Source organism: Juglans microcarpa x Juglans regia, chromosome 3S, assembly GCF_004785595.1.
Source record: "Juglans microcarpa x Juglans regia isolate MS1-56 chromosome 3S, Jm3101_v1.0, whole genome shotgun sequence".
Classification (NCBI taxonomy): domain Eukaryota; kingdom Viridiplantae; phylum Streptophyta; class Magnoliopsida; order Fagales; family Juglandaceae; genus Juglans; species Juglans microcarpa x Juglans regia.
Genome location: NC_054599.1, coordinates 18,898,293 through 18,970,381, shown reverse-complemented (window position 1 = coordinate 18,970,381; position 72,089 = coordinate 18,898,293). Strand labels below are relative to the sequence as shown.

Sequence of the window (72,089 nt, the reverse complement as noted above, 5' to 3'; positions counted from 1 at the left end):
AAGGGTAAAAAATTAAAACCTAGAGCATGGCAAGCAATGTATGCAATATTAGTCATTTATGTTGGACGACAAAGACTATAAATGCAAGACAGACAACTGCGATCAAAGGAAAACACAGAGAGAAAAACGATAGATATTAAAAAAAAATGCACAAAACAAAAAATAAAAAAATATTCAACACTGTGTACACTAACAGATCTGAGGCAAAACTTCACAGATCTAGACTAAAATGTCAATATTAAAATAAATCTGCACATCTCAAAAACAAACAATATTAACATCTCAGACAATAACATCTCAAATTTGAAATTTGAAATAATAACAAATCTAATATGTGAAGATATGTTGCGATGAATAAGAAAAAAAAAAGCAACAGAAATCAACATCCATTCGTTTATCTACAGACTCACAACAGAAGAAATAAATAGAAGTAAATCTGCAGATTAGAACATCTTCTTTTCAAACATATGAAGATTTGTTAAGATCTATATAGAAGAGGAAATCAGGTCTACACCAAATTCAAAAAAAAAAAAATTAATTCACTCCAATCTGTATGTAAAAGACACAAACAAAATAGAAATCACAGAAATAAAACCACTTACAAAAAAAAAAAAATACATCTACAGAAAAAGATAAAACAAACAAAAGAGGTTGTCTACATGCTTTCATGGAATATGAACTTCTCTATGTTTCCATATTTAAACTTAAATATGAATTTTCCTATGCTTTGGAACAACTATTGAAAACAAACAATATTTACAAAGGAAAAAAATGGAAATAAATCTTCACATCTCAAAAACAGACAATATTAACATCTCAGACAATAACATCTCAGATTTGAAAACATGCAGGTCTTTTCTTACTTTCTAACAGAGAGACCGTTTGAAAACATGCAAATTCCGTAGGTTCCAGACATTGGCAATGACGCCCCTGGAAAGAGAATAGTTTGCTTGTTTTGCAGCCATGCGACCTGATTCCAGAACTTTAGCATCATTGAATAGCTCATTGAGCACTTTCTCAAGCTCTACTTTTTTAGAAACCTGCATGGTCACAGCAAAAGACCCTCAGCTATAAGTTTAATATAGTTCCTGAAGGAAAAACTTAAAAAAAAAAGTCATGTATCATAATGGTTTAGAAGTCCTTAATATGATCTTACAAGACCTTTAAATTTAGATTATCTACTTGACTGACCTTTCTTATTATAATTTCAGCAGAAAGAAGCCCCACGAGATTCAGCTTAAATTTTGGCTGGACATAAGCACCTTCAGCCCATATGGCTCAAAGTGAGTTAATTCATGGCTTTTGTAAGAGTTGACCGAAGTAGGGAGTTCATCACTTTTCAACTGCTACTAATCTACAACATTAATCAACTGAGGAACAATCCATGAGGAATTTCTTCCTCCTGGCATAACAATAACATAAGCTTGTTAACATTAAATCATTTACCAATATTTAAGCCCATCAAGTAGGTGGAGTCCACTTGTCGGGGATATGTTCACTACAGTCGACAGAGGATTGAACAATTCATGTTAACTAATAAATTAGCTATATATGGGGTACTACAGACCTAGAAATCAATTAGTAATAGAAAAGACAATGGTTATTTGTCTATTTATAACGGATTTTCATGGGACAACTAACATGTCACGCAATAAGCATTTAGAAGATTTGAATCTAAATAATTTTAAAAGCTTATATTTTGAAAAAAAAAATTGTCTACTAAATTTGAAAGATGAGTGTTCAAATATAAATTATATAATTAAACTCACTTCTTTCTATCAATTAAATTTTTTGGACAAATGGAGATGTAACATGATATTAGAACTGGGGTTCTTAGTTCAAATTGACTCCACACCTCACCCACATTAATTAAATATTCTCTTTGAAAAATCTGACCACACGTGAGAGGGGATTATAATACAAATTAAATAATTGAATAGACTCTTCCTATCGCTTTGAAATTTTTAGATAAGTAATAATTTAACCACAAAACTTGATCAAGAAGAGGCTCTTCAAACCTGAAGAACAGACAAAAGGATTTAACCGTTGCATTTCAAGAACCATGTGTGAGAAATGCCCAACATGATGACTTGAAATAAGCCAAGGAGAAAGGCTTTCAAACTGGTAATTCAAAAATTATAAGTTAACCAAAGAAGGTATGAAAAACCAAAGGTAATGAGGGTGAGTTTAAGGAATTGGTGATGAGAGGTTATACAACTTGTCGTTATTGTAGGAAATAAATATAAAAATCATTAAAAAATATTCTTTTAATATAAGTAAAAGAAATACCTAATGTGTCGACAATATATATAGTTGTTCCTGCCACCAGCTTTTCGCGTCGAGTCCTTAATGCTATCTTTTGACCTTCTTTTTGCAATTCCTACACCACTTAAAGGCAAAAACATTTCTTTTATTTTTTTTTTTTTTTAAAGATTTAACCTCTGATGTGTTGAATCATAATGAAGGCATGCCTTAGAATTTAAACTTAATCAGATACAAGATAACTTCCTTTATTAAAATCTAAGATTTTAATTCATACGGGTCATAAAGTCATAGATTAAATACAATTCCAACAGAAACAACCATCCATTCATTAATGTACAGATTCACAATAGAAGATAAATTAATAACGCACATGCAGTGCAAAAAAAGCCAGAAAAACCACAACATGCAAGCAAATAACATACAAAAGGAAAGCAGATAAACAAATATAAACTGACTTCCATCTAACTACACAACCAAAAAAAACCTCCGACACACAACATGCAAATCTACAGAGAAAAAAAATCTCATCAAACAAAAAAAAGATATATATTATTTCAAAAACATTTGAATAACAAAAACAAAGAATAGAAAATAACTGACAACATGCAAATCTACAAAGAAAAAAAATCAACAAAGACAAACCCAACGTTGCGAATAACAAACGCGAAGAGAGAAAACCCAAACTCAAAGAACTCACAACATGCAAATCCACCAAAAAAACAAAAAAAAAAAAAAGAAAAACCATCAAACAACCAAAAAAACCAAAGACAAACCATCAATGAAAAGAAAAAAATAACTCACAACATGCACATCTACAGAAAAAAAATTAACAAAGACAAACCCAATGCTACAAATAACAAGTCCGAAGAGAGAAAACCCAAAACAGAGAACTCACAACATGCAAATACACGAAAAAAGAAAAAAAATCCATCAAACAACCAAAAAAATTACATATTTGATAACGAAATCACAAAAAAAAAAAACCATCAATGAAACAAAAATACGACAAAATAAACAACAAACAACATATAAAAAAAAACCTAATAAACCCACGAAAAAATATATTTTTTCACAAAAAACACAATCCCACAACATGCAAGCCCGTAACATGCAAATCTAAAGAAAAAAGTTAATGTTTTCGTAAAAAATAAAAAAAATACAAAAAACCCACAACATGCAAATGCGAAGAGAAAACTTTATTTCCTTGCAAACAAACAACACCCAACATGCAAACCCATGTGAAATCCCCAAACGAACGACACCAAAAAAAAAAACCAACAAACCGTTGTAAAATCCCCAAACCAACAGCACCGAAACGGAAAAAAAAAAATCGAAAAAAACAAATCAGAGAGAGAGAGCGTCACTTTAGAGAAGAGATGAGCCGCGAGAAGACGACCTAGATGCAGACAGAGAGAGAAGACAGAGCGTCGCTTTCGAAGAAGAGAGAGCTTTCGGAAAGGGAAAAGGGAGAGAGAGAGAGAGAGAGAGAGAGAGAGAGAGTTAAAATTGAACAAAAGGCACAGAGAGAGATGGTTTTAAGTTAAAACAGAGGTATATGTCTCGGGAAATGAAAAGATAAAAAGAATAAAATACACAGAAAGATCAAAATAGCGCTAGTTAAACGGACAAAAACACTAAAACAAAGGGTTAAAAAGGAGAAAACACACAAAAAATGGACAGCTACATGGAGGACGACAAAATCACTGTTCATAGTTATCCACACTTATTATATATAATATAGATGTAAAAATTTCATTAGATTTAATATTTTATTTTGTAATTTGGTATTTTTAATTATTCAATTCATTCAATATATATATATATATATATAAGAGTACAAACAAAACTCGAGTAATAACTCGACTCAACTTAGGCTTGTTAAAGAATACAAACAAAGATCGATAAATAAGTTAAGAGCTTATGTTTGATCAGCTCAAACTCGGCTCAACTCGACAAGCTCTCAAATCGAGCTCGAACTCAAACTCGAGTTATTTGAGTCTAGCTTGACTCGATAACTCAAAAGCTCGACTCAACTTGAATCAATTACAACCCTAGCTATGTGCACAGATTAATGTGTCAATGTCATAAATAATGCCAAGTTGGATCGGTCAACCATTAAAATTATAAGAGTTCCCCAGCAGTCACTGCTGGGCATGTCCCCTAAAAATTCACTTTTTTTAATTTTTTTAATTTTTCTTATTCATATTTTTCAACATTTTTAAACATTTTTTAAAAAAATATATAAAAAAAATACCAATACACTAATAATCAATTCCTTAATCCGTAAGTAAAAGAAAAAAATTAAGAAACAAAATAGAAAGACATAGTATGATTATTCAAATTATAATGAAGTAGCAGTGTCAAGTCAGGCTGTGCACGGACTTCCATGCAAAGAGTTTTTTTTTCTCTTTTTTTGTAGTAAGCAAATTACTTCCAACTTCTTGCATGAAAGCAAGATGGGTGGATGTAGGGGAGTAAATTTAAATCGAGACATCGGAAAATCGGACCGAACTGAACCGGTTCAGTTTTGAACTGGTTCGGTCCGGAACCGGTTCCTAGATTATGAAAACCGGCCGGAACCGATTCGGTTTCGGTTTTGTAGTTTTTGGAACTGGACCGGACCGAACCGGATCAGTTGGAAAAAATATATATATATATAAATTAATTATATATATATAATATAATTATATATTAAATTTTTATATATAATATATAATTATATATCATATATGAAATAATTTCATATTATAATTAATAAATTATAACATAAAATGTTAATCTAAAATATGAACATTTATAATTTGCTTGATAATATGTTATTAATATAATTATATATAAGATAGTGATATTATAATTTATAAAATAAAAGTTTAATCTTAAAGATGAAAATTTAATTGATCATATGCTTTAAACATAATATATATATATTAAATTATTAATAACATTTTATCATAAGAAGTAACACTTTATTATATATTTTTTACATTTAAAAAAAACTGAAAAACCGGACTGGATCGGACCGGAAACCTGTAAAACCGGATTTACAGGTTTAGGAAGGTAACCGGAGCATAATCAGTTTTGGAAAATGAAAAACCGGTACATACCGGTTCGGTCCTAGATTTTGTCCAAAACCGGACCGGACCGGACCTGTTACACCCCTAGGTGGATGGCTTTGCTTTGCTTCGCTTCCTTATAACATTCTCATTGGTTTGATCAAATTTATCTTTAAAATTTAGTCAATATCACATTTTTTTACATTTGCCTATTACATTTAAATTCAACTCCCACATTGAATTATCTATTTACTCTCTATATAATAATAAAATATTATTAATTTACTAATTTTTTTTATTTAATTTATTTTTATCACATTTTGTATCTCTACCAATTAAATATTAATAATAATTATATTGTAATTAAATTAATATTAAAAAAAATCATATTTTCAAAAGTCATTTAATGTTAATAACAAAAAATATTTAATTAAACTCATTTAAAATTCTATTTAAATTTCTTAATTACAAATCAAATAGTATTTTTACTTGGAGTGAGAAACTAATATTTTAATGTTTGTTTGAAGTGAAAAATTAGTATTTTAATGTTTGGTGAATCAATTGTAGTTCTTTATATTTGGCCAACCACTGCAGTAAAAGTCTAAATTATTTTAGATTTGCCTAATTTAATATAAGATATTTTTTACATCAATTATGTAAATTTTAGCTAACTTCTTCATTTGACCAAGCCAACGAGAATGCTGATGCTATCCACTCCCCGTCTTCTGCTTCTTTAACCGTGAGCAAAGTTGTTCTTTAGACGCATCACCGCCATTAATTAGCACAGTCACCAAACAATAGACTGGAGAACTACCTCCCTCACTCACGAGGGATATTGTTACGGGCCTAAATGAAATCACCTCCTCACTACAAGAAAAAATGACTTTTTCCGACGACACAAAATATTCAAAAAAAGTCCTATATTCATCGAAAATATATATTTCTAGCCTTTTTTACATCGCCGGAACTTTTTAGCATTCAATCTTGTTAATTGAGCAGCTACTTCAAATATAGTTAGGAGAATTCCCATTTTAAGAATATAAATACTTTAACTAAAAAAGAAAAAAATTATATAAAAGAAATCCAACAAACTTTTTAATTTATTATTATTGAGTCGTTACTGGAAATATAGCTAGAAGAATTCCCATAATTCCAAGAATCTATCATATTTTCTCCGTCTCATGATCCCCTACTCTCTAGATTATCTGCCTGTTGTAAGTTCCCCCATTATTCCTTTTTTTTTTTTTTTTTTCAAAGCTGCAGGGCTAAAAGAAGAACACTGTTTTATGAATATGGATGTTTCCAGGGGGTAAAAGATGTCCTAGCTATCATGACTACGATAACATGCAGACAAAGCGTGTGCCTATATTCATTATTTGACTTAAATACGATTGTCCTAATTATCACTATGATAACAGATCACATGCATGGAGTTGTCATATGAAAATAAAATGATAAGATAATACTCGTGCAGATAGCATATATAATATATAAGATAATAATTTTTTTTTTAATTGTGAACAAACAATATAAGAAGATAGCATATATAGTATAAGATTATGGAGATATAAAGTTAAATTAAGTTAGAGTTTGGTAGTTGAAAGTAGGGTTGCTATGTGCCATGTGGGGGTAGCGTCGACCCTTCCCCGCACCCTGCCCTCGGGAGTCGGGGGCAAGGCCTCCTGTCCCGGTGCCGAGGGCAAACCCCTTTTCGGCCACCTGCATAATATAGTGATCTCTTAACAAACAAACAAAAAAAATATTATTTGTACTTGCATAATAATACGTACTAATGTATTAATTATTAATATGTTACAAATTATAAAATTTGAATTTTAAAAATAAAACTCATGATAAAATGAAACTTTTAAGATTGCAAGCACAAAGCATTATATATAATTATGCCCAATGAGATGGTTCCAAGAGTAGTGTAGATATTCAAGATCCAGTTAATTTGGACTGAGATATCCAATTAAAAAAGGATTCCATAAATTTTTCTGGCTTTTTTCCGTCTTTTTGTGATCTTATCCGCCTGATCGTAAAGGTCCTTATCCATCGTTCTCAGTCGTTTATCCACAAGTGTCCATGCATGATGCATCATCATGTCTTTATTGCAAACTCTCCCCATTTTGTAGGGTCAATGAATGACTAGTCTAAATAATTCTCAGTCTTTACAGAGATCGTACGTTCAGATTCATATAGTTCATTTAGAGTGCAAGCGTTACATATTTATTTTAAAAAAATATAATTAAATATGAGATGATCTATATAAAAAATTAAATTTCTAATAATAAAATTCATTTTTTAGAAAAAAAAGTACGACTTTTGGACAATTCATAATGAATATATCTAGATTACTTGTGAAGGAGGAGATCCAAACAAATATTTAAAACATCTCTATTACATGCATGTAAAAAATAAAAAGACGAAAGAAATAAGAAATGACGGAAGAATTTAGAGCCGACTTGGTATGATGCAAATAATGCATTAATTGTTGTGAAGTTTACTTTATAATAATCTGAATTAAATTGATTGATGTTAAACTCAGATCAGATATTAATGTTGGTTAGAGGAGTGTGAAGCTCCTAATAAAAAGGGTCCCAAAAGGTTAATATCAGTTTGAGATGGATGTGGCAACCACTTGCACCAATGGCGCCACATCATGTGGTTCACAAACATAGAAAAAGTGGATCTGCTTGGTGAAGAGAAAATGGCGGATTTTCAAGATCCCTAAAAAAAAAAAAAAAAAAAAAAAAAAAAAAACGGAGGGAGATAATCAATTAAAAGGCCAAAAAGTTACAAATTAAGGCTCCGTTTGAATACAGAAACCATCTCATATCATCATTACAATTTTCTCAAATTCTCATACAAAATATAATAAACAATTCAACTTTTTCAAATTTCAAAAGAATAATAATATTAAAAAATAATATTTTAACAATATTTTATTCAACTCATCTTATCTCATCTCATCTCATTATTCAAGTAAATCCTAAGAGTAATGAGCCGGTGCCCAAGAAGGCCACAAAAAGTAATCCGATGGAGGATTCGACACTAGAGAGAGGGAGAGGCTCTCGAGAATTTCTCTATTCAAAGAAAAATTCTATTATCAAGTCGGTACATAAAATATATATAATAAAATGAGAAATAATATTTATAGTTATAGATTAGTGCACAAGTGTTGTGCACTCATTTTAAAAAAAAATGAGTAAATATGAGATTCAATGAAAAAATTAATTTTTTAAATAGTAGACCCCACTCTTTTTCAAAAGGAGTACGCCTTGCTTTCCCAACTCATAATTGTATGTAGCATTACTTTAGTAAAATGCTTACCTGATATAATTTAATTTGAAAGAGAAATTTTAAAAGTTGAATCTTATAAATCAAATTTTAGCATTTAAGTGATATGGATGTATGGTATACTATATACACTGACTTGAGAATAAAATAACTTTTATTTAAAATACGATTTTGTTGTGAGCTTTTTAATTAATTGTATAATAAAAGTAATGAAAAATTCTACTCAATAGCCTATACCACACATCTATTTTTATTTTTTATTTTTTTTCTCTCTCAACAAGTATGTGGTGTAGCGCTGGTAAATAGAAGAACTCAAAATTAATACTTATGATACAAACAATATTCAGATACCTATTAAGATTTTAATAATTTTTTTCTCAATTATTTTTTCCTTATTTTTCTTCTACGAGGGCCGGAGGGCTTTAACTTTTGTTATATATGCATGTGTGATGTGGAATAAATAACCATTGGCCCATTAACATAGAGAATAACCAAAGTCCACTTTCTAGAATATATACACCATTGATCAAGCATCGTTAATAAGCCCAGTCACTTGACAACCATCGAGGGACAATACTTCGTGAGAGTCCCAACAGAGGGGACATTCCACAAGTAATCACATGCAAAATAAATACAGCTTCATCTCTCTATCCACTTAAGAACTCATTTTGGCTTGTAAAGGGATCTCTCTCTATGGGTCTTGGTCCCGTGGGGTCGAGTAGTATTAGTTCTATAAAAAGATATTATAAAAATTAGTTTACAAATGAGGTGATTCGTAAGATATGTGCGTTAGATTTACTTTACAATAAAAAATATTTTTACAATCCGATATTGTAATATTTCGTGTGATTTCGGTTTGCAAGCTTGTTTTGTAAAACCCTTTTGTAGATAAAGTATTTTCCTTATAACTCAATCTATAACTTGAAAGCACTACAAGGCCGGTCCATGTAGTGCAATGGAAAAGGCCTCAACCCGGATGGTTTAAGCTTAATGTAGATGAAAGCAATAGGGGAAACCTGGGTGCAGTAGGTGCGAGGGATGTGATTCGGGATGACAAAGGCAAGATGATTTTCTCTTTTTCCCTTTCTCTTGGCAATGGTACTAACAATTTTGCAGAGTTTTTGGCACTTCTACATGGGGTAAAAATGGTTCGGCGATGTGGGATTTCAAAAGTTGAGTTGGAAATGGATTCAAAGATTGTGGTAGATTGGGTTCTCTCTTTTAAATGCCGTGTTTGGTACCTAGAAGATTATTGGGAGGAACTCATGTCTCTTTTAAAGGAGATCACCTTCACTATAAAGTATATTTATAGAGAAGGGAATGCACCTGCTGATTTGCTTGCCAAAATGGGATCGGAAGGTATTTCGAGTAGTTGGGACTCTTTGACAGGAATTCCACTGCTCCTTAGGGGCTTATGGCGTACCGACAAGCTCGAGATTCCTTATTTGAGGAATGTGTTGTAAGTTGGTTGGTTTAGTGGATTTTTTTGGGTTTGTTTCCAAGTAGGAAGGGTGATGTTTTTTTCCACTATGGTTTTTTTCTTTAAAATTTGTAGTAAGATTTTTTCCGCCACAAGTGAGGGTTGTTTTTTATAAAAAGAGAGGTGGCTTGATTTTTTTTTTAAAAAAAATGAAAGTTAATGAGAGAGAGAGAGAGAGAGAGAGAGAGATGTTGCAGTATCACTAGATCTCAACTTGGTTTTGTCATTGAGTGCTCCTTGGCCGGGGTCCCATTCCATTGAATGGGGGAGGCTTTGTAAGGAAATCGTTTACTGGACAGACACGAACATGATCAGCTACAAACCCTAACTTTCAAAAACTCAATCAAAACCATCTAGCTAGCTACTTCCCTGATGTACACATGATATGTATGGGTCGAGCGCCATGCAGGATTATATATTTTACATGATATATATATATATATATATATATAATGTGACAAAAATTTCGAATTCACTTTAGTAAAGTGAGGTATCATCCTATATGTACAGCTAATCTTGTCTGCATCCTCGATCGTGAGCCCTACAATATAATAATATATGGCTTCTTAATTAAATTGTAATTCCATCCTCTCCATCTTTATCACCACTCACGGCCACGACGTACGTACGTACGTACAAATGGTCGAAGTTTTGTGTAAGATGATCATGAAGTGGGCCTCAAGGGAAGTTTACGTACATTACATATCGCTCTCATATATATATATATATATATATAGGTAGCTAGAGACCTTCGCTGAAGTTTCTGACATATATATATATATATATATATATATATATATATATATATAGGCCGATCGAGTAATTTGTTTAGAAATGTATCGACGATATTAGTGGAATAAGATCATAATTAACTCTTTATATATATCTAGATTAGTGATTGACCATTAAGAGATATAGTACTACGTACTAGTTATCCCATGTATATATATATATATATATATATATATATGTATTTAAATTTGTTTGTGACTTGTACGTACGTACGTTAACACATTTTATAAGCATGTTTTAATCATCATTAATAAAATCGAGTGGAATAATTATTTTCACACAAACAATGTTTAACGATACATGAGGAGTTTGCCGAACGGGAGGTAGACATCATGCATGGCTGGCTAAGCTCACTACCATAAATATAATTGTAGGCCGAGTACTAGACAGCTCTAAGGTGGCCCCATATACAAAGTTGTAAACATGTGGCTCATCTCGAAAGAAGTTTTGTAAATAAAAAATATATTTTTAAATCTGTTTATTGATATATTAAATATATTTATCATATTATAAGTTAGTATAAAAAAGTATTTATGTTTTGATTTTTGTTTTAACTGTAATATTGAGTTTTACAGTAAATAGTGTATTTACTCATCACCGACTTAAAAAGATCAGTAGAACTACTTTATGTTAATTCATCATCAAGTACTAATTAATTACACGATTAACTCTAACATATACAAGTCTCTCAAGATATGGTGAAAGAGTATGAACATCATTTTGTCTTTCATGTTGTTCTATATAATACAGTAGTAATGACGACTAGCAAAATTAAAGACACTTTCGACCGTTTTTCCCACAGTACGTGTTGCGGAGTCTCAGACAATTCAGGTCGACCTTGGTGCACGCATACTGAATAACCATGTGTCATAAAATGAAGTTCTTGCCCCCTGCCTTTCGTTCTTTCCTTGTGGGGGGAACCTTGGACCCTCTTCGTCTCAAGGCTAATGATGAATGATGATAAAGCAAATTAAGATGGTTGCAGCAGATCGATCAATCGTGGCAAGTCCCATGCTTGCTTGGTTTTATTCCTTACTTTGCTCATTAATATTCAATGGCAGTCATCCCTACACACTCTAGCTCGGGCAGAGCAAAAGAAAAGGAGAGAAAAATGGACCAACGTCCTCAACTCATTATAAAAAAGGAACTGAAACTGGGATAAATACTACTGGTTCAACGTACGGGACTTACTTTTGACCCTTTTGCTGTAAATTCTCTTCTTTTTCTGCCATTTATTTTAGGTTTCCTAAGGAAACGCAAAATAAAATCAGGAAGTGTGGATTTGGGGGCCGGGGAATTGAGGATCGGAAAGATCTGGATCAAGTGGTGTCAAGTCATGAGGCCAGATCAGGATTAGGTCTGCGCAGTACTTAGGGATAAGCTCTACTATAAACGTACCTTTTATTGCTTTTGTAATATGCATTGGGCAGGCAGGCAGGTAATATGTCTTTATTGGAAGATGCTAAAGAGATAGACCCATTTAGTAATGACAGATCAATGTGATTCATCCTGAGTTCCCTTTGCCACTTTGCTGCAGGTTCTGCTGTAAGGCCCCTAGCCCCGCCTTCCTATGTGAGTAGTCCATTCTAAAGGGCCATATTGATATGAACTTGTCTATGTTTGTGACAGTCTAATCTCATTATATCGGAAGAGATCAGTACTACTCATGTCTCCGTGTATGAAACTTTTGCTATTTTCATCTGTACGTTGCCAACAATTCATGAAAATATTCTCAACCATTACTCTGTAATTGCAGTATATCCACACACTCCGTGCTTAACATTCACCACTGTATAGTAGTTATCACCAAGAGTACTAATGTTGCTCTTTCATATTTACAGATTTTATCATTCTAGTTTGTATAATTTTAAATAGAAAAAATTTATTCATCATCCCAACTCTCATCATCCTCATATCATCCCATGATTTGGCATTAAATGATAGATTTACAAGTGAAATATAATAAATAATTTCCAATCACCTAATGCCACATCATAGGATGATGGAAATTGAGATGATGAGTAGCATAATAACGTTTGAAATTTAAGTGTTTAATAAAAGAAACCATTTAAAATATATCACGTCAATAAATATGATTAGAGATGATAAAATTTAAACCAAAAGAGTAATATTAATATCAGGACCAAGTTTCTAGTCCAACCCTAAACTCGAATTTTTAAATCGAATGCTTGCACTTTCTTGATTTTCCCATTATATATATATATATATATATATAAATATATGTTCCTTTTATTAATCATTCTGCAGTAGTAGCTGTGGAGAAAACCCAATTCAAGGTGTTCGCGGGAAATTCAAATAGAGGCAGTAGTACTACTAGTGTCACATGTTGATTAGACACAGTGTCTTCGTTAATAGGGCTCGATCGGTATTGACAACAAAATCCTTAACGGGGGGGGCCTGCAGCTTAAATTTGTGATCTAGTGGCCAGTACTACTGATGATTAACTTGGCAATATCCCAACATGTTAGAACAAGCTAGCTAGGAACGTGATCACACAGGCATATACTACCATACATCAGCAACGCCAAAACAATATTGTCATCTTAGAGAATGCTCAAAAAAAGTACTACTTTTAAGTACAATCTTATGAACAGCTAGGACAAGAAATCCGCACCCTCATTTGATCTGTCATTGAGGCCATTCAATCATGCATCTTTCGGCGTTTGAATGGCACAGATCGACCGACGATCTTTCACTCGGCGAACTTGGTCGCCTATAATCTAACAAAATGGAGTGCATGCCTCCATCATGATGTGTGGATGATGTCGATTGATCTGTATCGATCCCTAAACACCAGTAGTTCTTGACATATTGTAATTTACTTCATAGAACATTAGATCACTTGTATTTTTCAGTACTTTACGTACAGTATACTAGACCGCAACGCACGTACGATGTTTTCCATAATAAGTCAAAGTTGATTTTTGACTACTGCCCTTAAATGTAGGATATATCAGCTAGCGCTGATCGATCATAAACATGAAGCAGGAATCTTGTAATTATCTTATAAAAAGGGTCGACACAGCAATAAAAACCAATTAGCTGCGGGAACATATAAGGAGGCCTGGGCATAGGATTCCCAAAACCCTTCTTTTTTGTTGGTCTCTTTAACATCAAGAGCGTGCTTTGTAGTAGAAAAGATAAGGAGAGAAAGTCATGAACGAAGTGAAAATCCACAACACCCAGCTTGTAAAAAGGTGGCTCTCATATCCAAAAAATGGTGGGGTGCCCACAAAGATGTAGGAATCCCAAGCAATAGAGCCCCAACATCCACATAAAGCTAAAAAATATCGATACAAATATTATTATATATATAAGCTCCGATACATATATATATATATATATATATATATATATATATTTGTTCCGCACGTGGGGCCTTTACGTCTCTGATCTTTTACACGGGATATTTGATGATCTGCAGTAAGGAATATATTGCCACTCATAAAAATATAACATGAATAAAAACAACTTTGTCATTTCACAAAAGAGAATTAAGGACGATCGAGGCCAGGAAAAGGACATAACCAAAACATGCATGCATGCATGGTATATATATGCTATATGATAAGTACTTTATATATATATATATATATAGAGGTTCTGATCTCAGACGTCCTAGCTAGCTAATAAAAAGGATGCAAAAGTAATATATTTCTCTATGCAGTTTGCTCATAATTTACTGGCTAATAATTAAAAAGAAAGTGCATGCATGTCACAACACTAAAGTAATTCACGGGCAACCCATGCAACAGTGCATGCAATATATCTTCAAAAATTGAAATTATATATGAGATCATGATCATGATCAGAAAGGAGGGAAAAAAGAAAGAAGAAAGTAGGTATATATATAGGCTGTAGTACTCTTTTTTGTTTTTGTTTTGCTAATAAATTTGTACCTAAATAAAATTTACTTTATTTGTAGGGTGAAAAATACCGATCATATCTTTTTTAATTGGCTTCTATCAACCTTCTTGTCCTCTTTTTTGACAAGTCCAAGTACTTGAATTAGTTTGGAAAGATACAAACTAGGATATCGGAGCACCATTAATAAACAAATCCCAAATTGCATGGGCCCTCCACCTAGCTAGATAGTTAGCTAGAAATTAATAAGCAAAGAAAGAGTTAATACAGCTTATCATGATCATCAAAGGATACTATGATCAGATTGTGCACAAACAACAAGACCAATTAAGATGTACTTAGGGGGGGAAAATTAAATAGGATTGCATCGTATTCCATTGAAAAGGCAGTTCGCCAGAAAAGTTGTCCCACTTTTCCTCCTCAAAATAGTGAGATCAAGTAATAAGGAAAATTGAAACATATACACACATATATATATAGAGGTTCATCATGAACATGATGAAATCATTCTCATCAATGTAGACTGGCCGGTTTCAAGATATATATGATTACTACTTGAAACTTAGCATCCATTATACCTTAATTAATGTTTCTATATATAGAATATAATTTAATTAATATGCTAATTAAAGTAAATCAAGATAAATCAAGAGAATTAAATAAGTTCGGATATATAGATTAATGCCGGCCCAAGCTAGCTAGCTAGATATCAAGACAAAACGTCAATGGATGTGATTAGACCAAATAATTATAAGTAGGAAGGTTATGATCATAAGCTCATTGAATATTTAGCAACTTGTAATCATTAAATTTTTCCTTTTGTTAGAAAGGAAGCTAATAAAAAGGCCCACGTTTTTATTTATTTTAATTTTTTATTAATTTTTAAGAAAGCCTGAGAAAGCGGAGACAACTAATTAGTGCAGTACCCTAGCTAATCGATTGATGACATGATGAGGGGTTTATGAAAAGAAGATGCATTATAAGCCCCACACCCATCTCATCAAATATCAATCTCTTTGGGAACTTGGGCCTCTCCACCAAAGCTCTACTTACATCATTATAACTTCATGTGTTCATCTTTTAATTTGATTAATTTTTGCATTAGTGCTGCTGCTGCTGCTGCAAATTAAGTCGATCTGTGGCTATAATTTAGGCATCACTATAATTGGTGACAACTAGCTAGATCTTCAGCAATATTTGATCATGACATGATATATATATATATATATATATATATATATATATATTGCTCGATCAGGATCTAATTAATTAGGGTAAGAAAATTAGTTAATAAGCATCATGACTAAAATTGACTGTAAACATGAATTAATTAATTTGTTCACGCTTTCCCTGGGGCGTGTGTGGGAAATATAATGCCATATATTTCCCTAGCTAGGGGATTCATATAATTATCATATCCCGGCTGATTGGAAAATCTCTAATCCCTTGATTAATAACGTACGTACGTACATTACCAAGTTAATACTTCATGGAGTTAAGGTGTGGGAGGTTCAGATCACTAGTTATAGTCAATTTCTTGCAAAATGATCGAGGTGCTTTAATATTGATGAGATTGGTAGTATTTCCATCTTCTCCATCTCCCCCTACGTACCTCTCAATCCGAATTAATTTGTATTTAAAGCATAATTAAGAACGCTAGCTAGTTATTTATTTTGTAATGTTATTTGCTCCGAAAAAAAGAAGAAGTATATATATTATCATATATATCTTTTTCTAAGTAATTAAGTATCTTAGACTGATCAATATAGCACTGGTGTTATATTAAGATGAGTATATAACGATATTAAGTCTATTTGTCAGTCGATGTGGCATGATTTCTTTCACATTGTTGATCATATGGTAAGCATAACTTCATTTGTAAGAGAATCTAATTTCAAACTTTTCTTACAAATTAAGTTATGTATATCATGTTAGCAGTGCGGAGAATCATATATCCTCAACATCCAGAAAATGTATTTTTTACACTAAATTCTTCATGTAAACATGACTAATATTATGTGGATCTTGTCTTCAATGCAATTTGTATAAATTCACCTTCAGCATATCTCTAGATCATCAGATGATCTCTCTCTTTCTGTACTAAAACGGGATGATGACCTATACAAAACTTTGGACGTACGTACGCCATGATAATAATGCATTCAAGGTAGGTCACCATGAAGTACATATATATATATATATATATATATATATATATATATATATATATATATATATAATGAAAGCATTTGGACAGGCTAGAAGCAATTTAAGCGCATATATAGACATTTTTGGACAACTCATAATGGACCCATGCATGCATTAACAGAACTATATACAGACAATACTTTATGATCAAGTAGTACTGCAATTCGTCAAATTAAGACTACAGGCCAGAAAACGCGTTTAGAAATAAGTAACTCATTACTTTAACCCTTAATTAACACCCAAACTATCTAATAGCAAAAAACAATTGGATTAAAGATTATATATAAGTCGTGGAATGCGCAAGCGCCGTGCAATCGCTTTGAAAAAGAGTGAAATTTACTATTAAAAAATATTATTTTTTCATGTGGATGATCTTATATTTATTTACTTTTTTCAAAGTAATTGTACGGCGCTTGCACATTTATGATCACAACTATCATTTTTCATATATATATATATATTATGCAGCCAATCAAGGAATTCATGTACAATCAATAACCGAAAAATGACAAAATTAAGCTAGCTCGATCGGCATTATATAATATAGGATCCTATATATATCATGTTTTTCTTTATGGATTTTGTCTTTGAAAATAAGGCCAGGGGGTTTGAACTTTTAAAAGGTTTGGGAGATCGATGTAGGAAAATTAGCTTTTGCATAGATAGGGTTCCACAAAGGTCGGACTTTTTCTGGGTCGTCTTGCTCTTTAGTCTTTGATGGCTGGCTGCTTGCTTCTTGGACAAATATCACCGACCCTCCCTCCGCAATATATAATAAGCCCCCACCATGTATTCCTTTTTAACATCAGCTTGTTTTTCTTTAATGGTATTTATTTATGTTCATTTTTGTTGTTAAAATATAAAATAAATAATAAAAATCTATCTATTCTCATTATATAAGTTTAGATTTTTAGGATAACTCGTAATTCACAATATGGTATCAGAACATATCAAATCCTAAGGTCGAATCTTGGTTCTAAACTTCAGCCATTTAATTAAATAATTGAAAATTTTATTTTAATTTCTTTATCAATTATTTGACAATACATACGCGGACAAGAGATGATGAAATGATGATGATTAAAAATAATAAGAAACATTATTTTAAAAAAAAAAAAAGAAAAAAAATTGTGGATCATGTAATTCATATTCTCTTCGGATCGAAATAGCACTACACGAGCATGCAAGATCACTACTATATATATATATATATATATATATGATATATGATTAATTTGTTAGTTGGAACAATAGATAGGTGATTTCGCTGTCAAGAAAGTGACACAATGAGATGAGATGGCCATAAATAACAATGGGTATCCACCATTTCCAGATTTATTGAAAGGATAGGCTAGCTGTAAAAGATTGATTTGTTCTTTAATGCCGCGTGGCAGATCCTGGGGTGTCTTTTTTGTCCTCGTGGTAGGTAAAAACCGTTTGGTTAACCAATAAACTGTGAAAGTTTGAGACCATGATCTCTCAAATACTACGGAGATTCTTGGTTATAATAATTAAAAGGCTTAAAGAACCCCTAGCTTTAAACTTTCATGAAGTGGTGCAGATTTCGGTGGTTAATTGCCATTTTTAACTCTCTTTTTTTAGATTTTAGACCTAAAGTAATACACTCTTAACTTGGGACAGTTAGATAAAACTGTCAAATGAACACTTGTCATTTTCATTGATCTGTCCCCAGTTCTTTGAAAAATAACTCCCAAAGTTTAGAATTGGTTTTAGAATAATTCTGTTTGAGATAGAATCAATTAATTATGATAAAAAATATGTGATCTGATTGACATAACTCTCACCTCCAAAAATGAGGTTTGGAGTTACAAACTCCCCTCCCCCACTCAAAAAAAAAAAAAAATTTAATTAATTATGATCGGCTACTATTCTTCCCATATTTTTAGGGCATAACTAACTAATTATTTTTAATTACTTCTTAAAGGTTAGTCCAAAATCAATGGACCATATAAAAGGCAGTATGAATACATAGAGTCTTGCTATACATCAACCACTAGTTTACTCAACACCCCACACTTTTTGTTTTTTTTTTTTTTTTTTTAGTTTAATGTCAAGACTCATCGCCATCACCTTCAACCTCTCTCCCTCCTCAATCTCTCTTTGACCTCTCTCTCTTTCTCCTCAAGCTCTCTCTCTCTCTCTCTCTCTCTCTCAAGCTCTCCTCGGCCTCTCTATCCGACCTCTCTCTCCTCAAGCTAAGAGAAAAAAAATAAAAAATAAAACTATACACGTCAGGTGTGGGGTGTGGGATCAACAACAGTTGTTGATCCATAGAGTTTTTTTTAATACATATCATATGAACTCAAGAAGATTCTTTTTTTTTTTTCCTTCCTCCTAAGATCCTCCCTCCGCCATCAGAGGGGGTGGGAGCTTCAACTCCTCCCCTCTTTCCCTTCAGTACTTTCCAACGTTGTCCACTGGTTTATGTTCGATCTTTTTGTTTGTTTTCCAGAAATAGCATAGAGATAGGCCGATCTATTGATTTTCAGCTACCTTCAACCGTCAAGCGTGGGTCTGCAAGACTCCACAGCTGTTGATCTATTGGCTTCTAAAAGAATCATGTCCATTCGAATAATGAGTGAGTCTCACGTGCCATCGCATCATGATGCTTTTTCTATCGCCACACGGGACAGAAATGGGATCAACGGCATTGGATCTTGCAGATCCAACAAACGCCTTCTCGCTAGTGGTGGAGCATGATTTCCACGTGCCTTTACAACCACTAACGATTGTTCGCTAGAGTATTGGACCATCTATCGGATTCTATTTTCTTATGTTACCACTTATTCTAGCCAAAGATCGTGAGAGAAGGAAATTGGGTGTTTCTTTCAACCAAACTACAGGCCAGCTCAATGATAAGGTCATTTAGGTCATTGCCTAAGGCTCCCACTCTATGTAAGGCTCCAAAATATAAAAATGAGGTAATTTTTAAAAAAAAAAATTTGAAAAAAAAAATAAAAATAATTTCTTAAATAAAAATTTAAATAATTTTTATAGTTTTTAATGTGTGCAAAACACCATAATACTTTAATATTTAATACAATGATTTTTTTTTATAAGTAATACAATGAATTATTTATATTTTAAATAATTATTTTAAGATCTCGCTAAATTGAGACACACAATCTACATTGAGACCTCATTTTAAGTTGTTGTAAATATAAATTCACAAAAACTGTATTTAAAGATTTTAAATAATATCTCATTTTATTGTATTATAATTACAAATCATTCACTTAAATTTAGCCTTACGCCTCAATTTGTATTGAGTCGCCTCTGCCAAACTGGACCAACAAAGTACAACACAACATAATCTATTGCAACTTTTAGTCATAGTAGTGTCGGAGTCGATTTATCATACTAAAAAAAAAAAATTCACTTTAAGCGACTTCCCATTTTGAGAAATGACTGGGTAGGAGGCATTAGCTTCAAATTTTTTTTTTTTTTCTCTTTTCTAGTGCTGTATTAACTGGTTTGAAGATGATTGTTGAGGCCTCCACCCTTTAAACTCTTCTATCTTGTAATTGTTTAATATATATATTTAGATCATATATATATATATATATATACACTTACATACACCAAGCTTGACTAGGGAAAAAAAAGAATACATATTATATAAAAAGGCAGTATTTTTCTGTCTCCTACGTACGGCTTAAGTATATAAAATCTCTAATAAATTAAAGCTACAAAACGTATTTATCTTAAGAGATGATTTCTTTAGCAATTGCAGTGGGTATGATATAGAGTTATTCTATTATCAAGTTAGTATATAGAACACATATAATAAAATACTGTTTAAATGAGCTTGAGAATAAATATTTTCTACTTAAATATCTCCTAAATCTAGTTTTCCCTTCCTTACGAAAAATCCAAATTAATTTAAATAAAAAAATTCCCAGTAAAAATTATAAAATACCATGCTGATCTCTACACCGACCCCCCAAGAACTTTGAACTTTCAAAACTCGAATTCACAGTCTCATGATTTCCGCACACAGCCATTCATTCACGCACAACATCATGGGAGAGATGACAATAAGAAAGCGCCTTGAGCATGAGCACAAAATGCACACCCACCCTGCTGAATGACCTGACCACCCCAACCCCCACTTTCACATAAACCCACGTGGACATACTGCCCAATCACTACTGAGCGTGGTCACCACTCTCTCTAAGACACATGGGGAGCCAGCACACCTCAAATACAGTAAAAATGAAACTTGCTGAAATGCATGATTGGGTGGATATGTGAGTAACCAAAACGAGCATTGAATTTTGTCAAAAAAAACGAAAAATGGAACTATTGAGCTGTGTGGAGGGTTTAGGTCACGAAGATCATCGCCTCCCCTTTAAAATCACCAAGTTCAAATATAGGAGAAACAAGTCATACTTGAAAGTGATGACTAAACCTACTAAATACGAACATGAGTGGTGCTAGCGGACTGTTCAGCTTTTATCAATGGGTGTACTGCTAGTATAAATTTGTAATTTTTATTTATTTATTTTTTTAACATTTTTAATCATTAAGAAAAAATTAAAAATAATCACTTCCTTAATTATTAAGTAAAAAAAAATTAAATTAAAAAAAGTAAAACACTTGAGCAGTAACTTTAAGTAGTAACATTGAGGAACGTAATATTCACGTAGCATTATTGATGTAAGACTCCCGTTCTAATGAATCATATTAACGATATTACATGGGTATTATTTAGGGATATTAGGAGTATGTATATGTGGACTTTTTTTTGCTAAAATAATTTCTGGATTAGGCATGTATATACAAAGTTTGATATGTGAGCAAGGATTTTCCCTCCTAGAAAAAACATAAAAACAAATAGATTTTTTACACTTTTTAATGTGCAAGGTGGGCAGAGTCCACTTCACCATTCATTAATGTGATCTCATGAAATTCAGCGTTTGTTTTTCAAACTTCCTCTCATACCCGCGCACCATACCAAGAATTCGTTGATTTAAATTATTTTTATTATTCTTCGAGAAAATTAAAAATAGGTAGGAAACCAAAAATACACACACGGTCCCTCGTTTCAAAAATTTCAAGAGAGTCGAGACAGAGAGAGAGAGAGAGAGAGAGAGAGATAAAAGGCTTCAGAAATAGCAGATCATCAGTTTATTCGTTCCTATATCAGAAACTGTCGATCACTACAGGACCAGAACACCAACACCCCTTCACCATTGTATTGTAGCGTGTGTTTTTTTAGATTTGTAAGTTCGTATTTCTGAGATTCATTCTGTTTTTTTACACTGTATGAATATACGAACATACCCATATTCGAAAAACCGTTTGTTGCTCGGATTTCGAGAAACCCAACTAAAAAGCTTGTTATTTGGATATTAGGATGCAATCACACAAAACAAATACTGGGTTATAATGTATTGATCGTACTCTGTTTCTGTCCTTTTGTTCTTCTGATTTAGCCGGTGGTGATTTTGATCGAATCCAGGCAACAGCAAGAACAAAGGTGGACTGAAAAGTTGAGAATCCAAGGCGATTTTTTTTATAGTAGTGTGTAGGGGGCTGTAGGGCTTTTGTTTGAGCTTTGGGATTGTGCTTACGGTTCCCCGTTTTGAACCAAACAGTAGCAGTAAAGATAAGAAAGGAAGGAACAAAGAAAGTTAGAGAGAGGGAACGTACGGTATTTAACTTTAATGGTAGATTACTGTAACGCCAAAAAGGTTTTGGCTTTAGCATGCTAAGTTGTTTTTAATAAAGAGGAAGAGAGAAGAGCGTCCTAGAAAGAAAGAAAGAAAGAAAGCAGAGTGAGAGTCACTAAAACAATGCACGAGATGAATAAGAAAACGAAGAAGCCGCCTGCAAACGAAGATTCGAAGAAGAAGGAGCGCCACATTGTTACATGGAATCAGGAGGTCTCCTTTTTCTTTCTCTCTTCCTTCTCTCTCTCTCTCTCTCTCTCTCTCTCTCTGTTTCATCTATCGATCTTCAAAACAGTTTCTTGTTTGGTTCTGATAAATATAAGGTTATGTGATTTGCAGGAGGATGATATACTCCGCCAGCAAATTTGCCTTCATGGGACGGGAAAGTACGAACTCAGTTTCCTTTATCTCCGTTTGTGTCTTTTGTTCATCTAATTGCGATTTAATTGGGTGGTTGTAATCTATGTAAAAAAGCAGTTGGACGATTATTGCATCCAAGTTCAAGGATAAGACGACCAGACAGTGCAGAAGAAGGTTAGTTCGGACTGATATTTGACATTTTGTCCATCCTTTTGAATTTGTAATCTTTATTTATTTCTTTATTACTATGCACAACCATTTATATTGCAGGTGGTACACGTACTTGAATTCTGATTTCAAGAAAGGGGGCTGGTCGCCCGAGGAAGACATACTCTTATGCGAGGTAATTCATGCTCTGTTTTCGAAAGTACTATAATGTCACAGGCTCACTGTTTATGCATCTCTAATGATGAATATCTCTATACCCACAACCTTTTTTCTCGCATTGATTAGCATTAATCCATTACTGGATGTGCAGGCTCAGAAGATATTTGGTAATAGATGGACGGAAATAGCGAAGGTGGTTTCAGGCAGGTATATAAAGATGACTTCCCTGTTCTGTGCAATGAAAATGTATTTCTACAGTGAGTATAAAGCTTAAGTTTTTATTCTGTCATGCTGCCTCTGCAGAACGGATAACGCTGTAAAAAACCGTTTCTCCACTCTCCGCAAAAAGAGAGCAAAATATGAAGCCCAACCAAAAGAGAATTCCGGTTCATACATTAACATGAACAACAAAAGGGTTGTATCCCAAAATGGGTTCAGCACAGATGGAGCTGAGACTCCAGCACCTTCAAAGAAGATTAGGTACAGTAAAAGTTGAATGTGTATATGTACAAATGCCATTCGTATTTGTGCTTAACAGGGTAGAACTCACTATTTTTACCCATCAGGCCAACCTTCATCCCTGATATTACGGAAAATTACACCTTAAGAGACGGATTACGTAAGCAATGTGGAACTATGAATCAGCAGCTGCGAGCTCCTTTTGCTGTGTTGGCTCAGAACATCCACAGTGTTAATAACTTGGCAGACCAACATCATGTCAATGATGACAAGGATCACTTCAACGATGGTAATCTAGCACATAGAACATGTCTTTTTGTTTAGTGCTTCAGATTGCTCTTTCAAAGCCTGAGAAGCACATTTGGAGAAAGAGTATTAGAATAGGACATCATTTTCTTTAATGTGACTGACACACCATGTTGGTCTATTTTTCACCATGAAAATTCTGTTTTCTGTCGGTTGTTTGTTTTCCTCTATCAAACTTTTACAAGATTTAATCTTATTCTTCCATTTTTTTTTTTTTTTTAACAAAAGCAGCTCAGAATGACAGGATTCAAGGTACATATCTCAAGAAAGATGACCCAAAGATAATTGCCTTGATGCAACAAGCAGAATTGCTCAGCTCACTTGCTCTAAAAGTTAATACAGAGAATACAGATCAGAGTCTTGAAAATGCTTGGAAGGTTAGAAGTAATTTTGTAACTGCTTGGTTTTCAACTAACAGTGCCCAATATTTCCTCCTTGAAGGTTCCATCAAGTTGGGTTAGTAACAATATTATAGTACACACATGATCAACTGTTAGTTCAATTCCTTGCACCAACTAAATACATGGATTTTTTTCCCATTCCTATGCCGTGTCATTCTAAATGAGAATAATATCCTCATCATATTCATTTGTTTTAGTCAAAATCTCTTGCCTTTCTGTGTGTGCCTTTCGAGTAATAAAAGCAACATGGGATTGATTCCCTTGAAATCCACATGTATGTGCTTGGATTTTTTTTCTTATTTTTTAAACATTCGCCATTAGTGCTGGAGTACTCCATATGTCGTCCTTAGAGCAGAGCTTTAAATATAATACACACGAGTTTTTGTATTCTCTAACATTCATCTAATACAAATATTCAGGTTCTTCAAGATTTTCTGAACCGAAGTAAAGAAAGTGATATCCTCACATACAGAATCTCTGATATTGATCTTCAACTCGAAGATATTAACTTCAGTAATAGTGATGAGGGAAGTCTACCATCCTGGAGGTAACATATATATTTTATGTTGTGGATTAATGTTCAAATTTAAGAAGGCATTTTCTCCGTTTAGGATGAATGATTTGAGCAGGTATTACTCCCCATCAACATCTAATTGGTTATCTTTATACTTTAGGCAACCTGATCTTTGTGATGAGTCTCCTGGATGCTCTGAATACAGTACAGGATCAACTCTACTGTCGAATATAGATGGAAACAAAATGGAGCAAGCACAAGTTGAGATATGTTCCCTGCATCAGGATATCAGAACTAGGCCACAATCAATTCATATTGGAGAGTATGCGGTTGTTGGTGAATTTGAGACAGGAGTGACTTCTGGTGCAACTACAAAGCAAGGTAATGAAATCTTACATTGGATACAAGGGCCGATAAGCTTTCTTTACTTATTTACTATGGAATTTCTCTACTGAATTAGCACTACTGATAATAACATCTAAATTATTGCAGGGATTTTCATGTCTTGTGATGAACAAGTGGTCAATGATGGAGTTGTTTCTGCCTCATCAAGTACAGAGTTTGGTTCCCCTCTTCAAGTAACCCCGTTGTTCAGATCATTAGCAGCAGGGATACCTAGCCCAAAATTTTCAGAAAGTGTGAGTTATTCAAAAAATTTTATTCTACCTAGAAAATCCATTTTCGTATGTTATTTATTTATAAGCAATATAGTATGGTATTTTATATCAGCAATAGCAAATATGTCTCAGTAATCCAATTAGCAATAGTACTAGAAGTTACAAGTTAGTAAACTATCAAGCCTACTGCCAGAAAACTTAGCAGTGCTAGTCACTGTTCAAGAATCACCTCCTTATTTAGCATTAATGGTATGGCGGAGAAGAGGAATACAGTGAGTCTGATGATTGTAATCTCAGAAGCAGCTTAGAGTACCTATTTAGCCATTACAGGGAAGTAAAAGACAGATTGGTGGCAAAAAAGTTGGGTTTAACTATAGCATTTATCAAGCAAATGATTAACATCAAGTGCAAATTAAAAACAATATGTATGATTCTTCTAATGGTCAAGCCATCACCAGGACTATGAACCAAGGATTAGAGGTAGCAGTAATGGAAAAGGGACTTTACGTCTCTGATATTCATGGGCACATTAGTATGATTTGATCTTTTGATAGTAAAGCCAATAATTGTAGTGCAGCCGCAACAGTTGTTACCATTTCAGTATATTGAAAACCTTACTACTAAGACTGCCAAAGTTCAATCTGATCGAAATTTGAAACTTTTTATCAGTTCAGCACTAGATAGTACTATCATTCTTAACACACACACACACAGAGACCAAACAACGGGAAAAAGACACGAAAGAGAAATTGGAGAGAAGGTTTTGAAAATAATGAAAGACTAGCAGTGCAAAAATGAACTTGACTAAGAACTCATAATTCGGTACCTTGATGAATTAAACAAAAATAGTTGCCAACTTTGTTTTCTTTACTTAGCAAGATTATATGTATAAGATCAGTGAAGATTCTATTTGATGTAGGTGATCAGAGATTTCAGTTGACCCAACCAAACATAGGAACAAAAATATGAATGACAGAATTCCATAGAGGCGGCTTGTTAATTACACAGGACTACAACTTGTTGACACATCATAAATAAGAATTCCAGAATTTTAACAATGGCCAAGATTTGAAGTGCTACATTATGCTTTATTATTATAGGCACCAAAGTTTGAAGTAAAACTCAAAAAAAAAAAAAAAATACAATATTATAAAACATTATATCCTCAGGCCTCTACACTAATTCTATTTTTTCCCCGATTATAAAACGTAAGACATTAATTATCGATCTTTCCTCCTATTCTAATCTTTGTAGAGAATCTGTCAGTCAGCTTATTTACTTTTTATGTATCTTCATCTGTATTGTAGCCATAACTCTATTTTTGTTTTTCCATATATTCAACTTTACCATTGTTTATAAGAAAATACTACAGTGTGTAAATGTATGCCATTTTAAAGCAAAATACCATGACCAAAACTTGAGTTTTTATATCTGAACAAATGACAAAATGCCTCAAGTGCGGAGAGGGGTCATCGCTAGTATTGAAAGCATTCATCTTATTGTGATGTCCTGACTAGGCCATGGGTTCCTAGATGTTTCCTTCAATTAATTAGTCATTTGTCAACAACATAACACCGAAAGGATGATTAATTGTTAACATTTAGTTAAAGCTAATCTCCTTCATCAGGACAAGATTTGTTACATGGTTTATTAAGAAACGAAAAGATGTAAAAGTGTAGAACTTCATTGATGGGTCATATACTGAATTTAGAGGCGCAGAATCTACCCCTTCCATGGATTGATAGTTCATTTGAGTTGGATAACCTGCAAAGCTTTGAGAGGAGATCAATTAGACTTGAGCTTATGTCCTACTTTTTGAATTATATTTTGGAGGGTCTCAATTTGATCAAAGACTGACCCACAGAATTTTGTTGCAATTTTTTCTTTTTTTTTTTCAGGAAAGGAGCTTCCTACTAAGAACACTTGGAATTGAGTCCCCTTCTACCGACCCATTTGTCAATTTTTCACAGCCACCATCCTGCAAAAGATCCCTCCTCCACAGTCTATAAACAGCTTCTACAATCTACCTCCTAATAGAAATTCTACTTGGCCCAGATCCATTGTTGAGGTCTTGCCTTCTCATAGTTTCCTAGGATTGCAGCCATTCTGGCATGAAGTTTTAGTTAGACATGTTGAGATCTGCACTCCAAAACCCCCCAGATCTAGAATGTTATGGTGCATTCTGCCATTTCCAGCACATCTAACGTGTTCTGTAGTCCCCGCCAGATTTACTACCTTGACATTAACACAAAAACCAGTGTGCTCGGTGTGTCCCTTCTTTTGTTTTTCTTCTCGTTCTATATGGTTTTGTGTGTTCCAGATTTTGGTCTTGATTTATGATTTGTACAGAACTAGTTATGTCATTGTGAGTGTAAGTAGTCATCGGCAGCTCGCCTATATATGATGAAAGATTATAGAGGAAAGAGGAAAAAAATTAGGATTAACCAGTTGAAATGGATTCCCTTTTTGTTATTTTTGGGTGTGCAAAGGGTATATAAAAAGGCTGTAATATTTTTTTCTTTAATTTTTAAACTTGATTTCTGATGTAATGGAACTTAATTAGTGTGAATGAATTGGAGTTTCTGGTTTTGGTGTGCACATACCTCTTCTTCTCTATTTTTCCTCCCTTGAACTACTGCATGATCATAGCTACAGAAACTTGTAACAAATGTGTGAGAATTCTGCGGCAAGAACTAAGAATCACAGGAGACATGCACATACCGAATTATCAAATACGAGTTTCAAATGTAACCTCCATTGTGTTTCTTGCAAACAAGAGATTCATACAAAGACCCAGAGGTTTCTCTGCTTTCTCTCATAGTTTATCATCTGCATAACCTCCATAGTTAATCATCTGCTTTCTCTCATTTCTTCCAAAGACCCAGAGGTTAACATCAAATGAGAGATTCATACGAAGAAAGAAGCAGAGATTGGAGACAACGAAACTGAAGAGAGGAGGAAGTGGAAGGCCTTAGTTAAAGGGAGAAAAGTACCTTTAATTCTAGTATGGATTTGGCGTTGGAGACACTGTTTTCTGTCCGGACGTCTCTTTCTCTGAGTTTTTGAGCAGTGGGAAGTGTTGTGGCGGAAGAAGGGTTGAAAACGTTGGTAGAGGAAGATGCAGCCATGGTGGTGGAAGAAAAGTATTATTAGTAGGGAAGCAAAAGCAATTGGTAAAAGTGGGAGGGAACTCTCTACAAAATAAAGCTCCCTCGTTTGCTGTCATCAACCTTCCCAAAACCAAAAAAAACTTTCTCGAGGGAAGGTAAGGCACTCATTTGCCTGCCATGCCATGTAAACTGGATTGATCCCTACGGTAAACCACTAATGGCGCATTGTAGCTTATTAAAAATTTTGCTCTTTTCCACATTAAAGAGTCCGAACTTCTATCACGTGTCGTCTAAATCACATGAAAGGGAAAGACAAATATCAGGCAAAAACTTTCCTAAACTAGCAGTCTAGCACCACCCAATTATTTTCTTTAAAATTTCTAGGAACCAAAAAACTGTTTGACAATCCAACTGAAACTTGTCGAGATTGAGTTTTGGTAGGAACGGATTTGATATATTAGTAGGAATAATTCTATTTGAAGCTGTGCAGTGTAGGAATAGAGTAAATAATTCTTTTCTCCTTACCTTCTTCAACTACTCGTTTATACCGATATTGATTAAATAATTGATATTACATATCAATTGTGATACCCCATATGATATAGATAAGGGTAGGTGGTGTATGGAATCTCACGTTGCTTGAGAATGAGAAGTTCTTGCTCTTTATAAGGTTTCAATAGAGTTCTAATTGTATCATTAACTAGTCTTTTTGGAGTATAGGTCATGTGATTTGGGCCTTCCATTGAGGCGTGTACCCATTGAAATCTTATAAAGTGCAAGAACTTTTCATTTCCAAACAATGTGGAATCTCATACACCACCTACTCTTATCCATATCATATGGGGTATAACATCAATGTTCTACCACTTTAGAGATTTTGCTATACATCAATCATTTTTCACCTCCACATTCCACACCTGATATTTTTTTTCATAAGGTGTGAGGTAATAAATAATGACTGATGAGAAGAATTATACAATTAAAATTTATTGGCACTTTACCCTCATCATCTTCTTCAATGCTTATTCCAGTTTCGTTTAGGTGCAACTCTTCGAACACTAACTCGAGGAAATCTTCACAAAATCACATCCACGAGGTAGTTTCACGATCTTGTTACCAAACTCGAGTGTACATAAAGTGTTTTACCGTGTCCCACGTGCTTGGTTGTGTTTTTAGGGTATTGGTCTCTCTCTATATAGATATAAATAAAGTCCCTCCTCTTTATATGGTTTGTGCGATTCGATATTCAACCTTATTCTTTACAAAATGGAGTGAAAAAAAATGTTTCAAACTAAAGAAAAGTTTAATAACATAGTCAAAACAAAAAAAAAAAAAATATATATTGCGCATAAGAAGACAATAGTTCCATACTCAGAATTCATCCCATGCACAGTTTTTAAATGGAACCCCATCACCCTCGCTATAAGAAATTGCCAGTATCTCTCCTTTTGTTCATGATAATTTCGCAAATATATAGATTACAAGATATAGAAACTGTAACACTAAGCATGAGCAAGAAGGGTATGGCAAAATATAGTGCTAATACATAAAAATCTACAGTTACATTCAACTGATTCCTTTTAGGTATCATCTAAACTTGAAGCCATCGCAACTTTACAGCTACTATTTTCTTTTTCGCCTAATGGCTACCATAAATGATATAACAAAGGGGGATATGATGGGAAAAAATGAAGAAGGGTGGAGGTTATGGTTAAAAAACGTTACATGGGCTTTCTCTTCTTCTGCAATCTCTGCAACTTCTTCCACTTGAGGTAGATCTGGTATGACAACCCGGAGAAGACCATGACAACGCACCCCCATTGTTTTGTTGACAAGGGATTGCCACTCAGGAGTGATGAAACCACGATGCTGACAAACTTGCGGGTGGTGGTGATTGTGGTATTAGCAAGGGAGCCGAATCGACTTATGGTTAGAAAGATGAAATTCTGGCCAACTGCCCCACAAAGGCAATAGAGAAAAATATCCCATGCTGCCTCCGGATGCTGCTTGCAAAACTGGATTGCCTCAAATCCACTAGCCTGTGGCCAGCCGAACATGTAGACCATGTTGTAAATGGTACCCCATAAGTTCATCCCTAGCATAATATCCCAGGCACTTGTTTTTGGATACCTAATCCAGACAAACCAATAACATTGAGAAAAATCTATATGTACCATTCAAGATGGGTTGGTAAGCACAAGACAGCCTCTGAGATAGAATTCACCATTCTAAAATAATCAATTTGCATGGTACTCTGCCCAGAAAGAAATGCATGGCACTCCATGGAGGTAATAAAAGGGGAGAAAAGTACACTTTACACCTTCAATCTATCAGCAGTTCAGCATTTTGCATCAAAACTAAAACATACCATCAAACTACCAAAAGATGACATTTTGCCCCTTCATTCTATTATGATTGTTAAAGTTCCAATTTTTGGTAGTTTGAGGGTGCAATGTGTTAGTTTTTGTAGTTTAGGGTGCTAAGCGCTTAATACCCATGGTAACTTGAGGGTGCAAAGTGTATTTATCACTAAAAAGGGAGGAGGTGAAGACTTCAAAAATTCTAATCCCAGATCTAATGTGCAAACAATAGAAATAGGGTGACATCAACCAATGGAAAAAGGTGAAATACACATGGGGGATTTTGTAAGGAAAAGATCGCGATAGACATTGTTAAGCATTTTTAAAAAGTACATTAATTGGCATTGTCAATGTCCATACAACCTACAAAGTCATCAAAATTAAGACCCAAATGAACTCCATCTTGCCTTCTTTACATTGCCAAATTATCAGACCCATGTTCAACAAGTGACTTTAGGTCAACAGGAAAGATAATCTCAGAATCAATAGTCTGGAACCACTATATTTACATAAATGTCTCTGAGATTGTTGTAATTTATTGCAATCTTGTTTAGTTATTATTGCAATCAATTCATTATGTTGGAAGAATAGATTTGCTGCATCATGCATTTTGTTTCTTGCACATAGAAGATAAACAAAGACCTTTATGTATTTTCCTGACATTTCTAGGGGTAAATGGGGGAATGACAGTCTTTTCGAAAATTAACATGTTCTTCAGCAGTACAGAGGTACAGAGATTTACACTCAATATTAAAAACAAATTGCCTTTTAAGTTAAGTACAGAACAAACTTCAATGAGATGCATTCTTCTTTGTTGCTTCTTGACTTGTAAAGGAGAACAAGGAAACAAAAAAAAATCAATAGTTTCTCAACATCATACAAAATCAATTTTTTATTTTTAAATGTGAATCAAATAAAATTAAAAAAAAAAAAAAAATTGTTGACTTACCTGGCGGATATTGAATCCTGAGTAGCATTTGTAAATCCATCAAATGCAAGGTTCAGAAAACATAGCCCATATCCAAGAGGTGCATTTGGATGAGCCAGCTTGCTGATAGTTTTCGAGCTAGTCTGCAATCAACCGTATTATAGAGGAGACAAACATATAGAAGTCAGAAATGGAAATTGCAAGAACCAATTACTTTCTCTCCTCCAAACATATCTTAAAAACCATGCATGCATAGGTTAAAAAGAAAAAAGAAGTTAACATCGATATAATCATCACCTTTAATAGTGCGAATATAGATACCCCTCCAGCAACAAGGAGAGTACAAAGATACTCTGGAAAAGTGTATCTTATGCCATAAACTAAACTACCCATCAGCATAACTGCATAAAAGTGAGATAAATCATTGGTTAGTCATAAAAGCATCAATTCCATGAAAATATTAACCAAGCTGTATAAATAATCCAACCTAAATTGGAAAAAAATAAACAGGGCAAGGATAAAGTCCTACGCTAAGTCACAAATAAACAGGAAAGGATACACTGACTCTTTTTTTATCACTAAGGAAAGGTTACACTGACTAATTTTTTCGTACAACATAATGGAAGGCATGCCTTAGAATAGTGTCATTCACTTTTAATAAACTATGCCAAAGAACATGCATAGCATTCATTAGACTGCTTTTCTCACCATTTTATTTGAAACGGAAAAAAAAGAGCAAAATAAAACAATTACAAACTAGGGTCCGATTTTATTAAGGGGACCATCTCTTTCTAAATAAGGCGTAAAATTACACAGTATAAGAGAACTATAGTACAAAATGGGTTCCAAGGCCTCAAAACTGCAACAGCAAAATAAAATACCATCATTTTCAGAAAGTCTCTACATATAAAGCAAATTCTATTTTCAGATCTCAGCTCCAGGATCCTCCACGCCTTTCACCCAAGAGATGCCGTCAAACAAGAGAGGAATGAACAACAAGAAGATAACAATCATTTTTGTTTTTACATGTTACAAGAGGATTGAGGAACATATAGGATACTGTATCTTCTGTGAAAGTATGCTTTTAAACTAAGGTACCATCACGCCTAACAGACAGCGCACTTATTTCAGTTAAGTCTGTAATTTCTAAGTATCTCACCTGGAATCATTTTGAGGATTTTGCAAGGACCTGCAATTAACAAAAGCAACATCAAACACCAATAATCAAGAAACGAGTTCTTTAAGATCCCAATGATCAATTAATACAGCCACTGATAAGTAATATGAAAGAAGAAATAGCCTTTCATTCAATTAGCACTGGACACAAAAAAGAAGAAAAATAAGCTTATAGATAGTGGCGGAGCCATAAAATCTTATTTCAGAGCCCAGATTAATCGAGCTTTCAGCTCTTAACATTGATCATTTTGATGGTTCCAAAGATAGTTCAGGTCTACCCTTCATTATTGCAGGATTCAGGATTGTGGGTTCCAAATAGACTCCAATTATTATAAACAAAATTTTTAAAAGGCGTTTCACTATTTTTAGAAGGTTGGCAGGTTGGAACCTTAGATAGTTTGAATTTATTTACTACTTTTTAATATTTTAAAATCAATTAAAAATATTTATTATATTTTTTAAAAATAATTGCTGATTTGTCACATAGAGGACACGTGTCGGCTTTTGATTCGCCAACACGTGTTAGTTAAGGATAAACTACGAAACTCCCTCTACAAGTGCTAAGTTGCAACTGACAACATGCTTTCTCCACCACAGAGCTCCCACAACAAGTGCCAGACTGCATCTAACTCTATTTGTTTCTTCACTGTCACAAGGCTCTTATTAACTTCGCGTGCCTATTCCTACAATTTCTACTTATGAAAAGGAATTTCAATTCCTCCTTTGAATAGAGTTGTGCAGAACTTCCTTTTGTTACGCATAGGTATATATATATATATATGTCTAAAGTTTGTGGGGCGGGGGGTGTTTTCTTTTAAGCTGCTGACTTTTCAGAATTTATGGGAGGTAGGGTAGATTTTTGGGGCAGCAACAGGGCCACACTCAGTCCCCTTGGCTTTGACACTACCGATGGATTCAGAGAATCCAACTGGAAAGATCTCTCAAAAAAGGCTCAGAGTGAATCATGGAGACCAGTGCTCTGTGTATTATACCAACACCTCCACCCTCCCAAAATGAGGAAACTATCGAATTATGTGGAACTGTGGAACTAGAGACATGCCTGGGCCGGATAGCTGATATACTTTAATGCTTCAATTCCCATAGCTGGACCAATTGTATTTGTAATGCCAGCACTCCAGTATGTCCACCAAGGAGCACCGCCATTACTACCACTGGACCAAAGCTTTATCACTGTTTAACGCACAGAATAAAAAAAAAAAATTATATCCTCAATCTATGCGCTTGCAAAAAGTAAAATTTTCTTGAAGGAAATTCAGAAAAATGAAGGCAAAGAACGCACTTATATATGACCAGATTAAACATACTACATTCTGCGCCAAGTTAAGGAACGAAAGGTGTTCGAACCTCTTCCCATCTGCACCAAATCGCTTGGTCGACCTAGAAAGTGAGAAAAATGAGAACCAAAAGAGGAAAAAAAAAAAAAAACCTGAACAAAAAAGGAATGTGATCATTTCACGCATTTTATTAGATTAATGGGAAACTTTGAAGATGATAAACATCTCAATTAAAAAGTTTAGAAAACCAAAATTGAACTTTTTGAAAGTTGGCATCCATAGGCTTTAGCAAAGGTCATATGGTGTAAAAGCATAAAACGTTGTCCAAATCACGCAAATCTCTGAAAATAGAAACTCATACTTTCGTCCAAACTGCACAATTGTTGCCAATACAATCCCAGCATCGCCACTCATGAGCATAAATTTAAACATTCAAACTGTCGTTGCAATTTCGTATAGAGAATGCAGTAAACAAGAATCCAAGCATTGCTAATCTCAACTAAGACCACACAGACAATTGAGAAAGCCTTAGTTAATTTAAACTCAAAAAGCAAAACGATTACTACCCCTAAAATCAGGAAAACACCGCGTGATCCGAAAAAAACCCCGGACACACTCATTAGCTCTCATCCGGTTTTCTTTAAGAGATCAAGTCAATAGTATATAATGGAAGCAAAATTTCAAAAAAAAAAAATGAAGGAGAAAAAAAAAACTCACAGAGTTTCCTGGAGAAAACCTTGATAAATATAGGCAGACCAAATACCGGCGACGCAAAAGGCTAACACTAATACACGGCGGAGTCCAACACCGTGAGCTTCCATTTAGTGTCGCCGGAGACGACTCAGATCCCGAGGTTTTACGTTGTAATATGAAATCAGAAGCACAGTGTGGGAGTAAAAAAGAAAAGGAAAAGGGAAACGGTGCCAAAGATCAAAACAATCTGAGAATCTGGGAGACGTTGTGATTCCATATATCGGGAGGGAGGAGGAGGGAGCGCGAAGCTACGTAGAATATCCACGTGGAGGTTTCTAATTGGGTTGATGACTCAACCTGGCATCTCTCATTGGCTGCAACACGCGGAACTCTCTCTCTCTTTCTGGAGCCATTTGCAAGCAATCTGAATCTGATACTCGGCTTGCGGCCCAAATGAACCGGCTCAAGGCAAAGATGAAAGGCCCAAGGGAGTAATTGATGCGTGGATTTATTATTTATTTTCGTTTTGTTACAAATAGATGATAAATTTTATAAATTAACGTGATATATTATAATTATTTTAAAATATTTTTTAAAAATAGAATATATCATATGAGTTTCTTTTTATCAGATTTATTTATAGATTAAACATTTCTCTTGTCGACGTGTCATAATACGAAAAATTAATGTTTAAATAAAAATTTTAATGCCATAACAATATTTTATTAGGAAACAAAGAGATTATATAATTCATATTCTAAATGTAACTAATAATTTTTCAGTATGGGAAAGCATATATACAATTCATAACATAAATTTATTTTACATTAATGTTGAAGAAAATAGTACCATAGGAATATCACATATTTTATCTATATCTTTTTAATAAAGAAAAAAAATTGAACAAATAATTATAAAGAATCTTATTTAATAAAGGAAAAAAATGAACAAATAATTATAAAGAATCTTAAATCCTAGGATTTTGGAATCCTTAAATAACATAACCTAGTTAAGGATATATATATATATATATATATATATATATATATATATATATATATAGAACTAGACTCTCATTAAGAATCTTAATCCTAGGATTAAGATTCTTAACCTAATCAAAAGCATGATCATGAGGACTTGTTCAATTGTCAGTTGCCACCAAGAGTTCCCCCAAACACTTCAGTGGAGCTTAAGGGTCGACTCAGAAGATCAGCCCCCAATGAAGTGGTCAAGGGAACTCCAGGGGACAGCTGACGGCTTCCAGCTTACTCTTTCGATGATCTGCAGGTTTCGACACCGAAAGCCTACCATTTATACTACAGTCTACTGGATGAGGATGTTGTTTATGGTCGGAGAAGATCAGAGATCAGTTAAAGACGAGAGATATCCACGTATCCCAAACTGAACCTGGTCAGAATTGTTGATAAGATGCAGGGAATTAGCTAGGAATTAGAGTATCAAGATGAGTGGCCTTGAGCTCTCCCAGGCTTTCTTTGCTCTACATACGTCTCATTCCTAGGCTGACATATCCTCTTCAATCTTTTTCATGTAAATGAAGGAATCTTATGTAAATAATAAAAAATCTGCATGCTGCGTGCGTACTTATATAATTTCTAGTTACTAGTATTGCCTTGCAGGCGCGCAGCTATATATTGAAGTCCTAATTTTGTTATCACCAGATGCGCGCAGCTGCGCGCATGGGGTGCATGCATGGAGTAGATACTGGAATCTATGATCTGGGTGCTCCGTATCTTTGAGAAAAAAGGTGAAAATTAAAGAAAGGATGGAGAAATAGACAGATCAGAGAAAGGTGGGTGGCAGAACGGCATCATGCATGTGGATTTTCACGGCAAGATATATTCTTAGAGTAGTTCAATCTAGTCCACAATTCTGTCCAGGTTCACAGCCACGCAACTACAGTTCTTATATATATTTTCGCTCCGCTTCAACATAACATGCATGAGAGAATCAAACACAAAATTAAGATAAGCAAATAACCATAGATCATATTCAGTACTGTAAACATATGGTTATTGGTTGCTATATAGCCTGCGTGCATATATTGACTTATCAAGAAACCATATAATTAGGAGTAGAGCTAGCTGCACATGCATCTTGGGGAGCCCCGGCTAAGAGTTCCCCCGAATAATTCACTGGCCGGGGACTTCTCTTCATACAAGAGGGACGTACGTCGACATTCTTAGTACTCAAGTCATGTTTGGGAGCATTAATACTGCAGTCATTTGTTATCGATATAAACTTAATCACATTGCATTAATTAAGAGCTAGCTAGGCTGGCCATCAGAATGGTATATATATATATATATATATATATATATATATATATATCCATTTCATAAACAGTAGTACTGCCTAGCTAGCTATATATATATATATATATATATATACAGGATTGGTAGTTTATGTAGGTAGCGCAGTTTTGAGTTTATCATGTTGCAGTGATTTCTCGCATGAGGCAATAAATTTTCATGTTTTGCTGTTTTTAGTAGGGAAAACAATTGCTTTTAGTGGGATTCCATATGAACATTCTTCCAGGGGTTTATTTATCAGATCATCCACCATCGATCCCTCAGTCTGGCTTGTTTTCTAAGTGCATATCTGATCATTAAATAGTAGAGTATCTTCTAGAATCAAGAAAGTAAAGTAGAAGTATTGTGTTTGATATTATATATCATGTGTAAAAAGTAAAAATACAAAAAATAAAAAATAAATGTTTATATACACGCGAGCTCGCGAGATATAAGTCGCCGCAAAAAGTATACCGTGTTTTTCCATAAATGCTTTTGGTAGCAAAAGTTAACATTTTTGTGGAAAAAAACCATATTCCCACCAATTTTATTCGTGGAAGGGTCATGAGATATAAGTTACCACAAAAAGTATTTTATTTCACCAAAGGTCCAAGCCGTGGAAAATACCAAGCTATTCCCAAGACAAATCCCCGTGTAATAACCTACTAAGCTTGCCGCAAAAGCGTGTTTTCATTCGTCATTGCTCTTGGAAATAGGACCAATTACCGCTTTGAGGTATTGGTAAGTATTAGTATTACCCACTAGAATATTTGGTAACAAAAAAATGTATTTGAGGCAAATACTAAAAGAATTAAATAAAAAAAAATTGTAAAAGCAAAAAAAGATAAGATTGAGGCAAAAAGAATCATAAAAAATTGTCTATTATAAGCTAAAAATGTATATATATAAACAAAAAAGAATAATTAAACCACCCTGGAATCATATATTCATTTAAAATTCAAAACAAGAAGTTAACAAGGTAGCATATCTCATTACAAGATCAACAAAAACGAATTATTAGAGGCCCTCTCTAGATCTCTGCATACAAGTCAATAGAACACTGCTATCCAGTAATAAGAATTTCTAGTTATTGGCCATAACTTTTGTAAATAGCTCCTTTGGTGCTGCAAGTGAACAATTAAACAAGATGCCAAAAAAGGGAAAATCAACTAATAGCCTCTAAAGTAGAGACATGTGGAAAATTCAGGCTGAATATTTACAATCAACTTACCGAGCAACCCAGTGAACCTCTCAAATTGCTCATATGCCTGTCCTATAAACATCTCCAACCCTGTAACAATTATGGCTCCAAATTCTTCTACTTCCCTCAAACGTCCAGTCATTTTGGGGGTGTAAACATCTTAAAAAACTAATGAGTATGGTCTCAGAGCATGCTGCAAAGACAGAAAGCCAATGATTCTCTAGCTTCTGATCAATGCAATTACAAATTTATAGCGTACAAAGCTTGGAATCTTTCTGCAAAGTGCTAGTGAACTTCTCAGATACAAAATGATATAGCATGGTGCAACTTGTTCTAGTGTACCACGGAATAAATCAACTCAATTTCCCTTGATCCGATTTGCTTTGTTCATGAGGACATTTCAGATTGTTTCAGGCAACTTTCTCTACCCCTAAGTGGCTGCCATTAAACTAGGGCCTTTCTTATTTTCTTTTCTCCACTAACTAGTTCGTGAACAGGTTACTTTGAGTTTCAATGTTACTGTTATACCTTTAAACTTCAGGACTGAACAGACCCAAGACAATCCAAATCTTTACAAGAATTCAAAGTAGGAATTGAGAACCAGATAACTAAAGAATAGTCAGGGCCTTGAACATTGAGAACATAATTAGCCAACGTCTGAGCCAGTGCATATGAGAAAAACAACCTTAGTATATATCCTTCTTCCAAAAATGAGGATGTTATCATCTAATATGTATAAAGTAATTTACTTATAAAAAATATGTATAAAGTAATTCAAGCATTCATCATTATCTTTTTCCTCTTTCTTTTTTGTAAAGATTCAAAGTAACCCCAAACCACCAAGCATCAAAAGTTATTATTTTGGTTTCTCCACACCATAATTCAGTTCTAAATTCAAATTGAAACATGTGGCCCCAGTCAGTTGCGCGCTGGTTACACACCTCAGCAATGTTATTCTGGAGGTTGGGAGGAAAGGGTCACGTTGCTAACATGTTATGAATCAGAAGCATATAAATATAATGGCATGCAGGCATATTTGCTGTTTAGTAGCATTTAGGACGTCAAGGCCATAGAACGGAAGGAACATTTTAAAGCACAAAAACAAGTTAATGAAAAATTATTGTATTGCAATAAAGCATTTATGGTTAATAGTGGAATGAACCCAGTGAAAAGAACAATAACATAGACAATATAAGAGAATCAAGAACAAGGAAGATGATGATAATGGCTATGCCCTGAGGTATTCGAGATTCCCAATTCCTCCCAAAAGAAAACAACAAACATTCAGAATATTTTCTAGATGCCTCTCCCTCTCCCCCTTTCTGCATTATATCGGTATTTCTTAGTAACTAACTCTTGTAATTGAAAAATTAATAGGCCTATGCACTAGTAAGATAACAGGCACCAAAACGCATGTTTGGTTATAACATCCAAACGTTGCGTTTTATACCGTTACTAGAAAAATGACAGCTAAATAAAAGAAGCCCATAAACGATTGGCCAGTCCCTTAATTACTAAACAGAGGAAGAGGATGGGGGTGGTTGGCCCACGACGGTATGTTCATGGTGGCCAAAGAGGCTGTTGGCGACAGCATCGCTAGCTGGTTTGCAGGGAGGGGCGTTGGGGAGTTTTCGACTTGGGGGAAGGGATTGACAGTGCCTGGAGGGAGGAGAGAGAGAGAAGAAAGGAAATAACAGATGAAATTAGGATTTTATCCAAGTGATCCTAGCTCTGCATTCTAAGCTCTACATTCTAACTCCAATCCAAGGGACGAGATTAAAAATAACTCTTTTTCAGTGATGTATACCGAATACTTATTCATGACAACTTTTGTGGCCGTAAAAAGTTAGTAAAATCTCGCTAACACTGTGATTTAAGATTCTTATACAGTAGACTTATTTGCGGCGACACGTAGTCTCCACAAAAAAATTAGTTTTACTGACGACTTTTTGGTCGTTGAATGTGATTTCGTGTCGAAAGGTTGATTTCTTTCCACGGACATTGTTTGTAACATCAGGTAAGTATTTTCCATCAGCTTATGTCTTAAAAAAAGAACTTGTGGAAAATAGGCAAATTTGTTGTGGTGAAGAGAATAAGTGACTACCACGTAATACAACAAATTAAGAATATTCTAGAATAATTAACATATGTACATGTACAAGATTGATAATACGCTCCCTCAAGATAGAGAACTGTGTATGTTATTAAATATTACACCCATCTTGAGGAGATGCATGGATGATTGGTCAAAACCAAGGGCTTAATTTAGTGAGGATGTTAGCCAACTGGGTAGAGGAAGAAACAAGTAGAGTCTTAATACGTCCAGATTGAACCAAATCTCAAACTAGATGACAATCAATATTTGTGTCTATTTGCTTCTTGCGCTCGTGGAAAACTAGGTTGGTAGCAATGTAAAGGGCATCTTTGTTGTCACAAAAGAGCAAGTTGTGAGGAGATGAGACCTCAACTGATAAATCTTTAAGCAGATTTGAAAGCCATAGCAACTCATAACAAGTTGATGCCATGGATCAGTATTCGGCTTCTGTTGATAATCGAGACATAGTGACTTGTTTCTTTTGTTTTCTTCTAAAACTACCCTCTAGATCCTTTACTTGCTCTTCCTTATCACTACAACAATCATCTTCATGGCATGCATGCGGATGTTAGAATTTCAATTTTGTTGGATGATTCCCTTATCTGAAAATTGAGGCTAGCACTCGGTCGAACTTAATTCCATGCATGAATGTTCGGGATGATCATCCTCCCTTTTATGTTAACTAGTTGCTACTCTGTTTGTTCCTCCACTTTCCCACTTTAGGTCAAGCTCGGTATAAGCATGCATGTTGTCCTTTTTACATTAATCTTCTTCCACACTTGATTAGCGAAAAATTCCTCAATAATGAGTACACAGCCGTAAGAGTTACAAAAAAAGATGTCACTCAAATTGAATTATTAATTAGGAAATTAATCCCAACGTCCCGAAATACATAAATAAGTGCGAGCTTGCACAGAGTACATATACATACATATGTGTGTGCATGTGTAGGATCACTTTCTTCTTGGTCTTATCCTTCATGCATGAGTGGCTTGCTAATTTTACCATATATATCATGATATTTATCTTCTCCTTTTGAACTGCATGCAGCGCTGATATTTTACTGATCATAACCAATCCTCTATATTTATATCTTTAATCCAGTGTGCATCTATCCTAGAGATCATCCCTTGAACATTAACCTATATTCTAATCGATCTTTTCAAAATAATAATGGAAATCCTATTTGAGGTATGAAATATATACATATATATATATATATATATAGACATAAATAATGAAGCATACTAGACAATAATTAATGAAGATACTTGGATATTATTGCTGCTTGTGAATATCCGCTCCAGTAGTACTACGTATTGTCATGAGTCATCACTTGAATGAATTGCTGGCTAAGACAAGCTAGCTAGGCAGATCATGATCAGCTATTCCAAGATGGATATATATATTTTTTTAATTTTTATAAAGGAGGTGGGGGATTTCGATCCCAACTTTTTTATTTGAAAATCAGATCATATGCCATGAGGCCATGATCAAGCTCTTGACAAGATGATGGATGCATGTTAAATATTTGTTTTGATCACTCAGTATATCCTATTTGCCTTGATTATTCCCTTCCCGGCGGCCATCGATAATTAATATATCAAAATTTAATCTCCACAGAAATTGGGATTATTTTCTGATCACCAAATTAATTAATTCCCTGATTTAATTCAGTAGTAATTTTATTTTAGGATTTATATATAGTATTTTATACCCCTAGCTAGCCAGCTACAGCTTCCTTTTTTTTGTTATTACAGACAAATCTTCTTGTAATTAATTGTCATTAAACCATAATCCATATATATTAATTCAAAAAAGTCTAAGATCATTCACATGATGAATAAACTAGCACGAACCAAGCAAGCAAAAGGTATTTCTTGAACCCTAAGCACCATAGACAAGTAGTACTACGTACTATATATATATATATATATATATATATATATAGTGAATTTATAATACGTAGTACTGGATAGGTATTGTACAAAATTTATATATTTGTTTATTTTGTTTTGCCGGGGAATATTGAATTAATAAGCCAATGAAATGCATGCCCAATCATGCCTATGATCGATGAACAATAAAAGAAACCGCACGTACGAAGAGTACTAAAAAATTCATGAGATCTCTCAAAGTTCATGTACTGTCTTTAATTAAGACATTGTTAATTAATTAATTTGTGTCACGATAATTAAGGGGATGCAGGCAATGATAATTTGGTTTGTTTCCAAATCATTAGAAGATAATGATAAAGGAAGATCATCAGCAAGTTAACCTAGCTAGCTAGTACGTACGATTACTTGATAGCGACGTACGTACAATTATGAATAAACATCTTTTACGAGTACCACATGAAGTACTTGTTAATATATTAACTATCTCATTCATATATATATATATATATATATATATATATATATAACACATACATATATAGGACATGACGAAGAGATGCTCCGGTGAGACAGGTGATGTTGGAATCATCGAGGGTCGAAATCGAATATGGCATGCATGTTGCAATATGATGAGTTTAATATTGATATATAGAACAAAGTCAAATATGCATTCAATTTGGCAAATATCGACTTCAAATGTCAAGTACAATTATTAAAATCAATTCTGAATTAATTAACCATATACAGTGTGTTATTTTGGTGGGGGAGATATATTTATTTGTTAAAAAAATTTGTTTTCAAGCTGGTGATAAATTTGTTTTCAAGCTAGTGATGTGTAGGATATATATATATATATATATATATAATAAAGTGTTTGAGCAAATGTGGCTCTAAGGGTGGGTGGCAGGACACAACATCTGACCTGTCCACCCCCGGGTCCGGCTCCCATCTAAGGCGACTGGGGCACCTACCCGCACACAACCAACTTGCGGGCGAACACTGATCTGGGTGCTAGGGGATAGGACTCGGGCTAGGCCCAAGCCCACCCGGGATTTCTCCCGTCCGCTTGGCCCTATATATATATATATATGTATGTATGTATATTAATTTTTTTAATTAAACGACGTCAACATCGACGTCTTTTTGGTGTTTTACTAGAGTAATATATAAAGAAAATCTATGAAACCCTTATTCATTTGCTCTCTTCTCTTCTCTCTCTCTCTCTCTCCCTCTATCATTCGACTTCTACCTCCCCTTCTCTCCTCTTTTGTTCTTAATCTCCTGCTCCGACGCCGCCCTAACTCTGCAGCAACTGAACATCTCCTCCTAGTCCTCGTCCTCGTCCTTCTTCTACCTCTTCTCTTCTCCCCTCCTCCTCCACTTTTTCTTCTTGAAGGTTGTGAGACACTCGCTTGCGTTATTGCAATTTTTTTTTTACATAATATTTTTTGGATCTGTGTTTGTATATTTGTTGTTTGTTGATGGATCTCTGAATTTTAGGGATAGATATGTGGATTTGGTGAAGGAATTTGTAAAATTTGGATTGTTTGGTAGATTATGGTCGATTTGCATGGCCAATCTGCTCCTTAGCATCCTTATGGGGGGTGGTGCCAAGGCTTAGGGGCCCAACTCTCTCACCCACCCCCCTCCCCCACCCATACGGCAGTAGGGGCAGGGCCAGTGGCCACCCATCCAAGTGATGTAGGTAACACCCCTAGCCACAACCATATATACGAGTGTATGTATATATATACACACATACACCGAAGATGCATGCAGTAGGACTACCCCTGAAAGAAAGTCTTAAACCTTTGCATCCTCAACATATTACGTTGGGTGAGAAGTGGTCCCTACTCAACACCTCACTCTTTGTTAAACACAAAGGTTTTCTGAATTTTCAAATTTTTTTTAATGGTATTGTGGCAATGTGTATTTATACGCTTTTACAAGAGGAATAATTCTATTATAAAAGATTCCAATAATAACAACAAGGTAAAAGTTCTATATTCTAGAGTATTCTAAGAGACTAAGGTATTGTGCTAATACACCCCACGAGTCCAGTGGGGTATCAACTACATTGAGACTCGTACGAAAAAGAATAAAATTGCTTGAAACTAAAGGTTTATTAAAGACATTAGCTAGTTGATCTTTTGAGTTGCAGTGGGAAACTTTGAGAGCATTTTGCAGCAACCCGATCTCGAACAAAGTAGTAGTCGACGTCCATGTGCTTTATCCGCGAGTGGTAGACTGGATTTGCTGTGAGAAACGTTGCTCCAATGTTTTCACACCAAAGATTAGGCGGCTCTAACAAAAAAATACCAAGTGGAGAAGTGTTTGTAGACAAATCAATTCAGTAGCAGTAGATGCCAAGGGTTTGTACTCAACTTCAATACTAGATCTAGCAACTATCTTTTGCTTCTTAGAGCTCCAGGAGATCAAGTGTTATCCTAGAAAGATGCAAAATCCACCAGTTGAGCGTTTGTCATCTAGACACCCTGCCCAGTCAGCATTGGTGTAGGCTTGAAGGTTGAGCTTGGAAGACTTCTTAAAGATCAAACCAAAATTCAGAGTACCCTTTAGGTATCTAAGAATCCTTTTGACAGCAGTCCAATGAGAGAGTTTGGGACAATGCATAAACTGACATACTTTGTTTATAGCAAAGTCAATGTCAGGACGTGTCAAGGACAAATATTGTAACCCTCCTACAACACTTATGACCAAAAGTGCAATCATCAAATTGAGGTGAGTCATATTGAGACAGCTTAAGAGAAGCTGCCATAGGTGATGTTATGGCCTTGGCTGAAAGCATATTGCTTCAAGCCAACAGATCTTTAATGTATTTACATTGTAACAAAAACAAGCCAATAGCAGTGTAATAAACCACAAGACCAAGAAAGTAAGAAAGTGTACCAAGATCTTTAACAGGAAAAGCAGTAGCCAAGTCCGAAATGAGAGAATCAATAGCACACGACTGTGAGGATGTGATAACTATGTCATCAACATAGATCAACAAGTAAATGGTCAGATCACCACGAGTTAGGATAAATAAGGAAGGATATACTTTTGAAGCAGAAAAACCATAGTCCAAGAGCCAAGTACTGAGTTGGGCAAACCAAACACGTGGAGCCTGCTTGAGACCATATATTGCCTTATTTAACTTACAGACATAGTTAGGGTAATTAGAGTTGATAAACCTTTGAGACTATTGCATATAAACTGTGTCAGTCAAAATGTCATGTAAAAAAACATTCTGAATATGAATTTGGCGCAAAGGCCATACTTGACTAATAGCTAGAGATAGGATCAAACGAATGATGGTTGCTTTAACAACAAAACTAAATGTTTCGTTATAGTCCAAACCCGACTGTTGGTGGTAGCTCTTGGCTACCAACCAAGCCTTTCTTCGAGCAAAAGATCCATCAAAATTAAGTTTAGTTCTATAAACTCATCGGCATCCAAGAATATTAAAAGTAGGGAGAGGAGGTACCAACATCCAAGTGTTATTTTGAATCAAAGCATTATATTCAAGATACATAGCAGATGGAAATTTGGAGGCAGTTGAAAAGCTGGAAGGTTCATATGGAATGACCACCGTGGTGTTGAGACAAGTCTGTCATGGGTAATGAATCGTGCCATCCATGAGATTCCGTGGACAAGAGGAGTTGGTTTGACTCCATGTAATGATATGAGACCTGGGAGGAACAAGAGAGGAAGAAGAAAATTGATTTTGTAATGGAAGAGTGGGATTCGAAGAGTTCGTGTGAGAGGAAGGAAAGTTTGAGGGATGAGTGTTGGCGGCAGAAGAAGATGAGAGTGAAGGATTAGGGATGCGAGGGTAATTAGGGTTTGGCATATTGGAAAGGGATGGGATGAGATGATGGGTTGGGCCTGGACCAAGAATAGATTTTTGAAAGAGAGGAATAGAGACTTGAGTTTGGGCCAGACTTGTTGGAGTGGAACTAGGCTTCGGTTTGGGGAAGGGAAAGGAGCCTTCATCTAAAGTTACATCTCTAGAGATGTAAAGTCTATTTTTGTTGGGCTCAAGACATTTATAGCCTTTATGGGAAGTACTATACCCTAAAAATATACATGAAACAGAGCAAAAATTTAGTTTGTATTTGATATAGGGCCTTAAGTTGGGCCAGCACTCACACCTAAAGACTTTCAAGGAAGAGTTATTAGGATCTTTATTATACACCATAAAATGAGGTGATTTGTTTTTGAAAACTTTGGATGGAAGCATATTTATTAAATGGACAGAAGTTTCAAAGGCTTCGACCCAATAAGTTGTGGGTAGAGAGGAATGGGCTAGTAAAGCAAGCCTTAATTCAACAATATGCCGATGCTTACGCTTTACTAGCCCATTTTGTTGATGAGCATATGGGCAAGAAAGTCTGTGTGTAATGCCAAGTTGAGAGTATAGTAGCTATGGGCTTAAATTCGGCACCACCATCAATTTGGAGAGTAATTAATTTACAATAAAAAAAGACGCTCAAAGAAAGGCAAAAAACGTGAAAAGATAGTCTGAACATCGGATTTCATTTTTAATGGAAAAGCCATGTATAACGAGTATAATGGTCTACAAAAGAAACATAGTAGCGAAAACCATTGTTTGAAACAACTGGAGATGGACCCCAAAGATCTACACTAATGATTTTCAAGGGCCAATGTAAATGGATTGGCTCGACCCATAAGCTAGCTGATGGCTTTTTGCAAAAGGACAGGCAGAGCATTTTCGAGAGGATCTGCTTGGAGAAAGAGACAAACAATTGGCGTGCACGATCTTGGAGACGAGCTGAAGAGAAGGGTGGCCGAGTCTTTGATGCCAAGTTGGGAGAGTAGTCCGTTCACAGAGATTAAGAGAGGCAGCAATAGATTTTATTGAGGGAAAGGCATACAAGCCATTACGAGTTGGACCTATGATGAGGGTTGTTCCCGTCTGAGAATTCTTCACAGATAAATGAGTTGCATGAAACTCAAAAAAGCAAGAGTTATGGATGTAAAATTGTAAAATAGAGATTAGATTTTTCGAAATAAAAGAAACATGAAGAAGATTTTTCAAAGTAAAAGAAAAAGAGTTAGAAGTAAAGGAGCTGTCACTAGTATGTTGGATAGGAAGGCACGATCCATCACTGACGTGAATTGTATCTGCACCAGAGTATGGTTCACTGTGAAGATTTGAGGGTAGTGAGATCATGGGTAATATGGTGAGTGGCTCCTAAATCTGGGTACCAAGTTGGGTCTGAAAAAGATGTGGAAGAGTCATGGTTTGCGGCATGGTTGGCAGAGAAAGAGGAAGGTGGATCTATTTGATAGGAGTGGTCGAATCTGTATCTGCACTGAAAGGCAATATGCTCTTATTTGTTGCAAACTTGGCAGTTGGGTCTTTGGCCACCATATATTTGAGAAAAGTTTCCTGAGGAGTTATATGAAGTGCGACCACCATGGTTGTTTTGAAATCTGCCACCACGTCATCTGCCTTGTCTTCCACCACAAAAGAAACCCCTTCCTCTTTGATCTCGGCTACTATAATTAACAGAAGACGCAATGGAAGGTTTAGTTGTGACGCCCCGACTCCCACGTACAAAAACAAGGGAATCGTGACGTCAGGATGGTGACAACACGGTCACGCATCCTAACAAAATGTGCTCAAGTGTGTGTGCAACATGCAAAGGTGCACAATAAAAGTTACAGCGGATAATATAAATAAGTCAACTAAGTACCAGAAATTTAAATACAGGTGTCCAAAATAATTTATCTTTAAAAAGTTATACAGTCATCCCAAATATATTACAAAAGGTAAATACATAAAAGACTAGGATAATAAATATCGATGCACGAGAGCAATCCCAGATCGCTCTCCCAACGGAGCCAAAGCCTAAGACTCATCATCCTCATCTGCATCAAAATCTGCAATACCATAAAATGGTACCACAGGTAAGTATAAACCAAACAACTCTCGGGATAAAAATACATTAATGCAACCAACAATATGACAAAATACATTTAGTCATAAAATACCATTTTTCCCAGAAAAATGATTATTTCCAACACACGCCAAAAATCTCATTTTGGCCCAAAAATATAGTTTGTCATTTTTCCAAAAAATGATTCACACAAACAACCCATTTATCGGACACTGTAGGCGAGAATCGCAGGCAGGACTCTACCACCGTCCCTGCTTACCATCATCCCTACCGCGTGCACCGTAGGCGGGAATCACAGGCGGGACACAACCACCATCCCTGCTTACCACCATCCCTATCGCATGCACAGTAGGCGGGAATCGCAGGCGGGACTCTACCATCATCCCTGCTTACCACAATCCCTACAGTTCCTTTACACACAATGAATACTTAACAGAGCACTGTAGGCGGGAATCACAGGCGGGACTCTACCACCGTCCCTGCTTACCACCATCCCTACCGTGTGCACCGTAGGCGGGAATCGCAGGCGGGACACAACCACCATCCCTGCTTACCACCATCCCTACCGCTTGCACCGTAGGCGGGAATCGCAGGCAGGACTCTACCACCGTCCCTGCTTACCACCATCCCTACAGTCTCTTTTCCTTTTACTCACATGAGAATCCAATTTCCAATAAACACATGAACATGTATACAATCATGTGAAAATCCAGTTTTCTTTACAAACATGATCATGCGTGCAATATGCGATGTACATGAACAAGCCATAACCAACAACCAACAACCACAATTCACAATACAAACAAACATACAACAACTCCGTCCACAATCCATCCGACCCTCGAAACTCCTCGGACTCAGTCTGGCAAAACAAACCAATTCACAGATAATATGTGTTAGTGCAAAAATATATTTAAATCACGAAAGTTCTTTAAGGAAAATACTTACAGTGCAATATAACAATTTCCGAAGGATCACGAAGTTGAAAAAGGCGACGTTTGAGCAACACCACAGTGTAAAATACACTGTGGCCGTGGGTCACAAATACCAACTTTCAAAAGGAGGCAAACGAAGACCCAAGATTGATAGGGTAGGGCCTAGAGAGGTCGGTGAAGCCAATGGTGGTGGTGGTTTGCCGTGGGTGGCGGCGGAATGGGCGGTAGAAGACCAAAATACCCAAATCGAAAATGTAGATGCTGGAGCTTCACCGGTGGCGGATCGGAGCTGGGATTGGGTCCCATGGGTTGCCAAGAGGTTGGGGATGAAATGGTGTGAAGATGGTGGCCGGAGGTGGCGCGATGGCGGCGCTGGAACGAAAGTGACGTCGTGGCTTGAAGGGCTGGTGGTGGTTAACGGCGGCGCGGATGGAGGTGAGGTTGGTGGGGTGAGGTTGCCGACGGCAGGGGAACACAATGGGGTGGGCGGTGAAGGCCACCGCTGGCTCACGGCGGCGCTGGCGTTGAAGGCGACGGACGGAAGAGAGAGGGAGAGGGCTGGGTCGCGCGCACGGGGAGGGGGAAAATAAGGAAGAAAAAAGAAAAGAAAGAAAAGAAAATGAGAGGAAAGAAAAATGGAGGGAAAAGAAATGAGGTCCAATCCTCATAACTTGGGTCAAAAAAATGATCTAACGGAGATGATTTTAAAACCACAAGTTAAATAAAATAATTTAAACGTAATGATAAAGTCAAATTGAAATAATTAAATTCCACAGTAATTAATTAAATATGAAAAATAATTTAAATGCACAACAATAAATAAATATTAAGAAAGCACATAAAAATTAATTTTCACCAAATTAAAATCATAGAAATAAACTTACTAAAAATCCAACCAATTTTAAAATAAGAGGATAAATTTTTGAACAATAAAAAATAATCATTCAGTAAAAATACACTAAAATACGGGGTGTTACATTAGTAGTATTAGAAACATGAGAAAGTCTACTCTCTTGAATCAACAGTAATTAATTAAGCTCATGTGATGAGAGAGGGTCAGATCTCGTGGTGACTGAAGTCACAAAAGTTTCATAAGTTGGTCCAAGACCAGTGAGAAGATAGGTGACAAATTCCTTATCTGGAAGAGGATTACCCGTTTCTGCCAGTGTGTCAACTAGGATTTTGACCTTTCCAAAATATTCTGTAATGGAAAGATCACCACGGGAAATTTGCAAGTTGAAATTTAACTTGAAATTCTTTTGCTTGTGAATGAGACGCAAACATTGATTTCAAGGAGAGCCATAGCCCTCGTGTTGTGCTTGATGAAAGCACTTGACCAAGAATAGAATCTGAATGGGTGGAGAACAAAACAATGAGCACCAGTTGATCTGTTCGCCTCTAGGTAAGGTAATCTGGGTATGCTTTTGGTTGACTATTGCCATCAACAAGTAAAAATTGCTCAGGACAAGAAATGGTTTCATCAATGTATCCATAGAGGTCTTGACCTCGAAGATATGCAGAGAGTTGAACCTGCCAGAGCAAATAATTTTCTATAGTAAGTTTTGTGGTAACTACATGAGAAAAGGAAGAAAGAGTGAAAGAGTGAGGCTGGGGAAGAGAAAAAGATGTGGGCGTAGCCATGGATCACAAGATAGCTAGTCGAGCTGCTCTAATACCATGTTAGACACAAATGTTTTCTGAATTTCCAAGTTTTTTTTAATGGTACTGTGGCAGTGTGTATTTATACACTTTTACAAGAGGAAAAATTTTGTTACAAAATATTCCAATAATAACATAAAGGTAAAAGTTCTATATTCTAGAGTATTCTAAAAGACTAAGGTCTCGTGCTAATCCTCTTAACTTTTAGAAGTCTTTTATGCAATATATTCAACATTGCATTTTGCTCAAACCTCCGACTCTGATACTAATTGTAAGACCATGAGTTGTAAAATTGAAATTCATTTATCGGAAAACAAACTAATTAAATCTTTTATGGCATTTAGCAATATCGTCTCCCAAAATATGTTTTTAGAGTGGTTACATAGAAAATAGTATTCTAAACACACCCGACATAGAAAGCCAACTTCAAACATCGAAATAATCGAGTGTACAGTTTCAATGGTTCATACAATATTACTCCTTTCACAAAAATATTTTCTGCTTATAATATTTCCACGGTTCCACCGCTCGGCCAGTACCCTATCCACATTATATTGTGAAGGCACACCCCGCTAAGTTTTCATCCAGATTTGATTCTAGTTTCATCGTTTCTCTCCAAGTAGGGGTTCTGGATCTTTTCTTGCATCAGTTGTTTTGTGAATGGGGTTCATTGGAGATTGTATGAAGAGATCAATAGATCCCAACCAACCAGCTCAAATTGCAGAATCTTCGAACGGTTTGCTTCTAAAACATTTATTTTGTCAAAGACAACTTTAAAATCTCGAATACTTACGATGATGTTTGTTGTACTAAAATCTGTTTCATGACTGCTTTGAGTACCTTCAAGGAGTCCATGGGTTACAAATCTCTCTTCACGAGAAAACATCGAACTTTATCCGAGAAAGGACTTCTAATATTGTTTCGACTGTTCTGAAAAGTATTTGTATTTCCCGCATATTGGTTGCTGGAGAAGTAGATCAGGAAAAATGACAAAGATATAGTTTACCACTTCTTTAAACACACACAGAGAGAGAGAGAGAGAGAGGTGTACGTACATGTTTAGTTTTTTCTTCTGATTCTAGCCATAGTTAAATTGTGTATGTTGGTGCATGCAGAAAAGCATAGCAAAGATGAAAAGCATGTTTACCCAATATTCACGCCAAGAGATTGGTCTCTTATGAAAGTGAATAGGATGGATCGATTGCTTCATGCTTGCAAGCTCATTCGCTTTGGCTTTAGTGTCCTGAAAGCTGCCACAAAAAAATTCAGCAGTAAGAATTTAATTGGCCAGGGCGGTTTTGGTGACGTTTACATAGGATATATCAGTTATTGCAGCATGAGTGCTGCAAAACCAGGTGCTGGAAATGCCGTCGCAGTCAAGAGGTTAAGAAAGACAGGAGCACAAGGCCACAATGAATGGCTGGTCTGTTTTTATCTCTCTCTGTCTCTCTCGCTCATTCTCGCTCTCTCTCTCTCTGAGATTTATGTTGTGTCTGCAGAATGAATTGAAATTCTTGAGCAGATTAGATCATCCAAATATAGTGAAGCTCATAGGGTACTGCTTGGAAGGTGAAAATAGAATCTTGGTTTACGAGTACGTGACTGGAGGAAGCTTGGAGGCCCGTCTCTTTAAAGGTATGCACTAAAGAGTACAAAGACAGCAAAGACTGCCACATATATGCAGAGTCAAACCACTGATATTGAGCATGAACTTTAACCTGTCTAAACCTGACCATGATAATGCACTGAAAGGACTAATCTTAAGTTGATTGGCTCAAACAGAGAATGATGCAGAGCTTAATTGGAGCAGAAGAATCAAAATAGCTGTTGGGGCAGCCAGAGGTTTAGCTTATCTTCACACTCACGGGAGGTCGATCATTCATCGGGACGTCAAATCCTCCAATGTCCTGCTGGAAGACGTGAGCTTCTATCTTTGGTGCTTTTTCAATGCTTCTGATCTTATGATCATGTATTAAGTTATTCAATTCAACAAGCTGTTCATTTTTTTAACTATTAACCGAAGGCTAATATTGCAGGACTTCAATCCCAAGCTTTCAGACTTTGGACTTGCTAGATATGGACCCCAAGATGACCAGTCCCACATCTCCTCAAGGGTACTCGGCACCAGAGGCTATTTTGCTCCTGAATACTTTGCAAAAGGTATTCAATTCATGAACCATGAAATGGTAGATGATAGAATTATATGAACTGACGTTTCATTACACCTTCCAGGGCATTTGACACTAAAAACTGATATATACAGCTTCGGAGTGGTACTCCTAGAAATATTTTCTGGATGCGGTGCAATCGAGAACCATTCAGATGGGATGGTGGGGGATCTTGTGGAGTGGGCAAAGCCTTACCTTAGCAACAAGCAGTGTATTATTGACAAGAGACTCGGAAATAACTTCCCGAGAGAAGGAGCTCAAAAATTTGTCAAGATCATCCTACGATGCCTTAATTCTGATCCTAAAGGACGACCAACAATGAGTGAAGTTGTGGCTGACTTAGAGCGACTGGTGCAATATACAGGAAGCTGCAATCAAAACAAACTCAGAACTTCTATATCCCCTGCCAAGAACTTTGGTAAAAGAAAAGGATGCTTTTTCTCATAAGCATGACCCTAGGCGTTAGTTCAAGTGTAAAAGTTGTAGTTTGTGGTTGGACAGGAAATGACTGGCCACCAGAAGGGGAAAAAGGGTAACCAAATTGTATCTAATCTACCTGTGGTTAAATAATTGCAGATGGATATAAACCTTACGTGCTCTGTACATCCGGTGACCAATAAGTAGGTGGTTGCCTTAGTATGAATTTCACGCATGCAAGCAAAAAAATTGTAACCTAAAATGTGCTCAATAAAATAGACCATGTTGAGAAATAATCTCACATTACCTGTGAATAAAGTCTTGGACATGTTTATAAAGAATGAACAATCGTCTCTTGTAAAACCGATTTTATGAGATGAGTTAGACTCATGAATTTCTTCATGGTATCAGAGTCTGTCACAAGATGAATGGAAACCTACACTACTTATCACGTGACAAGAACTAAAAAAAATATTGGCGTACACGTGAGGGAGGATGTTGAGGAATAATCTTACATTGCCTGTAGACAAGGTCTTAGACATGTTTATAAGGAATGAGTAATCCGCTCTTGTAGAGCTAGTTTAATGAGATAAGTTAGTCTCATAAATTTCTTCATACCATTAGTTAAGTTGCAATAATTGGTATTAGGGACATAAGTAGTGCATACCTGGAGATTTTTAAACAAATAGATTAAACAAGCACAATTAAAAAAAGAAAAAAAAAAGTTATATTGCTTTGGTACCAAAATTTTCTCAAGACATATGCCCATATTACGTTCAATAAAACTAACATAATATGGAAACAAATAAGAGATTTACAGATAAAATGTTCTTTGACTAATGTACTCGAGAAGATTGCTGGTGAGATGGCAATGAAGATGCACTAGGTGCAAGATTTCGTAGAGCTGTATAATGTTGACGGATTGGGAATTTTCGCAAAGGCGCTACAGTCGGCTGCTCTGATTGGGAGGGTCTGCCTGCATTTTTGGGGGCTTCAAGCTCTTCCAGTGTTGCTAATACCTCTGCCATACGAGGCCTCACTTTAGCCTCACTCCTTAGGCACTGTGACGCTAGGGTGGCAGCCATATAGGCTCCTTTCTTGGGGTACTGGCCTTCCAACTTGGTGTCCATTATGCGGAACAATTTCCGCTTATCACACAAATATGGTTTTGCCCAGTCTACTAGATTCTGCTCAATACCAACTTTTGTATTATCAACAGCACGACGTCCGGATAGTAATTCCAGCAAAACAACCCCAAAGCTGTAGACATCGCTTTTTGCTGTTAGCCGACCTGTTCAGTGAATATACACTTTCAGCAAAATTTGAAGATGATATTTGATAGCAAGAATAAGTTCGATCTAATAGAGCATTGAGCCTTAGCAACACCCAACTTGCGTAGGCACTTCAATTTGACAACTCAGAACAATTTGCTTTTATTTACATTTTTTTCCTTTTTTTTTTTTTTTCTGGGTAAGGATTGGTTGATTAAATCATTTGCTCCAGAGAAGGGTAACCACTTTGAGAAACCAAACTATCTGTGCCTCATTCTTTCTTTTATCAACAGATTATTCCTCTACTTGAACAAAGGGTGAGTAAATAAAAATAGCAACAGAAAACAAATGGTTCCCACGTTTCTTTGTTCGTGCTAATTAATGGTGAGGATGGGATTTCAACATTCGATTTCTGGAATGTAACTTATAGTGTTGGGATTTTGTTCTCTTTTCCCTTATGAATCCAATTCCAAATAAAAGATAAGATCATCACATAAATTTTCTCCTAAAATAATATTATACCAATAATCATAATTCGACAGTAATTCTTAACATGGGTATTTTACATACCTGTTGCAACATATTCTGGTGCAGCATAGCCATGGGTACCCATGACTCGAGTAGATACATGAGTCCTATCACCTGTAGGACCCTCCTTAGCCAAACCAAAATCAGAAAGCTTAGCATTGAACTCCTGCATTCCCCCAACACACAATTAAATTAAAAAAAAATGGAAAAAGGATGACACAAACTACTTCCAGAACTAAAAAATAGTCCTCTTTTTTTAGCTTACCGCATCTAATAGGATATTAGAAGCCTTGAAATCACGATATATCACTTGTGATTTGGCGTCATGAAGAAAACAGAGCCCTCGGGCAGCACCTATTGCCACTTTGACCCTTATTGCCCAAGAAAGTGGTTGTGGCCCTCCTGTGAGACAAAACATAGCATCAACGATCACAAACCATTCTCGTAGACGCAATCAAAACATTATGTTTCTGAGCCTAACTGGCAGTCATAATAGACATAGTAGGGAAAAACTGAAATTAAAAGAGCAATTAATTTGAATTTATAATTTAATAATGAACAAAAATAGAATAACATTTTTTTTCTTTTTCAGGTTTTCCTGGAATTCTGCCAAAAAAAAAAAACTGCATAAATTAATGACTGCAGTTCAGCCATTCACCCCAGATCTTCTTCAAAGACTTTCAAGCTACCTAGTCTAATTCCTACAGTATGAGTCATCATCCAATCGTTCTCCCTAGGTGACTTTGAAACTTTGCTTCAGCACCCTGGAATTTACATCCGCATTCATTCATATTAATTGGAAAGCTTGGGAGAAGATCAGGATGGCCTTAACACCAGGTCCCTAGTTTTTTCTTCTACTTTTTTTTTATCTGTAATTAAGGTCCCTAGTTATCTATTCCAAAGAAGTAGCTGAACGTCCTCTTTATACATAACAACCAGAAAACCAAAACAACAGTGAAAGATTGACATCTGTAACATAGAAAACTGATCAAGTTGTCTATGTCAGTAAGCAGACATTGACTAAAGCTAAACTTCTGCATGAATAAAAGGAAAAATGAGAAGAATAAATTTTAGTTTTTGCATCTCACCACTCAGTTAAGAGGAACATCTTAATTTGACCCCACGTGCCCTTAAACAGAATTTTAGTTTCTAAGGAATGGCAAACATATAAAAGACCTCACAGTTCATTTTTTTTTTTTTTTTATACAAGTGAAAAGAGCTCACAGTTCATTATTATGAATGAGCATAAGAACTAATTTCTGGCACACATACACATGATTGCTAAAACACAGTACAACCATTCTTTCCGTAAATGAACTGGAATGCTTGAAAACTTACTTCTAAACAGATGATTCTCTAAGCTCCCTTTCGGCATGAACTCGTAGACCAAAAGTCGGTTCTCACCCTCCAGACAGTACCCAATCAGCTTAACCAGATTTTGATGATGAAGTTGGCCAAGATAATTAACTTCAGTCTGGAGTTGATAGGAGCAGCAACCAGGCCAAACATGATATGATTGCAAAGAGAAATCTAACCAAAAGAAATGAAGCATAGTGAAAAGAGACGTACCAACCACTCCTTGTGGCCTTGGAAACCATCAAATTTAAGCTTTTTGACAGCAACAACAAGTCCGGATCCAGGCTTTGCAGCTGAAAGTGTGTGTACATCAATCCATCCTTTGAAAACATAACCAAACCCTCCCTCACCAAGAAGACTGTCAGGACGGAAGTTTCTGGTGGCATTCTTTAACTCATTGAATGTGAAGGGTTTCACATTTGAAGAGGATAATATTTCACCTTCAGACCTAGGAGTAGGAAGACTTGAAACATTGCTCTTTTCACTGAAATGTGTCAGGCTGGAAAGAGTTGAAGAATGACTGGTTTTGCTGTAATTTCTTGAGACTCCCGATCCTGGTAGGGGAAGAAAGTGTTTGTTATAGAATAAACAACTAAGCACGCAGTTTCTATACAATTCAAGAGCCATGCAGTCTGAAACTTATTCGGTCTGGTCTATTTCTCAAACGGAGATAGTCTACTGCAAAATTTACAGGGCTTCAAACAATTTTTTTTTTTTTTCATTTGCAATTGATTTTAATTCCAAGGGAAATTATACGCGCACAACTATGTTACAATTCTTACAAAATTACTCAATAAAATATTATTATTTTTTAAATTCAAACCCAGAAAAGTAAAAAAAAAAAAAAAAAATACATAAATTTAAAAAACAATAACATTTTTATTAAAAAGTTGTGTAAAAGTTGAAAAATACTTGTTTCTATATTATTTTTTATACACACAATATAACTTTACCACGACACATTATTATCAACCATCTGATGTGAACCTTTGATCTGCCACTTATGATGCTCAAGGAACCCTCAAGTTTGAGCCTGTTTTTTCATAGACCTTACATGTTTTATGCTACACATTATTGTTCGTAAGGTCCATTTCTACCATGGGAATCCTTTTCTCAGACTCCGTAGCATGTCATGTTAAGACTAAAATTCATATTCTCAATGGCAATCGAGGGTGAAATAATTGTCAAAATCTTTATATAAATTATACAACTCATTATTTGAAATATAAACAAAAACCAAAAGTATTGAAAGACGTTTTATAAGCATGGTAGGGAGAAAAACCCAATTAAATGAGAGAAGCCACCGCTTCTGACGCTACAGGGAGAGAGAGCTAGCCTCGAAAACAATAGGCGGGTATGCATCTAAAGCCTAAACTCTAATCGTTAAACAAGAGCTGAAATGCAGCAGCACCCAAAGATCAAAGATTCAACATCATTAGTCATAGAATTTAAACAGAAAGCAGATTGATACCAGAAAGAACATTTGCCATTTTCTAAACGCTGGTTAACACCAAAAATAAAACCAATGGCAAAACCAGGAGAGAAAATATTCCCATAACGTCAGCAGAATTTCCTTTGCACCAAGCAATCAAAAAGCGGCCAAATTTTCAACCACAGCCAACCCAAATCCAAAAAAATAAAAAACTAAAGATGAATTAACCGACAAAACATACCCAAAATTCACAATTATAACATTTGCAATTCTCGTAAAGTCAATTATCCTCCAAGATTTTAGACCAAGCTCATCACGAAAAAGGCAAAAATATTGCTCATTAGAAACCAGATATTTGATTACATTAAAAAGGAAAAAAATTCGGGCCATAGCAGCATTAACTACTAAAGGAATTATATGTTACCAGAGATGGCTGTATCCACTTTAGCTGAAGAATCCATGCAGTTGCCCATTGGATTTTCTCAAAAGGGAAAATGAATATCTTACAACGCCCAATACGCTCACTTCAACACAAACAATTAGCAAGTCATCATGGATACCGAATCCTCGGGCGGAAAAGAAAATAAGGCAGAAAGTGAATGACTTCTGGGTCTTCACCTGAACGTAATCTGGTCTGCCACTAACTTCACGGAGTTGAATTCAAAAGACGACAAAATCTGATAAGAAAAACTGGCTTCCTCTATCAACTAAGAAGAAGAAGAAGAAGAAGAAGAATTAAGAGAAGAAAGGAAGGAAACAGCGGAGAAAATGCTGAGAAAGAACGAACCTATTTGGCTTTTGTATCGGTGTAGCTTCGTTGAGCGCGTGGACACATGTTGATAATGCTCAGTCCTCTGGGAATTATATAAACCTTCTTTATTTTATTTTCTTCAACCCTCTGTCAATATGATTGTCATGTGAAAATTCTATTTTTAAATTAAAATTACATGAAAATTTCAATGTATTTGGTAAAATCCGATAAAAAAAAAATTAGAATAATGATATCATCTCAATTTTACAGCTCAAATAGTACACTTGATGTGGCACTACATGTGTTACCATGTGATTTATCAAAACAGATAAAAATGTAAAAGGAGTAGAAAAAACTTAGAATGTCAGCATTCATCTTTTTGTATTTTCGGATGCTTTTTTTATTTGAATATATTTTTTTAATTTTAATAAATTACGTGATGGTGTCACATTAATAAAATCATTTGAATAGTAAGTTTCAGATAACTTAGTAGCAGCAGTATTCTAAAAAATAATATTTGTTTGCAAGCATAACTCTTTGGTATGTTTATCTAAATATATATATATATATAGAAAAACTCGATTTTCAAAATAGTGTATAAAACACATATATTAAAGTGATTACATGACATAATTTGATTTTAAAAATAAATTTTAAAATTTAAATCTTATAAATTAAATTTTATTATTTCAATAATGTAGATGGCGTGTTGTACGACTTGATAATAGAATAATTTTTTAATATATATATATATATATATATATTGGTGGTTAAAAGTAGAGGAAATGGGATGGAAAATGGGAAGGGGAATGAATAATATTGCGTGCGTTCAAAGTCTCAGTGATATTATTGCCTTTAATTTCAGAGTAACATAGGGTTGACTACGATGAATAAAAACATATTTAGGTATGATGTCGATGTCATCACACGCTTTAATCAATCAATTGAATTCTTCAATGCCGTGATTTCATTTTCATATTGTACCTACGTTGCTTAATTTCATGATCAATTATATATGCTTCAAGAGGCCGCCATTGACTCGCTTCTAACCACCCACGTAATTATGATTATAATAATATTACTATACATTCTCATTTTATCCATCCATTTTAACGGCTCATATATTTAATTTAGTTTAATTTAAATTTTTTTTAATAATTAAAGAAATGATTATTAATATATTGATATTTTTTTAAAAAAAAATATTTAAATACGTTCAAAAAAATATTTAAAACAAAAAATGAAAAGTACACCACTTAAAAAAGTTTTCATTGTTAATTTATGTTATATACTAATTACTTTTATCTTACTTTTATGTCATTTTGTTAACATGAAATTGTCCCTCAAATAAAGAATAATTTAATGTAAAAGATCAATTTTATAAGTTAAATTATATTATCCCGGTGGTGCGTGATATAAAAAATTTTAAATAATAGTATTCATATTTTAAAATTTACTCTTATTTTCAAAATAATAAATTTAAAAGAGGATAGACTTTGATTTTGACAAAAGGAAAAGCATGTAAACCAAAGCCGCCATGTAATGATGCCAATCGATCACGATTCACGACTTGGGTGGCACCGTCGCCGCACAAAACCCTGACGGGTGTCCCTTTATTATTATTATTTTTAGATTTTTATTAGATCTGAACGTGCAGGAGTTTTTACTTTTTAGACTATTTATTTAAAATTTTCAAGTTTCCAACATATTTAAGGGATCATTAATTGAACGAAATATGAAAATTTTAACCAAATTAAGAAAAGAATTATTACTTTGAATACATTTTAATGTAATTTAAAAAATAAATGATAATCCATCGTCACGCTTGTCTAAGCTTTTATTAATATTAATTAATTTTGTTATTGATGTAAGCTTTAAAAATTTAAATTTTGTTGTTTATCATCCACACACATCATACATTATATTTTTTAAATTTTTATTTTATTTTATTCTTTTTAAAATTTATTGAATTTTTTTACTCATCTTCCATATACCACATATTTTATAAGAAAAAAAATTATGAAATATATTGTATAGAGATGATGAATAAATTTTTTTTAAATATTGGCATAGGAGCCCCATGCGACTTCTCATGTGTCAGTAATAGCAAAGACGAAAAAAGGTAAACAGACTATATAATATAATATAATATTAAAACTTAGGAATATGTAATGTCTTGACCTAAAAATTCTGTGCACATGCAATCTATGTTCACACGGGTGGCCTACCTATGTATGTATCAGAACATCAAACTTTATATAATTGCTAGGTCTGAATAGGTCCTTACCTCATTAGACTTTTCGAATGATTTATTTGATTCTCTTTAATTATTATATATGGTATCATATAATTAAATGATTGATTTTCATGAGTCAATTATGGAGGAATAGATTTTGTGTAAAACCACTGTGGAAGTTAACACGTTATACACTTTGAGAACTTGACCCCATTGTGTCAGTCCACGTAGACCCGATTGTGTGTGTTTAAGTATAAAAATGACAAATTACATGTTAGTTTAGTAAAAATGTGTGGTGTAAGTTGGCTTTCTTGTAGCATTTCCTTTAAATCAATGTCTAATTTGAAACTCTCAATAATTATTAAGTAGTGTCGAGAAATAAATATAGGCGATATTTCAATCTTATAACTTTATAAGAGGATGTCATGTTAATAAAAATTTAATATTTTTATAAAATAATTTAAATAGTATGACACCTAGCTTGTTTCTTTCCAATGGTTTAGTGAAATTAGACATCCTTCTTTTCTTGAAAATTACAAAGAAGCTAATATATATGGTTTACCAAATTGCTCTATGGTGGAGGGAAAAACAAGGTATAATCGAACAAAGAAGAAGAAAGAGACTTGCGTAAGAAACAAAAATTAGTCTAAAGCTCTGCTTATCTAATTAGGCTGATTAATTATTTTTGGAGTAAGTAAAGAAACATGTATGCTAAACATGCACTGTGAGAAAAATGATTTTTTTGTAATAAATTATTTGTGACAAGAATATTAGACTCATTTCGATAGAAAATAATAATTTTCGTCGTAAAAATGTTTTTGCTATATAACAACTAATATAACAACGACACGTCATTGGAGAGCTAACAACCCAGCAGAATATATGAGTAACAGGCTCAATACATGACCACATGATTTGCAGCAGCCTCGTACAATCAACCAGCAAATTAACCATGAACAACGTCGACCTAAGAAGCATGATACCAATACTGTTGTTTCACGGGGTGACGATTCCAAACGGTGCACCCTAGTGAATTTGTATCCTCCTCATAGTAATAATTTTCACGGGAGATGTTGGTTGAAGAAATGTCAAGAGATGCAACTGTTTGATTGAGTCAAACGGTTGTGCTCCTTGCTAATAGTTGTTCCTATTGTCAAGTAGTGTTGTTGAGTACTTTATTATTTTCACTGATAAATATTAGTTGCAAGTAGTTTTTCGTAAAGAAACATATTTACTTGAAATAATGCATTCTTATGTTTGTAGACCTTTTTAAAATAAAATAAAAAAATACAAGAAACTTGAGTACTTTATTACTTTCACAGATGAATATTAGTTGCAAGCAGTTTCTCATAAAGAAATTTAATGCTGATAGAAGTTTGAAAACATATAAAGCAAGATTAGTGGCCAATTGATTCACTCAACAACCAAGTGTAAACTTTGTGCATACATATTTGCCTATGGAGAAATTTACATCCGTGTGAATAATCATATCTATAGTTGCAAAAATAATTAGAATGCATTAGTTAGTTAGATGTAAAATTGGCTTTTCTTAATAGTGAATTAAAATAGTACATCTTTTATGATTCAACCTGAGGTCCTAAAGGATTCCAAATTGAAGAAAAAATCTACAAATCAAAGATAGCACTGTATGAACTTAAGCATTTTTCAAGATAATGGTATTTGAAGTTTCACCAAATAATTTTGGAAACTAGATATTAAATGAGTCCATTAGATCACTGCATATATATTTATATGGAAAACTGACAATAAAATAATAATATTATCATTATACGTTGATGATATATGGTTAGTGAGTAATTGTCTGGATATGATGGATAAAATAAAAGAATTTTTAAGATCTAAATTTGGAATGAAAGACATGGGTGAGGTCATCTATATTCTTGGTATAAGAATTTCAATAGATAGGAATTCAAAAATTCTATATTTAGATCAAGAAAAATATTTGGATTAAATGCTTAAAAGATTTGATATGGAAAATTGAAATACACCAATTTATAAAGTTCATACTTTGAGTAAAAGTATGTGCCTAAAAGATAATGAGGAAACAAGGGAAATGCTTAAAATTCCTTATGCTCAAGTTGTGATAAGTTTTATGTATTGAATGACAAGTACAAGACCCGATATTTGTCATGTAGTAGATTTGGTAAGTAAATATCAATCTAATCGAGATAAGGAGCATTGATAAGCAGTAAAATGTATATTAAGGTTAGGGGTGGAACTAGAATTTGGTGTCTAGAGGCCGATTGGCAAAGTGCGTGGTATGTGTCAGCATAAGTAATATGTGTTTCTTGCGCGTAACTAAATAAAAAAATAATAATCTGTCATAAAATTGTATAAAAAAAATACATGTCTTTAAATCATCTTATAAGATAATTTTCCTTAAGATTTTCTTAGTTTGCTAGAGACCTTTACAAAAAGAAAAGAAACTAAAATATCAAGTTAGGATTTTCCCTTCAAATTAAGCTCGACGACGATCTTTCATAGAATAAAATTCGTCTATTATCATTTTTGAAGTGAAATTCTTGGTTATTTCTTTCTCAATATAAACTAACAAATGATCTGCAAGAAACTCATCTTCCATTCGAGTACGCAATCTAGTTTTTATAAGTTTCATGGCAGAAAATGCTCGCTCAGTAGTAGAAATAGAAACATGAAGAGTTAATACTATAAGAATTAACCTGTCAATCAAATAATAAATTTTTTACTTTTCTAAAATTGCTAGTTCACTACATAGCTCAGATAATATAGATATATCATGAAAATCTGGATGCGCCAGCACATCAAACTTTTAACACTATAATTGAATTCTCAAAAGGAATCTTTCTTGCTCAATAAAATTTTGTGGATAAAACTTCTCAACCAATTTGCATATATCATCAATTTTAAATGAATGGTATGCCCATTTAGGGTTGAAAGCAGCACTAAGATTGAGAAGTTCTATTGTATGGTCATTAAATCTATTGTTCAACTCTTGCAACTAGAAGTCTATTGTAGCATAAAATGTATCAATCCTAAAATGATGCTTTTTGTCAATGACTTGTCAACTTGATGACGAGATTTACCTCGAGCTCTAAGATAATGACCATTCATATCAGGAATATTGATTTGATGCTTGAGCAAATTGTGATTCATCATTACGTTTAGCAGAACCAACAACAATATTGATAATAGATTTCAAATGGACAAAGAATTGATCATGTTTGGCTTCTCAAGAGGCTGCAACTAAGGCTACTTGTAGTTTATGAGCTCAACAATGCACATAATATGCATATGGAAATTTTTTAAGAAATAAAGCTTGTAATCCATACATATTACTTCATACATCATATCCCTGATCTCGAATATTCTCAATAAGAAAGTCATAACGAGAAACAAGAGCATATATCTCATTTTTTAGAGTTAGTACCATAGTATTTTTGGCATGCACAAATTGAAAAAATACTCTCTAATAAAATCATTTTTATCAACAAACCTTAAAATGATAGCTATTTGTTCTCTTTTGGACTCATCCCGAGCTTCTTCAACGAGAATAAAAAATCTGGCATCACGATTTCTTAGCGAATCACATTTCGTACTTTATTTGTAAATATATGCAAATTTTTCTCTTGGATTTTAGATGATGTATATTTGGCATTCTGTAAAGTATGTTCCTTGACAACTCCATCAACTTGATCATTATAACTTTCTAGAAGTTTTATTAGTCCAACGAAGTTATCTTTATTTTTTGAGTCAGAGTTTTCATCGTAACCTCTAAAGGCACAAGCTTGGAAAGTAAGACATCAAATACTATCTATTGAAGTCTTGTGATACTTGTTTTTCAACTAACTTGTTAATATGTCTTGACTGATTCATTAAATCCTCACAATATTTCACATCATTTTTATGTGGTGAATTTAGATCTCTCCCCACATGTCATATTAAAGAAAAATTCATTCTATCATTCACTTTTTTTTAATTGTCCAAACCTTTTATTGTTAAATGCATCTGATCTTGGACGGCCCATTGATTTCTTAGTAGAAACATAGCACAGAAGATAAAATACAACATTCTTTGATGTGAGTACTCCAACCAATTTGAATATTTTTGAAAGCAAAAAAATTGAAATCGATGATGCTGATTGCCTACTCTTAAAAATAGATATACTAAAAGTTTAGGTTGATATAAACTGACTTTAAGATAGACACGTTGAATCTCATCTTGTAGGTTAGTAGGATTCTTGAGGTTTTAGTGGGATGCTTATCAGTGACAAAAGTATTACATTTCGTTGTTACCGAGCCCTCTAAACATAGAATACTCTCCGAATTATCCATGTCTTTCTTTTAAAAAAAAAAAAAAATCAATTGTTCTTGATTTGCTCATATTTTTCTATACTTTAAGAAAAAAAAACTATAAATCAATAATAAACTTAAAAAGTACCTAATAAGCAATAATATAAAGCTGTTAGAATTCTTTTTGTATAGTTTGCATTACTATTAATAAGTGAACAAAAAAAAAAACATACGAATATCAAATAAATTTCACAAAAGTAAGTGAACAAAAATAAAAGCATGTGAGTATCTCACAAATAAAATCACTAGAGCACTAAAAAGATGGCAAGTGGGCCTAAGTGAATGGTTTAATGCAAGTACTTCTATTTTGTTGACAAATCCATTGTTCTAAGATTTTGTTTGTTACAATTTGATTTCATATTAGTTTTATACTCTTAATGTGCAACCTAGCTGCATCATAGCAAAAAAATTAAAAAATAGAGAGCATCTGTGCCTGTGGCTCATCAATGGCTCAGGCTCAAGATATTCAGCATGATTCATAAACTTATAGTTCCATAGATTTAGAACAGTAACAATGAAGTTGAAGGGAAATAAATTAGAGTTGTTCTTGCAAGTAAATAGTAATAAAGTACATCAGTATATGTTTAGATTAACATACCTAAAATTGTAAATCTAGTGTTACTAGTGAGACTATTTTCAAAGAAAACCAATTGGCAACTGTGCAGCTGAACTTTAGCTCTAGCATTAGTATTGTAGAGAAGTTGAAGGGAGCTTAAAAAGATATACGGGTTGTGTAACGTGTTGTACAGAAAGAGAGATACACGGTATATCATATGTGTGAGCATAATGGATTGAATAAATGTGTTAGTGTGTCAGAATATAAAGTCCGAATATCATATCAATCCCATGTCGAACTGGGCTGTGTTCAAATCAAAGTTTGTGTTCAGTTAGTAGCATGGCAAATCAATGCTAGAGGTAGAGTGTCAGGGTGTTTGACTATTGCGGGAGGGCAATTTTAGATATTTAAAGAAAAATTATAAACACGTTATATATTATATTAATTTTTAAAAATACTTTTGGGGGCTACCTGAGCATTGGGGGGCGGGGCAAGGAGGCAATTTCACTTATTTAAAGAAAAATTATAAACACGTTATATAATATATTAATTTTTTTCAAAACTTTTGAGGTATTTACAAAATATCAAAACTATAAAATTACGCTTTGAAATCAGTGATTTGAAATTAATTAGCTATAATGATGCCTATTTTGAAAGTAATATAAATAATAGAAAATCTACAAATAGATATCTTTTTGGTATACATGAACAGTTTCACGGTTGAATAAGAAAAAAATTATGTTGCTCAGTCTACAATAAAAGTAGAGTACATTGCTTGCACAATTGTAGTGAGTAATGAGATTTCGATGAAGCCCTTTATTGAAAGCTTAAGTTTAGATGCATCTACTGAATTAGCTAATGTGTTTTGCGATAACCAATTTGTCATCTCTTTAATAAAAAAGTGGAGTACAAAATTTCAAGGAAAAATACACTGATGTGCATTAACACTATATTGTCTTTGAAAATAGCGGATAATAGCGGAAATAGATGAAGTCAAAGCTAAACTTTGTATCCACAACTAAGATAATAGCAAATCCAATGGCCAAAGAATTGTCTCTGAAAAAAATTCAAAGAACTAGCGGCTAGAATGGAGTTGAAAGTAGTGACTAAACTAACCACATGGTTAACATATATAACTCAAGAAATCCTTGGACATTTAGATAAATAAGGAATTACCCAAATAAAAGGTTAGTCATTTGCAAAGTCTTTGATTAGGTAATTAAGGCAATCCTTAATAATGACTTTTAGAAGATGTATTTAATAAAAGTTCAATGCAAGTTGATACTTGTTTTATGTATTTGACTAAAGTCATCAATTGTAGCAATAATATTTATTCAGCCACAGATAATTGATGTCGTTTGCTAAGGATATAGTGAGCAGAAGTCATCCTTAATATGTGATCAATGAGAAAATATAATAAAGAGTGCAATCATATAAGGTAATGACAAAAGCGTATGTACATAAAAAACTTATCATGCTCTGACACCAATCTGCAGAAATTGCAAATGAGAGTTGAGTTGTGAAAAATTTATATTATTACCAAGGTAAAAATACTCAATTATGACCATTATTAATGTGTGGTCAAGTGGGAGATGTTATTTCATTACGGGATGACCACACCAAACGGTGCACCTGGCCAATGTTTTTGCATCATTTCCATAATGATGGTTCTCTTGGGGCTATTGGTTGAGTAAGTGTCAAGAGATACAACATTTTATTTGAGTCAAATGGTTGTCATGTCCCTTGCTAACCAGTGCTTGTGGTCTATAAATAGGGATCAAATGTACACAATTAAAGCACTTGAAATTCCTTTATCAAATATAAACTTGTGGGACAAATACCTTAACGGAATTGTCACCATTTTAGTATGAAACATCCAACAATACAGTACCTTGATTAGTTAGTTGTCACTTATAAGGATTATACTTTCGTGTATACTAAAATTATATGCTAACTTTTTAGCGACAAAACTAAGAAATCTATTTTTTTTTTTTTTTAAAGAAAAAAGCTCTAGAAAGATACTAATAAAAGTTCTTGAAAGCTAAGATTATGACTAACTATGAGAAGCTAAGAATTTAATTAGCTGATATGAAGTGTTAAGCTAATATTTGGGCATATTATATAGAAGATCACTTGAATCGGGCTACCGATGGATGGATATCCATTAATTTGCGATATTCCACAGTTATGATCTTCTTTAAGTAAATACATTTCGTTTGTTTAATTCTTGTATTTATGTTTATAACATGAGTAGACAAACTCTTCGGAACTTGAGAGAATCATTTTTGTTTTTATTTTTGTTTTCATTTTTGGGCAAGAAATTTGAGAGAATCTATATATATATACAATATTTGCAACCATGAATTATACAACCGCTGCATAATCGTTTTGAAAAAACTGAATAAAATATGAGATCCACATGAAAAAAAAAATTAATTTTTTAATAATAGACCCTCATTTTTTTCTCTCTCTAGAAAACTAACTTTTCTCTCTAGAAAAATCACTAGAAAAAACCGATCAGGGGGTGGGAGCTTTGGCTCCTCCCCCTCCCTCTTTCCTTCTCCTTCCTCTCAGCCTAGTCATTTCTTTGTTTTTTGTTATTTTTTTGCTTTTTTGGTTTTACAGGCCAAATAAGGGAGGAGTGACGTTCGGAGACTTTCCGGTGGTCGAAGACACCACACTCCCCACCGGGAGATTTAGAGGCTGCCGATCTATCAACCTATCGAACCCGGCGTCCGAAGGAGCGGCGCATATCCTTCACGCACAGTTTGAAGTTTGCGCGTGACCACCTCGTGTCTCTGTGCAGTTTCTTTTCTTGGCGCCACGTGCGGCATCGCTGGATCTAGCACCTCCGGCTCTTTCACAATCGTCTACCCGGTTTCTTCCTCGATTAGCGCGTGTCCTACACGCTCTCCTGTAACCTCTTTGTGCTGTATTTTCTCTGTTTTTATAGTGTTTTCTTAGTATTTATGTTGATTAATAAAGGAATAGGCTATGAACTTATATCCATAGCAAGTGAACCCCTCCTCTTTTGAAGAATGGAGGTTTGGAAACCGATTTGAATACCATTCCCTCCTTTAGAGGTGGAGCTTAGTTTTTTATCTCTGTTTTATAAAGAGACCGGTACTCTTTTACGAGAGTTTTGAAGTTAAGACAATATCCGTAGTAAAAAAATTTGTGTGCCAGAAGGTGTATAACAAATGTATAGTTTAACTTGTATTCAGAATTTTTTTTATAGATAAAATGAAATTTATTTTTTATAAAAAAAATTATATGTAAAATTACTCTATATGTTATATGCAAATCTTTTAGAAGCTGCTTTACGCAATGCAATAATTAGAGCGATATTCTTGGTACATGATTTGATAAGAACCCTAAAAAGGTGATTAAAATCACTAATGATCAGATGCATGCAAAACCCTCGATTCCAGGCCAACATATCAACAAAATTAAGGAGCAAAAGAAAGCTTCTAATTAACTAGTGAGTCGTACGTTGCTCATCATAGTACTGATCATCATCATGTTCAGGCGAAGATCACGAGGAGATAGATAGAGCCGTACGTAATTGGGATTTGAACCTAGACACAACGGGACGCCAAAGATCAAACCTTGAGGTGAAACTAGGCCACATGATGCCATATATGCATTATTCTGCCTTTTTATTATTGATTTCCATCGATCAGTACTATTTCACGTCGACCTTTATAATATTCTTTTTTCGTATAAGCTAGTACCTCTTTTCGCATGCATGCAGTACTGATACGGATTAATCAACCCATGAGGTCCTTCCAGATTCCCGCATGCGGTCACAACATCTAACAGGAGCAGACCAAGACAACAGTCAGCGGAGGAACCAGTAATTGTGTCGAGATAGCTAATTTATTTATTGTACGATACATTTATGAATATAAAGAGTAACATTAACTATAGTCTTAAGATGAGCAAGCTTTACATATTTTCTTAAAAAAAAATAATAATAAGCCCACCATGAATAAATGATTTTTTTTTTTTTTTTACGTAAGTTTTAGATTTACTTATTTCTTTTAAAATGAGTAAACAGAACTTATACATGATCTTAAGATTACAAATATTATTTCTCTTATATAAATTAAAAAGAGATTGAAAAATTATAAAAACATAACTACAAACTATTTTTCATATAAATTATTGACCTTAAATAATTTTTCTTGTATTTTCACTTTATATTTCATATTAAAAAACGTAATATTATATAACAAAAAACTTTAAGATCCATATTAATAAGTTTATTATTTCTTTTAAATTTAGTTTTAATTTTAATTTTAGAGAAGTCACACCCTTAAAAATAGATAATATATAAAAATTAAACAATATTTTGGCACTATAAAAAAATTGAAGAGAGAAATTTCTAGACATATTGCAATTTTAAAAAATTTAAAAAAGTATATAAAGATTATAAACTTTTTTGAAGGGACATTTTTTATATTTATAGAATTACGTACAAAATCTAAGAGATATTTTATGATTTCAAAAAGTTTTGAAGGTCATGTCTCCTTAGGGCATTAGTGTTGGCCTATCTATATATATATATATATGTAAAGTCATATTTATATAATATAACTCTAAAATTTTCTATATTAGCTTATGTATATTCAAATATTTAGCTACATATGAATAGTATTTATCTAAATTTGGTTAACCACTATTTACCTTATAAATTATATTTTAATCATTATTTTTCTCTCCTCCATTCTCTCTCTCACAATGCTTTCATTTTCTTCCTCTTTTAACAACACAATAAACCTTCACTTGCACATTCATTTTATTATTATAATATATTGTATATATTTTTTTCATTTTATTATATTTTTAATATAATATATAAAAAAATTATATTTTTTATTATTATATTTGTATTATTAATATTAAATATATGTAGTGAATGCTAATTGTAAAATATATATATAAAAAAATTGATTTTAATAAAAAATTAATAATAATAAAATAATAATAATTTATTATTATTTTATCTTAAATTTGTATAAGTCAATATAAAAATTTTGTCTAAATAATAAAATAGATAGGTAAAAAAGGTAATTTTATATATGGATTCGTGTAAACCTACTAATACTCTTAATACAGCAGCGTGGCTCCACCACTGACAACAGTACTAGAAAAGTGTGTATAATCGCTATTTATTAATTAGCATCAATATTGAACCATTAATTAATAATTACGCTGTCCACATGTTTATCTCTTGCTAGCTATATCTCTCTAATGTACTAGCGCTCAACTTCAAGAATTAATTTGTTTCTGATTACTAAACTAATTAGCTTCGCACCGTAACACAATTGAATTTTTACGACGGTTTTAAATTTGTGACAATCTTAAAACCATTATAAATAATTATTTTTTGTAATGGTTTCGAGTAACTTTCACCGAAGGTAGACGAGAAATGATTTTATGTTTGAACTATAATAATACTTCGTTCGAATGTAAGCCAGACGATATCGTTTTGGAATGATTACATTCGAACGTATAAAATGTTACATTCGAATGTATAAAATGTTACATTCAAACAGTTCATGTACGTTGGAACATTAAGCCCACTTACGTGCAAACGTGTAGGTTATTCGTTTAAACGTTCGAACGATAGTCATTAACGTTCAAACGTGAACTGTTATAAAATTAAAAGTCGAATTTCAAATTAAAAAAAATTGAGAATTCAAATACAAAAACACTAGATATATTAAATAATATTATTCATTATATAAAGTATAGAAAAAGAAATATATTA

At 34.2% G+C, this 72,089-nt stretch overlaps 4 protein-coding genes across 9 annotated transcripts; 2 read left to right on the top strand and 2 right to left on the bottom strand.

Moving 5' to 3' along the window:
* Window positions 1–22,026: 22,026 nt before the first annotated feature.
* LOC121258223 (transcription factor MYB124-like) lies at window positions 22,027–28,261 on the top strand. Of its 6 annotated transcripts, none has more exons than XM_041159643.1 (13): window positions 22,027–22,229; window positions 22,469–22,892; window positions 23,019–23,065; window positions 23,154–23,213; window positions 23,310–23,382; window positions 23,518–23,573; window positions 23,670–23,846; window positions 23,933–24,114; window positions 24,360–24,508; window positions 24,952–25,079; window positions 25,207–25,427; window positions 25,539–25,684; window positions 27,562–28,261. In XM_041159643.1, the coding sequence occupies exons 2-13, from the start codon at window positions 22,803–22,805 to the stop codon at window positions 27,670–27,672; spliced, it is 1,440 nt and encodes a 479-aa protein (XP_041015577.1). In that variant the 5' UTR covers window positions 22,027–22,229; window positions 22,469–22,802; the 3' UTR covers window positions 27,673–28,261. The 6 variants fall into 6 exon arrangements, with proteins under 6 accessions (XP_041015577.1, XP_041015576.1, XP_041015575.1 ...); XM_041159642.1 differs by having other exon boundaries at window positions 22,443–22,892; XM_041159641.1 differs by having other exon boundaries at window positions 22,027–22,892.
* Window positions 28,262–30,218: 1,957 nt separating this feature from the next.
* LOC121258754 (UDP-galactose/UDP-glucose transporter 3-like) lies at window positions 30,219–35,609 on the bottom strand. Its single transcript, XM_041160294.1, has 7 exons — window positions 35,250–35,609; window positions 34,538–34,635; window positions 34,298–34,428; window positions 33,229–33,250; window positions 32,359–32,462; window positions 32,083–32,204; window positions 30,219–30,903 (listed from the first exon to the last, which is right to left on the bottom strand). Exons 1-7 carry the CDS (start codon window positions 35,351–35,353, stop codon window positions 30,495–30,497), a joined length of 990 nt encoding a protein of 329 aa, XP_041016228.1. The 5' UTR covers window positions 35,354–35,609; the 3' UTR covers window positions 30,219–30,494.
* A 16,300-nt stretch (window positions 35,610–51,909) lies between these two features.
* LOC121258753 (probable serine/threonine-protein kinase PBL18) lies at window positions 51,910–54,096 on the top strand. Its single transcript, XM_041160293.1, has 6 exons — window positions 51,910–51,985; window positions 52,365–52,672; window positions 52,749–52,884; window positions 53,032–53,168; window positions 53,286–53,409; window positions 53,482–54,096. Exons 1-6 carry the CDS (start codon window positions 51,910–51,912, stop codon window positions 53,862–53,864), a joined length of 1,164 nt encoding a protein of 387 aa, XP_041016227.1. The 3' UTR covers window positions 53,865–54,096.
* Window positions 54,097–54,524: 428 nt separating this feature from the next.
* On the bottom strand, window positions 54,525–59,252 carry LOC121258037 (probable serine/threonine-protein kinase PBL3). The gene is made up of 6 exons (XM_041159366.1): window positions 58,846–59,252; window positions 57,203–57,543; window positions 56,972–57,107; window positions 55,899–56,035; window positions 55,676–55,799; window positions 54,525–55,125 (listed from the first exon to the last, which is right to left on the bottom strand). Exons 1-6 carry the CDS (start codon window positions 58,892–58,894, stop codon window positions 54,671–54,673), a joined length of 1,242 nt encoding a protein of 413 aa, XP_041015300.1. The 5' UTR covers window positions 58,895–59,252; the 3' UTR covers window positions 54,525–54,670.
* Window positions 59,253–72,089: the final 12,837 nt, after the last annotated feature.

What these genes read in the sequence shown, in the direction of transcription:
- LOC121258223 (XM_041159643.1), top strand. Translation starts at nt 22,803, where the DNA reads ATGCACGAGATGAATAAGAAAACGAAGAAGCCGCCTGCAAACGAAGAT. An exon ending in GCACCTTCAAAGAAGATTAG is followed by an intron (nt 23,847 to 23,932) that starts GTACAGTAAAAG and finishes TTTACCCATCAG; the next exon opens with GCCAACCTTCATCCCTGATA. An exon ending in GTCTTGAAAATGCTTGGAAG is followed by an intron (nt 24,509 to 24,951) that starts GTTAGAAGTAAT and finishes ACAAATATTCAG; the next exon opens with GTTCTTCAAGATTTTCTGAA.
- LOC121258754 (XM_041160294.1), bottom strand. Translation starts at nt 35,353, where the DNA reads ATGGAAGCTCACGGTGTTGGACTCCGCCGTGTATTAGTGTTAGCCTTT. An exon ending in GGTTTTCTCCAGGAAACTCT is followed by an intron (nt 34,636 to 35,249) that starts GTGAGTTTTTTT and finishes CTCACTTTCTAG; the next exon opens with GTCGACCAAGCGATTTGGTG. An exon ending in CTATATTCGCACTATTAAAG is followed by an intron (nt 32,205 to 32,358) that starts GTGATGATTATA and finishes GGTTGATTGCAG; the next exon opens with ACTAGCTCGAAAACTATCAG.
- LOC121258753 (XM_041160293.1), top strand. Translation starts at nt 51,910, where the DNA reads ATGGGGTTCATTGGAGATTGTATGAAGAGATCAATAGATCCCAACCAA. An exon ending in AAGGCCACAATGAATGGCTG is followed by an intron (nt 52,673 to 52,748) that starts GTCTGTTTTTAT and finishes TTGTGTCTGCAG; the next exon opens with AATGAATTGAAATTCTTGAG. An exon ending in TCCTGAATACTTTGCAAAAG is followed by an intron (nt 53,410 to 53,481) that starts GTATTCAATTCA and finishes TACACCTTCCAG; the next exon opens with GGCATTTGACACTAAAAACT.
- LOC121258037 (XM_041159366.1), bottom strand. Translation starts at nt 58,894, where the DNA reads ATGGGCAACTGCATGGATTCTTCAGCTAAAGTGGATACAGCCATCTCT. An exon ending in AAGGCCACAAGGAGTGGTTG is followed by an intron (nt 57,108 to 57,202) that starts GTACGTCTCTTT and finishes TATCAACTCCAG; the next exon opens with ACTGAAGTTAATTATCTTGG. An exon ending in ACCAGAATATGTTGCAACAG is followed by an intron (nt 55,126 to 55,675) that starts GTATGTAAAATA and finishes TTCACTGAACAG; the next exon opens with GTCGGCTAACAGCAAAAAGC.